This window comes from Artemia franciscana, chromosome 20 (genome assembly GCF_032884065.1).
Source record: "Artemia franciscana chromosome 20, ASM3288406v1, whole genome shotgun sequence".
NCBI classification, from domain to species: domain Eukaryota; kingdom Metazoa; phylum Arthropoda; class Branchiopoda; order Anostraca; family Artemiidae; genus Artemia; species Artemia franciscana.
In genome coordinates, this window is record NC_088882.1 from 8,469,164 (window position 1) to 8,541,252 (window position 72,089).

General features: G+C 35.8%; 3 protein-coding genes across 5 annotated transcripts in view; 1 reads left to right on the top strand and 2 right to left on the bottom strand.

Moving 5' to 3' along the window:
• The window catches only part of LOC136040404 (transmembrane emp24 domain-containing protein 2-like), a 17,209-nt gene extending 17,186 nt beyond the window's left edge, over positions 1–23 (bottom strand). The window contains exon 1 of the mRNA XM_065724678.1: positions 1–23. This exon is cut by the window's left edge and continues 161 nt beyond it. The gene's annotated coding sequence lies outside the window, so the exon portion shown is untranslated.
• Positions 24–9,978: 9,955 nt separating this feature from the next.
• On the bottom strand, positions 9,979–45,063 carry LOC136040408 (charged multivesicular body protein 6-A-like). Of its 3 annotated transcripts, none has more exons than XM_065724681.1 (6): positions 44,882–45,063; positions 33,679–33,774; positions 26,708–26,817; positions 20,610–20,850; positions 16,699–16,864; positions 9,979–10,752 (listed from the first exon to the last, which is right to left on the bottom strand). In XM_065724681.1, the coding sequence occupies exons 2-6, from the start codon at positions 33,745–33,747 to the stop codon at positions 10,697–10,699; spliced, it is 642 nt and encodes a 213-aa protein (XP_065580753.1). In that variant the 5' UTR covers positions 33,748–33,774; positions 44,882–45,063; the 3' UTR covers positions 9,979–10,696. The 3 variants fall into 3 exon arrangements, with proteins under 3 accessions (XP_065580753.1, XP_065580754.1, XP_065580755.1); XM_065724682.1 differs by lacking the exon at positions 44,882–45,063 and adding an exon at positions 44,136–44,862; XM_065724683.1 differs by lacking the exon at positions 33,679–33,774 and having other exon boundaries at positions 44,882–45,059.
• A 12,933-nt stretch (positions 45,064–57,996) lies between these two features.
• LOC136040410 (protein sidekick-like) overlaps positions 57,997–72,089 on the top strand; it is a gene marked incomplete in the record, with an annotated part of 274,067 nt that continues 259,974 nt past the window's right edge. Inside the window, 2 exon segments of the mRNA XM_065724684.1 lie at positions 57,997–58,145; positions 64,881–65,149. Of these exon segments, the coding sequence (XP_065580756.1) occupies positions 65,089–65,149 (61 nt within the window).

The following is a 72,089-nucleotide window of genomic DNA, read 5'->3' on the forward strand; positions in this document are numbered from 1 at the left end:
CAAAGGATTGTACACGTAAGCAAAACGTGTAGAAATGCCATCTATTATTTAGGGAAAATCTGATTACAAGTGTCATCTATATTTTTGCCGACTTGCGAATTGTAATAAAAAAAAAAAACTAGGGAAAAAATCGCTTCATAGTGTATGAAATCGGTTCATGAAATCGCTTTTGATGCCCCGGAAGTTTTACCTTGACTCGTTAAGCCGTTCCAAAAATATTGTTGATGTGCGCTTTTGACACCTTTTTCATGCTCAAAAATTTACATGTTGTTGCAATTGAAGTAGTAGTTGGAGTAGTTTAATAGCACTAGTTGCATAAGGAAAAGTAGCAGTGGCATTAGTGTTAGTAGTGACAAGTATATATTACCTTTTAGTCAATTGGTCCTCCCTTTAAATACTCTCCAAAAGATTAAACTTAATACCCAAATCAATTCTTGAGATACGCACTTTTGATAATCTACATGCACATAGTGTATTTTGATTTAGTTCAAATTCTCCCTCAATATTCTGTCATATTTTCACCTTCATACGTGTAGCCTTAATTGTACTAGTATCATAGTAGTAGTGGTAGTAGTAGGAACAGTAGTAGCAGTAATAGTGTATAATTATTAGTAGTAACAGTAGTAGCAGCAGTATTAGTAACAGTAGTAAGAGTTACATTTTGCCTTTTGGTCAACTGAACATCCCACTCATGATACCCTTAAAGTTTCTTCTTGGTACGATAAGCCGTTCCAATATTGCTTATACGCCCTATTAGCAATTTATATACATATAGTATGCTTTGTTTTAGTTCAAATTTTCCCTCAACGTTTCCTCAGATATTGCTTTCAATGTCCTCGGCCTTAGTAGTACTCGATACAGAAGTATAAGTTTTAGTGATAGTAGTGAGAGTAGTGATAGAGCTTTTGGTGGCAGTTGAAGCAGCAGTAGTTGTAGTAGTAGTAGTAGGGTGCAAATATTGCCTTTTTGGTCAATTGATCATCTCCCTTATCATTTCCTGAAAAATCCGAATTAATACACTCAGTCATTTCTGAGGAACACCCTTCTGAAAATCCATATACACATAACGTGTTATGATGTAGTTATTTCCCTCAACATTCCCCGAAAGATTCATCTTAATGCCCTTCGTGTATTGGGAAAGTAGAAGTTAAACATGCATACCTTTACATCGATTCCTTAGAAACCTTATATGCCCCCAGGGTATAACTTAAAGCCCTTGCCCCAGGGCCCTTAGGGGTGCAAACAAATGAACAAACGATGAACAAATTGCATAGCTTGCATCTCTTTCCCTGACGTCTCGGGGGGGGGGGTGACAACCTCAAACAAATAATTGCTGAGCTTTTAAACAATGCTGAAAAAATTGATGTCCCAAAACTTTGTATGTTTGTTGTGGAAAATGATAGGTGCGTGGGGGGAGGATTCTCTCCAATCACTTTGACTCTTAAAAAGGACACTATAACTTCTAAATTAAAATCAAATGAGATCCGTCTGAACTTAAAACGACCACCCATTCCATAATAGCCTTATAAGCCCCCAGGGCACAACTTAAAGCCCTTGCCCCAGGAATCTGGGGGGATTTTCCAACCTTGGAGGTATGGTTTTATGTTCTTTGGGCTATTTTTAACAGAATTGTCATCGCACAATTTCAATCATATACATTTGGTGAAAAGTGGGGTAGTTGGGGGGAAGGATAGTTGCCATCCCTCACTACTGACCCTTAAAAGGGAACTAGAACTTCCAATTTCAATCAAATGAGCTACCTCTAAAGTTAATACAACCATCCTTTCTATAAGAACTTCAAATGCCCCAGGGGCATAGCTTACAACCTTCGCCCTTAGTCTCTAGTGGTTTGTATCAACCTTAAAAGCCTTGTTATATGAAGTTTGGACTATTTTGAATAAAAGGCCTGTCTCGAAATATCTATTTATTTATTTATTTGAAAACCCGTCAATCATACGAAATGAAAAAGACGGAGCACGAACATATAAATATAAGAAAATATATAAGAACATATCAGAAGAGACATAACTAGAAAGAGACTCAACTAATAAAAGGGCAAACAAAATAGCACTAAAATGAATAAAACGAAAACAGATCTTTTGTAAAAGGAGATTATACCAATCGTGATCTACTATTTTAATATTATGTCTTTTGCTTAAATTTTCAACTGCAACATGAGGGTCGGTTATGTGATACTTTTTAATGAGGATTGAGTTTCTGTGCCAGGGAGGAAAACGTAGGAGGTATTTAGCAAAACGGAAGAAAAGCGCACGGATTTTAGACAGTTCAGCCTTCGAGAATAGTTTCCAAAATGGTGCCAGGTACAGAATATGAGGTAAAACAGTAGCATTTTATAGGCTGGCAAGGAGAGGGCGGCTAAAACGGAATTTAGCAGAGACTATGGAAGCATACGAGCCGGAGATTCGTCGATTGAAGTGTTTGATCAGTAGAAGACGTGTATGCCTTAGAGACGAGCCAATAGGGACTCCGAGGTAATTTATGTGGTCAGCAGTATTCACGAGATTTCCACTAAAAAGCAGTGAAGGCACGTGTGGTGTTTTTTGTCAATTGAAGAGAACTTTCTCGGTTTTCTCAGTGTTAAAACTGAGGCCAAGTTTTAGATATTCGGTTTTAAGCGTTTCAAAAATGTCAGAAGCTTTTTGCAATGTTCTACTTAAGTTCAAGACGTCGTCGGTGTAGCATACTGAGGAGGAGTCTATAGAGGAAAGAATGCATGAGGTTGGGCATTTATCTTGTGCTTAAAGAACATAATTATTGAACAAATGAGGGGAGGAGACAGCTCCTTGGCGGGCACCTTTCAAAACAGGGATCAATTTTTCATGAGGCCGGGGAGGCAAGTTTTTGTCGGGAGGGAGCTTTAGGCGAAAGGACAGCCTCGAGTACATATCACGTAGGGATCGAACTATGCAGGGATTCAGACCTCGTTGTGAAGCTTTTAATAACATTGCAACGTGTATGAGTGAATCGAATGCACGGCTGATGTCATGACTAGCTAAGGCTATGCTCTCTCCAGAAAAATCCACATCAAGTAGCAGACTCACTACAGCCGTCAAGGCATCGGCACAACCAGTGCGGCGCTTAAATCCAAATTGACGTGGCGGGGTGTAGCATTTAGTTTCCAGTTCATTAATGAATAGAAGCTCGAATAGTTTACATAAAGAAATGGCGACTGTAATGGGGCGGAAAGACGAGCATTTGATGTCATTTTTCTTTTTCTTCGGAACGGGGGTAAGATCCCCTACGCAGAAGGAGGAGGGAACAACACCTTGCGTGAAGATCATCGGCATAAAAAGCGAAAGATGCATAGCGAGAACCGAACCACCATTTTTAATATGGATAGCGCTAACACGGTCAATTCCGCAAGAAGACTTATTTTTCAACCGACGAATTGCTTGAATAACCGACTCTAAACTGACAACAAAATCACCGTGCGGAAGCTTATCAAGGAACTCATCCAATTCTCTCTCGTACATGTCTTCAAGTTGGGGGTTAGGAGCAGCAAATTCACTCGCATAATAAGAATACCAATCCTCGACAGGGATTTCAGACGGCGACAACAGAGGGGTAGGCTTTGCCAAAGATACAGACTTGAAAAGAAAATTTCGATCCTGTTTTGCACGAGTGGAATAGCTATCAACGAGAGATTTGCGGTGGAGGGAGAGCTCCTTCGAGAATCTACGCTTCATATTCAGTCTGATGCTATTAATGATACCAGATCTTGGGCACCCACAGTCTTTCCATACCGAAAACCAGAATTTTGCTCGATGACAAGCGGCTACCAGCGAATGATTTTCGGGCCATTTTTGCAACATCCCTTTACGCACTTTTACTTTAGATACCGCTAACCTCTCAGCATGAAGGAGAGCGTGGCAAATTTCAGTACAATAAATATTGAGACAAATTTGGACTTCTTCTTTAGAGAGATTTTTCGATTTTTGGAGGAGATTAAAGGGAATATGGATTTCATTAAGAATTACTTCTGTCACCAGAGCAAATAGTTGCTTATCAGCCTTAAGCCAATCAAGACGAAATTTAGGCTGTCGAGTTTCCTGGCGGGTTTGGTGACAGTTCGAGGAGACAATATGTACAGAAGACGAGACAGGAAGGCGGTCAGAAATTTGATAATCCGTTACTACCCTAACATTTTGAACAGTTAAATTATGAGAAATGGCAACATGGTCTAGATTTGACACACTGGAGGAGCTATGAATATATGTAAAATCCCTTTCTTTTCCTACCACAGCAAGGTAATCATCAAAAATATTCTTAATCAAAGAGGTACGAGATGATTGTAGAGAAGAAATCTCAGAAAGGTTGCAGTTGAAATCTCCAATTACTACACAAGAAAAACCCTGGCGCTTAATTTTAGATATACATGAATTTAGTTTCTCACAAGAAAGGGCAAAAAGACGTTCTGAACGCTCATCTTTATAATCTGTTGGCAAATACACGTTGATAAATACACAACTTTCAATTCGTACTGCGAGAAAATTGTCAGACTTTTCGAATAGACTGGACAGAACACATGACCAAACAAACGTAGCTAGGCCTCCTGAAGGTCTTCCTCGGCTGCAGCTCTGCTTAGCTGGAACTTTTAGGCCTTCGTGGTATGATTTAGTTCTAGCAGGTTTTCACTTTGCACGTTAATAAAGTGCTCTTAAATGCACACTACATCATGTTCGACACTTAAATCACTAAGGATCGGGAGCTTCTCAATGAACGAGCCATTGATGTTCCATGAAATGAAGCTACAGCACTTGCTCATGATTTCTGTAGTTGCCTGTTTTTGGGACAACTAATACTGTAGCAGGTATGACCCGGCACTTCACACTCTACACAAAAAGGGAGTTTTGAGCAGGGAGCTTCGCGCGTGGAAATGTGCTCATGCGAGCCACATTTTGAACATGTTGATGGATTTTCACAGTTGGAAGCTAGATGGCCTATCCTGTGGCAGTTGAAACAACGGCGCGGAAGGAAAACAAATTCTTGGGCTTGTAATCGTTCGTAGCCAATTCTAACCGAGTTTCCAGGGAAAACTTCAAGATCACTCCGCGTCTGAAAATATACTTTATATGTTCTCGACTTTCGACACTGGGTTACCTTCGTACATTTTGGCATTAATTCTTCGAGCTTCGATTGGTCGATATACTCCGGCACGCGCTTAACCATGCCGATATAAGCAGATTCTTTTAATGAGGCATTTAGACTTGGGCTTGATGTTTTCATAATTTCAACTATTTTCGTGGCTGCTGTCTTAGTTCGACCGACAAATTTCCACTCGTTTTTGGTGTGCTTTAATTCCGTAACGTCTTCCACAGAGTTCTGGCATATGGAGTCCAAGAAATCCTTGCGTTCGTTTGGGCCTTTAAGGTCAGTTGGTGGGCTTTTCACCATAACAGCGTATAACGGCTTTGAGGGGGGTGCACAATTTAAGGATTGTTTAGAGGGCTTAAGCAGGCTCATTTGAGGGTAGGTTAGCGTTGCTAGAGCACCGTCCAACTTCCTAGACATTTCGTTTATTTTAGAAATAGCTGTGGCACTAACGGCATCGCCTATTGCGGGAACTTCACAGGGGCTGAATATCACGAATTTAGGAATGTTCACTTTTTGCTTCGCGGCGTTTACTAAGGTTTTCGACATTTCCAGAATATTGTCCTCATCTTTGGCACAGATTACTACTCCATTAGGCTCATTAAGTTCTGTATGGAGAATTCGTTTAGCTAGTATAACTGTCTCACGGTCGTAGTAGCCTACCGCTGATTTGATAATTGATTCTATTTTAATGCCATCGCTAAGCGCTCTGCTAATGAAGTTCAATACTGCATTTAATATCAGTTTCTCACCCATCTTATGAGTCCCAAAGACAATCCAAAAGCATAGTCCGTTAAACCGGTTCTGACGTCGCTTTTAATTGTATTTCTTATTTATAGACGTGCCAGCCTTCGTCTGTTTCTCATTAAAATTATCCAGAAAAAGTATCCAAAAAAGATTTAATTTCTTTGTCACTGAGTAATTAAATATAGTACTTTTACAAAACGTATCAAATCAATCTGTTGTGTAACACAGAAATCACTATTCAAAATATAATCCTTTTTCAACACTGGTCTAACTGGACGAAGTAGTTCATAAATATTCAATTCAAACCAAATCCTTTTACTTTGAACTCTGAATCAATATAATCCGATTATTTGAGATGTTCTCACTTTGAAAGCTAGTTCAGTACTGAATGCATCTTGTTCAGTATCTATTGGATGCATCTTGGGAAACCCAACGTACTTGGGTGTGTGGGGGGATAGCTGCGCTCTGATCACTTTGACTCTTTAAAAAAGCCACTAGAACTTCTGATTACCAATCCAACGAGTCCCCTCCAAAGCATATATGACCACCCTTTCTATTAGACCCTTATATGCCCCCACGGCATAACTTAGAACCCTTGCCCAGAGAGCTATAGGGGGGCGGGGTCTTCCTCACAGATGTAATTTCCGGACCCTTAAACTACGATGAACAAAATCATTATCCCCAAATGTTGATTGGGGTTGTTAAGGGCAATGATGAACGTGGAAGGGGGGGGGGTCTGGCTGCTCTCTAATCACTTTCAATCTTAACAAGTACACTATAACTCTCAATTTCAAATCAAATGAGCCCTATCTGAAGTTTATACGGCCACCCATTCCATAAAAATTATATATGCCCTCATAGTATAGCTTACAACTCTATCCCCGGGGCGCCCGGGGGGCTGTATCAATCCTAGAGGCATTTTTAGCAGAAGGGTAGGCTTGTATTGCCTCTTTTAAATAAGAAGGTCGTGTTAATTTTAATCTTTATGATTAGAGGTACAACGTGGGCTCAGGGCTCTTCTAAACCCCCCCTCCTTTTTCACCCCATCAGATTTTTAACAGAATGGTATGCATACATTTTTTTAAAGGTCAGCTTAAAATCTATGGTGAAAGTATCCTAGGCTAACACGGAATGAACAACAGGTGATAATGGATAACAGACTAGCAGGTGGCAGGTGGACGATTCCTAGTTTAAGGATCATGGCCAGCAATATTAGGACTCGAAAATATACATCTTAGTGGTGTAACAACTGCAGGACTGACCCCCCCCCCCTTATGTTGTATCTTGAACAAACACAGTGGCATGAGTAAGGAACCAAAGGCACTTTTAAAATTTTGACCTTATCCTAGGCGAATTCTTCTAAAAGTCAACACTCTTAGAAGTCCTATTTCAGTTCCATATTTTCTGCTTACAAATTCATAAATTCTTCTGAAATAAAAATGACAGTTAACTACACAAATACCTCAAATAGAAAGCCTTTTTCATAAGAAAATTTAAATTTCACTTGAGGATTTAGCAAAAGCATGAGACTCGAGACACCTTCCTGTAGACCTATGTCGACATTTGTCCTGTAGACCTATGTCTGAGAGTTTCACTTTTGTAAAACAAAGTTTGGATATATTTTTCAAAGGTCATTGCCCTGTAAAGGTAGCCTTTTCAGAAGGTCTTAACCAGGGCATAATCTAGGCTTTATATTAATTCTTTAAAATTTCACTTACCAGTTCAATAGCTTTCTAGGATCTTAAGTTTTGCCGATTTTTAATACATGGATTTCACAAAAAGCTAAGAACAGTACTATTTAGTAACGAATTTCATGGATGACCAAAATTGGAAAAAAAATATTTTCAAGAACAGACCAGTTAATATTTAGGAAATACACTTGTCGTACATATAGTTAAAATGTATGATTTGAAAGTCAGAGGAGTTTTCGGATTTTTTTTTTTTTTGTAAAAAAAAGCAAACCTTTTTGTCTGAATGAATCACTGGCTGACTGAAGGTCTGACTTGCCTGGTCAGGTCTGCCACGAGAATAACTTTTTTGACACGACTAAAAAACTAAAAGAACATACTTTCAAGTACGTTACTACGGTAAGAAGTTTTTTTGTGCATAGTACTACGTGTATTATGCAGATTGCCAGTGTCTACTTTTTAAATACTTCTAATATTGGTTATAAAGACAGAAGGAAACCACAAGGCCTTCAGACCGGATTGACTAGGTGCGGGGCCCGATTGGAATTTTTTGCGGGACCCTCTCTATTTATTAAATTTTTAAGTAAATTCAAATTTAGTATATATATATATATATATATATATATATATATATATATATATATATATATATCGAACGAACAAGAATTAAAAGATTATCTATTACAAGAAATGAAAAAGGGCTACTCCTTTTCACACTTACCGTAAGAGGAGTAAGAGCAGTTCTTTAACGTTAAGCATAAAATTGAAAACTAAAAGTAAGAATATTCATGGGAAAAATGTGATGAAAAACACTATAATAATGGATTCTATACAATCCCCAACGACAATCCAACAAGAATTGGATGCAAATCTCTCTACTTCAAACGGTATCGGTTTTGTAGTGTCAATGCTCAAAATAAGTTGTGCAACTTTACAGAAGAGAAAGCATTCCCGTGGTGTCAATGGTTTATGTGGTATGCATTCAAAGTATGGGGGTAGTCGTCTATTCATAGGCTTATAAATTCTTTATCAGATAATTTTTCATTCGGGGTTCCTGATTCGTTTTGTACTGGTATTTTGACGCCTGTTTTCAAAAAGGGTAAAGATGCTAAAGATGCCACAAAGAATGTGGTTCTTACCGTCCAATTACTGTATCTTCTGTCTTATGTAAAGTAATGGAGTTATTTGTAATAATAAAAAAATGCTGTTATTCCCCAGATTCGCAGTTCAGATTTAAAAAGGTATAAGCGGGGATATCCATAGCCTTATTGCAAATCTTTTTAACTGAATCAAGGGAGCTTGGAGAGCCCTTAGTTTTTGATAGTCAATCAATGGTTGTTATGAAACGAAAGCACCGGTTTGCTTCATCATCAGCCAGCGCCATTGGATGTATTGTTTATTCATTTTCTGTTTTAGTTGTTTTCCCATAACTGATTTGTGCGTCATTTGTATAGACCTTATCCTTTTTTTTATTATCATATTCTCCATTGGGAGATATTTATATCTGTTCATAACGGGCAATAAAATCATTTATTTATAAAGCTAGCTACATGTTACAGTAACGTTATATAGTAATAGTAACGTTAGTAATATATGAGAAAACCCAGTTATACGGCCTTGTAAGTTTTTGCATTTGACATTAGCTGCCATCTACCTTTTACAAATTGCGACTATTTGGACTATTAAAGAAAAAAAAACCTGATAAAGACGAATTCCAGTAGATTCCTATCACCACGGCATGGCTTGGCACTGAAATATTTATCTACCAAGAGCCAATATACGATTTGTGCCTTTTATTGCCACTGTTGTTAATCCACTATTATTTACTTTAAAAAACAATGGCATTTAATCTCGCTACACCCGTGATTAGCAACAACGTGAAGGGGGTGTAGGAAATAATTGCTCTCCCTCAAAAAGCACAATTTGTAGAAATTTCGAAATAATTACTCTAATTTGGTTATTTCTCCATCATGTCCATCAAGCCGGGCCCCCCGTCCTCTTTAGAATAAATCCATTTCCACCTGCAGAGCAGGCAAGCATGTCGTGAAAAAATAGAGTTTGAGATAAACACATTATACATGGTAATAATATTTTTATTATTAGCTATGTCAGGAAAATCTCAAGGGGAGGGGGGAGTAGGAAATATTTAGGCTTTTACCCTCTCTTTCTCTCCGAAATAGAAATTTGTCTCACGATCTATTACATTTTTCCCAAATTTCTTTATTTGTGTTGTTTCTCCTTCATCTTTACCAAGTTGGGCCCTCACCCTCTTGGGGATAATTGCGTACCTGCAAAGCAGTATGTATTTATTTAATGACTCATTATTCGCCGTACAGAACTTTTCAGCTCCAATTGTAAAAACTTGGCTTAGCCCAGCGAATTAAACCAAGCGTTTTTCGCCAGCCCAAAAAACGCACAAATAAATAACAAGTCAATAAAATAACTTTATTTTAACTCCAGCGTCAAAACGAAGAAAATCAACAAACAGAGATAAAATTACACTCAAATCAAAACGTACCTAAACATAAACTTCAAGCACTGAGAAATTCAGCAGCGTTAATTCAAAATAAGGAATTATAACAAAACCAAAAAGAAGGAGCCAAATGGAAAAAAGAGAAAATTTCTACTTTTTTGAAGGTATTAGTTACCTATTGCTTGTTCAGAGGGGATTTTTTCATGTCTTCAAGATTCGGGTTAATTTTAAAATCCCAAAATCCAAGCTGTTGCAAGCTGCGGTACTACGAATCACATAAGATAGTTCTTTATATGATCTTCAATTAAAGTTTGGAAAAAGGGGCAAGAAATTTGAGTAATAATAATAATTTAATAATAATAATGGTACTTGTGTATTATTCAGAACACACTAAGTTGTTCCAAGCTGTTCCAAGCTGCGCAGAGCCACTTGATCAATTTAGACCATCACTTCGTTTGCAACCATTCAAAAGCAGTTGTGTGGCATTTTTGCAAGACCTGGACTTACAAGTGGGCCATTTGGACTAAGCAATGTCAAGCAAATGCTTCAATCAAATTTATGAATGTTTAATACCCTTCATATGCTTCGAGCTACGTTTTGGTACGCTTCGGTCCGTCCAAAAAAAAATTGAAATGTACACTCAACATGACTATACGCTTCAAGAGAGACAACACAATTAGGCAGTTAGAGCAGTTTTTTCCTGTTTTGTTTTCTCCTTCCGTGTTGGCACATCTAAAATATACAAAAAGATGCATGAAAAGTTGACAACAAACAATTTAAAGATGATGAAAAATGAAAGAGAAAAAATACAAAAATAAGTAAAAGTAAGATAAAATAAAAAACAGCAAAAGAAGCAAAACAGCAGTGAGATAGCAAGTCAGATATACAGAAAAGAAGAAAAACAAGAAAAAAACAAAGAAAAGAAGTAAAGAAAGAAAAAAGAATAGAGGGTCGATAAGAACAAGAGGTGAAAAGGAGTAAAGAAAGAGGGAAGAAAACATATAGAAGGAAAAAAAAGAGGTAGTAAAAGAAGAGTCTAAAAACGAGAAGAATTGTTTTCTTGAATAAACCTACAGAAAACCAATGAAACACACCAAGGAACTTGCAAAAACCAACAGAGTCTGCACAGAAGAGCATGTCCAAGATTGATAAGATCAAATTTTGAAAAAAAAAACAACATTAAAGTAAGCACCAATGCAAATGGACATTTCATTTAAGTACCAAGGGCAGTGAAAATGAAATGTGATGGTTTCAATTGGTTAAGTAGAAACTTTAACAATTTTGAATATCTTAAAAACATAAACAAAATCGAGAACTCAATTTTTGATGGAAATAAATAACAAAAAAAAGTTGTTTTTTTTAAACTCAAAGTAATGAGCAGCATAAATACTGAAAACGAACAGAAATTACTATGCATACGAGGGGGGTTTCACTCGTATGCATAGGAACTCTCTTTACGTTAAATTTTTTCAGCACTTAAAAAAAGTTACTTATCGTTCTAATAAACGACCCTTGAAAAGACTTTGTTTTTGTTATTTAATTTCTGATCGTTTTTTTTTAATAACGCAAGGAAATCTGGCAGAAAGATCCCCTTCCTCACGAAAATATCCTTTGGAAAATTCAATCCTGGTAAAGTTTACCCCGGACAATTACCCTTAATATCTCCATGCGTATAATTGAGTCGGTAAGGAGAAAGCAAGATATATAAAGAAATTTTGTACAGGAATTCTGGCGAGCACCCCCAGCATAAAACCCCTGAAAAGTTCACCCCCTGGAAATTTCCTTCTCCTTAGAAAATTCTCCCCGTGAAAAATCCCCCCTGTAGAAAATTTGACCTTCCATCCCCACCCTAAAAACACATGTATACTTCCCAATAACAAATACTATACGAAAACAATGGCCAAATTTTATAACTTAAAGACCTTTCCCCAGGGGCTGTGGGGGTTATTTTTATCTCCAAAGATATAGTTATTGGGCCTTTCAACTATGCTGAACAAAACAGGTATCTCAAATTCTGATCAGACGATTTTGGGAAAAAAGTGATGTTGGTGGGGGCCCATTTGCCTTGCCATTTTTTGGGTCACTTAAAGAGGGCACTAGAAATTTTAATTTCCTTTAGAATGAGCCCCTTCTCGATGCTCTAGGACCATTGGGTAGATACGATCCTCCCTGGGAAAAAAACACAAATAAAAACGCATCCGTGATTTTACTTCTGGCAAAAATAAAAAATTCCACATTATTGTAGATTAGAGCTTGAAACCTCTACAGTAGGGTTCTCTGAGACGCTGAATCTGGTGGTGATATTTTCATTAAGATTTTATGACTTTTAGGGTGAGTTTATCCCTTTTTCAAAAATCAAACAAATTTTCTCAGGCTCATAGCGTTTAATGAGTAAGACTAAACTTAATGAACCTTATATATTTGAAATCAGCATAAAAATTCGATTCTTTTGATATATCTATTGGCATCAAAATTCTGTTTTTTAGAGTTGCGGTTACTATTGAGCCAAGTCCCTCCTTAAGAGTTCGTTGCCACGAACTTTTTGAAAGACCTTGATATGCAGGATGCAGTTTTTGATAGCAGGAGGTGCCAAATTCAAGAAGAGAAAAATGTGGGTGAGAAACCATGACAAAATACCCTCTAAAACATAAGGCAACAAAGCGCTTTATAATAAGATAGCTTTCCTTGGAAGGTCGGCTTGAGAGTCAACAGATTGTTAATAATTGAGCTTCTACAGAATTGTTTTTGGAACAAAAATAAATAATAAAAATCGTAGCAATAAATTCAATATATCATACTACCATACAATACTTTGTTTATAAGAAATAACGTAGTTAGCTTAATCTCCAGAGTCGTTTCCAGGGGAAAGTGCAGGGAGCTTGAAAGAACACATCCTGTCCGTGCCCTATTATAAATAAATATATGACATATCTATGGTTTAAACTAATTGAAAAAAAAAATGTTGAAAATAAAGGTAACTTGAAAGAGCCACTTTCACGCAAAAGAAATGGGCTGGTTTGAAAGTTTTCTCAGTGTTTCAGAGCTTACAACGAGAAAGTTTCCACAAAAACTCAACTTTTCAGAATTTCAGCGGAAGAAGGTGAAACTTTACTCAATATATTCAAACTTGTGTAAATAAGAGAATTAATTTTTTTCGATCCTTCCCCTAATAGATTTTCCATTAAATCGTTTGATTTGCCCCATCTCCCCTCCTTTAGGAAAATTTTAAGCAAAACATGTAAATAATGGAAAAAAAGCATTATGTGCGAAATGTACCGCAAAATTTACGGTATTAGGGAACTATCAGTATTGATCGATAAAATCCTGGTAATATTTTCCAGCCAGTTGATTAAGTCAATTTTATCATAAAATCAGACTATCTTCCAATTTTTCCAACCTTTTACGACAATTAAAAAAACACCCTGGGCTTTGGCAATTCTACTTTTTACATCTTCACTGCCTCCACCATCTTTACAAATACTACTACCCAGGTAAGAAATTCTATCTCCTTGATCGAACTTTTCGTTACTATTGACCTTCATTCATTCTTTTTCTAAGCGACATATCCTTTCTAATATTAACTTTTAAGCCTATTCTTGCACCCTGAATTCCCAAAATCTTCAAAAAATTCATTGATTTTGCTAACATTTTTTTCTAGGACATTCAAATCATCTGCATAATCTAAGCCTAGGAAATTTCTATCTTCATATTGGATTCCACGATAACCCCTAGCCTTCACCGTGTTCTTTAGGACAAAGCAGATCAAAATTATCTATAGGGGATAGGAAACATCCCTGCTTACTTCCTGATTTAACACCAAACCAGCAAATTACTTCATTCTTTACGTTTACCAGAGCAAAATTTGTCTCGTGCATGACACTAGCCCATTTAATGTACTTATATGGTATACTATACAAGGACAGGACCTTCGCTAACGCTCTTCTACCAGCTGAATCAAACGTTTGCTCATAATCTATAAAATTGAGAACCAAAGTGGTCTAATGACTCAACCACTTCTAAATTATTAGTCTAAGAGCGAAAATTCGGTCGGCGCATCCTCTGCCCTTACAAAAACCCCAATGTTCTTCTCTTAAAACTTTATCTATAACTAAACTATATTTTAGTCTTATATCATACTGCTAAGAAATGTGCTACCAACAGAAACCAAGCTAATGTCGCTGTAACTACCACACACACTTTTATCACCTTTCCAATGATAAGGTTTAACTGAAGTTTTCATAAAATTAACAGATGACTCCCTTCCTCTTATTAAAAAATTGTATTTAGAATCTTCAGTGATGCATCTCCAGCTTCGCGAGCGCCTTATTTCAAAAATTAATTTACCACACTACCCAAACCTGAGGCCTTATTATTTTTAAATACTTTAGCACTATCTCTAACTCCTCTTCGTAAAATAAGTCTTCCTTCCCTTTTAAGTTGCCAATTTTTTGACAATTCTCTTTAGAAGGAGAATGCACCTTTGTAAAACCTTAGTTTCATTCCCTGTTAGCCTAAGATACTTGCCTCGTAGATTCTAAGCCAATCGTTTAAAAAATACCAGCATACCATTCTGTTAAAAAGCTGGCGGGGTGGGAAAGGGGAATAGGGGTGGAAGGGTACTGAGCCCATGTTGTGCCTCTAATCATACAGATTAAAATTAATGCGAACTTTTTATTTACAAGAGGCAAAACAAGCCTAATTTTCAGCTTAAAATTGGAGATGGGAGTGGCAGGGCGAGTTGTTGAGACCGAAGGCCCACTTGAGTTCTCTAGACATTAGCAATCTTTGCCTGATTCTGATTTTAACGGAGTACAACATGCTTTGTGCTATAAAGTTGGCAAGGTTGTGGGAGGGGTTTGGTTCATACCCATTGATATTCCTTGTATGATTCGAGTTAGAACAAGGTCCTTTGTACCAGAGAATCTGGTGATGAGGAGAGTGGAGGATATGGGGAGAGGGACCTTGTTCCACTTTAAGCCTCAATAACTAGATACCGGAAATTTTCACAAAATGGACCTTCTCGACCTCTATATTTGTCTATTTATTATGCTGAGATAATATTTCAACAATGGGGCCAGGGAGCCATCGCAAATCTTAAGTAGTTTCTTAAGCATCTTAAGTACTTCCAGATTTCAATCTAGTTTAATTTTGAAACTGCTGTCTACTTCGCTTGCCTGCATGAAAGAAAGGATCCACTTGAAAACAGAAACACTGCTAGACAATAGGGGAAGCTTGGCTAAACAACGTCATATACCTCTCTGACACAAACCGGAAAATTCAACTTCACCTCACTCATTGTAGGCTCTGGCTCAAGGATAAGCGGGAACCATCTTTTTTGGCCCCCGGCAAGAATTATATACAGCTTTCCGAGGTGTAACAGCATATTCATTCCAACCAGAGGATTAGACTTTCTGTAAAAACCGGAGGGGCCAGACCATTACATTTTTTCGTAATAGACTGAAATCACCAGCACAGGAAAAAAAAATTGAAAAAAAAAGAAGGACAAAACAAAATGTTGCTCTTGCACAGGGGTGGATACTGAATATATTTTTGGGAGCAGGGACCAGCAAAACTTGGGAAGCTTATTGGTATTTTTCACCCCTTTAATTATAGTAAGGTATAACTTTTTGCAGCGAGTCAGGGGCACCCACTCCTATGCTCCATCCCTGATCCACCTCTGCTCCTGCGATACGATAAATAGTGGCCATTTGATCAAAATAACCAAACAGCCATTACTTTAAATTAATTGGGGTAAACTAAGAATCTTTGGACACAAAAATTGGCGTTTGACTGTTCAAGAATGATTTCAGTTCAATAAAATTATTAGACCTCTGAAAGTTTAATTCAACTTTAATCCAATAATAAAACAAATAAGACAGTGCTGTTGCGTTAAATTAACAGGAAATAATTAGCAGTTTCAGAACATTAAAACATATAGTTCGCCTACTCTTGATACTTTTTGAAGTTGGACACCCCCTCCAAAATAAATTATGCCCCCGTCTCGCTCTACGTACAAGTCTGTCTCTTTGTGTACAGACATGCCATTACAGTACTTCATCAATAACTTATCATTTGGAAAAATTTTGCAAGAAATTAGGCAAAATGTTAAAATTTGAATTGCACCCCAGAATCAAAACTTTGTTCTCAGTTTCAAGATTCAGAATGAAAATTACTTCCATTTTTTTCTAAAACCACGTATGAGTTTATATACTGACTTGTGTTAATTGGAAAATAATGGTAATAAGGATTTTACCCTCATTTTGGGTTATAGTATAAATAAGGTGAATAGCAATAAGAACTAAAAAAAGCACTTTTTTTATTTATTTAAGCGCCAAAATAAAACCCAGACCCAGATTCAGATTTGCATTTAGTTTGAATGGAGATGAAGGTGTAGTTTTTTTTTAATCGCCTCAAACGTAAAAAAAATATAAGACTAAATCTGCTCTCCATGATTTCTATATAATCTCCCTAATTTGCAGAATCCGTAATCCTTTGCAGAATCCGTGATTCAGAATGGCATTTAGTTTGAGTGGAGATGAAGGTGTAGTTTTCTTAATCGCCTTAAACGTAAAAAAAAAATTATAAGGCTAAATCTGCTCTCCATGATTTTTGTATAGTCTCCCTAATTTGCAGAATCCGTGATCCTTTTTGCGTAAACTAAAAAGCAGCTTCACCCACCTGTTGGTTCTCCCTGTGGAATGTCTGGCAGTGTTGGTTCTTCAGTTGGGACTTCTGGAAGATTTTCTACTTCGGGTAAGTTTGCTTTCATAATTTCATTCAACTCGTCTTCAACAGCAGCTAAGTCGTCCTCTGTTAAGTTCCCTGAGAGCAAATCGTCTATTTCCTAAAATAAAAAATTAACTATTACAGTTTGATCCCAGGGAGAAGTATCGGAAACTGTGTGAATATCCTACACACAACAGAGGCTTCCCAGATAAATTTAGATTTAAAAGTGCACATGTTACACCGTTTTGAAATTAGAGTCTAGTCCCCGACGTTGTGCCAGAAACAAGCAGCCCGCTGCCAAAAATATTTCAGAAGCCCGCTTCCGCAAGTGCTTTGGCGTGCTGCTGCGCCGCCGTCATGGTCAGCAGCGGCAGGCAGCCAGCAAAAAATATAGCACCGAGTGAATTTCTGAAATTATTCATTCAACTGAGAAGCAAACATAAGGCAAAATCCACAATTTGATGGTCCATGCAAAATATTGGGATTCCCTTCAAATGTTTCTAAATCCCTTCAACTCGTGACAGAGAGATGCTTCCTGTGATACAGTAAATTAAAACAAAATATACAGTAAAATAAAATAGTAAATTGGTATAAACCATAATGTAATTATAATTTCACTAAGTCTATGTGCATAGGGTTCAAACTTCGCAATATCAAAGTTAACAGGCCTTTCTGAAAAGTAACCACTCGTCTAGAAACTTTCACAAACTTAATGTTCACTTTTTTATATTCCCTATTTTAAGTTAATTAACTTTTTCGTTTTCTTTTGTTTTATATGATAAGTCTTGCCTGTTGTTTTCAATTCCAAGATTGCTGTTAATTGTTGCGAAACTTTTTCATGCAACTGAAAAGTCGATTGGAAGCCTTAAAACTTTGCGCTATTTGCGCAATCAATGGCTCTGGAGGATATTATTGCTAATCTAACGTTGAAAAGAAGCACCAACTTGATTTTAAAAATATAAGTCTTTAATTCTAAAATTTTCAGCTCAAATGTAAAAACCGTAATTTTTTAATTTAAGATCTGTAAAAAAATAACCTCAATAGCCAAATGAGCTAATAATAGCCTATTAAATTTTCATATATATTTCAATATGTTTTCAAATAAATTTTTAGATATATTCAATATGTTTCCAATAGCCTAATATTTTTCAAAATAGCAACTCCCTTCTTCTTTTATATAAATTAAATAAAAAAAACTAATTTTTTTAGCTGAAAGTAAGGAGCGATATTAAAACTTAAAACGGACAGAAATTACTCCGTATATGAAATGGGTTGTCCCCTCCGCAATCCCTTGCTCTTTACGCTAAAGTTTTTAATTGTTTTAAAAAGTAGAATTGTGGCAAAGAGTCAAACTTTAGCGTAAAGAGCGAGGGATTGCGGAGGGGACAACCCATTTCATATACGGAGTAATTTCTGTCCGTTTTAAGTTTTAATATCGCTCCTTACTTTCAGCTAAAAAAATTAGTTTTTTTTATTTAATTTCTGAACGTTTTTGAATTAATGCATGTTTGGTTTTGGCTCTCCGCACATAATTATTAAAATGAAATTTGTATATTAATTCTTTTTTTGGCTAAATGGCTTTCTCTTAGTTTTGATCAGACGATTTTGAGAAATAAGGCGTGGAGAAGGAGGCCTAGTTGCCCTCCAATTTTTCGGTTACTTAAAAAGGCAAAAAATTAACTTACGTAACAAACTTTCATAACCTTATGTTTTTATTATGTATACGAGGGGGTTTGTACCCTCGTTAATACCTCGCTCTTTACACTAAATCGTAAGTTTTGTCCCAATTCTTTAAGAATGACCCCTGAATCAAAAAGGCCGTAGAATAAATAGTTGAAATTACTAAAAATACTTTTGCATAAAGAGCAAGGTATTTATCTCCTCCTAAATACCTCACTCTTTATGCTAAAGTATTTTTAGAACCCCTCATATGCGTAATAATCTCTGTTCGTTTTAAGTTTCAATGCTACTTCTTCCTTTCATTTGAAAAAACGTTTTCATGTTTATTTTTTATTGTTTTCTTATAGTAATGCTAGAAAATCCTGCGCCCTTTTCATTGAATTTTTCTTCCCCCATGACAGATTCCTCCAAGGGAAGATCCTCCAACATAGCCCCCTCTCCTCAGCCCCACCCCCAAACAAAATAAAATCCCCCTGAAAACGTCTTTACACTTCCCAATAACCATTATTATATGTAAACACTGGTCAAAGTTTGTAACTTGCAGCCCCTCCCCCAGGGATTGTGGGGGAGTAAGTCATTCCCAAAGACATAGTTATTATGGCTTTTGACTATGCTGAACAAAATGGCTATCTCAAAATTTTGATCCGTTGACTTTCGGAAAAAAATGAGCGTGGGAGGGGGCCTAGATGCCCTCCAATTTTTTTGGTCACTTAAAAAGGGCACTAGAACTTTTCATTTCCGTTAGAATGAGCCCTCTTGCGACATTCTAGGACCACTTGGTCGATACGATGACCCCTGGGGAAAAAAAAAAACAAACAAAAAAACAAACAAATAAACACGCATCCGTGATTTGTCTTCTGGTAAAAAATACAAAATTCCACATTTTTGTAGATAGGAGCTTGAAACTTCTACAGTAAGGTTCTCTGATACGCTGAATCTGATGGTGTCATTTTCGTTAATCCTACGACTTTTAGGGGGTGTTTTCCCCTATTTTCCTAACTAAGGTAAATTTTCTCAGGCTAGTAACTTTTGATGGGTTAGACTAAACTTGATGAAACTTATATATTTAAAATCAGCATTAAAATGCGATTCTTTTGATGTAGCTATCGATATCAAAATTCCATTTTTTAGAGTTTTGGTTACTATTGAGCCGGGTCGCTCCTTACTACAGTTCGTTACCACGAACTGTTTGATAATTTTAATATCATTTTATAAAATTTTATAAAAATCTTTATATATTTTCTATTTATAAAATCTTTTTATATTTTTTTTTAATTACTAAATGTTTTTAATAGCCTAATATTACACGTCAATATAACACGTCAACCTTAGAAAAGGTAAGATTTGTACCGCAACGCGACCCTTCAGGGCGCTTCTGAAAAATACCACAATTTTTACAATTGTTTTAGTTCAATTCGTATCTGATTAATTCACTTTTTTCGCTCTTATTAAATTTTATATCAGCACCATCGAAACATTACTGTATAGTAAACAATATCAAACAGAGCAGATTAGCTCTTTATTTACAAATTTGATTTATATTTTTGATTATTAGCACTTTAGTCTCTTTTGGAAATCTAGAACATCCCAAAATCTGGAACAAACCTGGTTCCAAATAAAAATTTCTACACCAGCAATAACCTTTAGGATACCCTCGACTAGCTTGATGATTAATGTATTTGTGTAAGTCAAAATTGAACTAAAAATGGTATCAAAAATTGAATTATGAAATCTTCTATATGATATTTTTGATTAATTGTTTCTTTTGGCTTTATTTACTGTTCTATTACTATTTATTTCTCTGTTCTATTATTTACTATTATTACTATTATTTCTTATTTATTATTATTTACTATTGTGTTCAACAAAGTATTGTGCTCAAACTAACTATATAACATACTCAAAATCCTGAATCGAGTTTGAAATACTTTGAAACGGAACAAATACTTGATAATCCGAATCATAGAAACCACCTGTAAAAATCGGTTTAGAAATTCGACTTTTAATTGTACTTTTACAAACTTAGTATTCACTGATTCATTTTCTCAATTTTAACTTTGAATAGATTGGGATGGAGGAGGAGCGTGCGTAGCTATGTTGGCCTCAGGTGGCTTGGTGCTGCGGTGAGTTATTAGTAGTAGTAATAGTAAGTTTCCTAACTTTTTTTTACTTTTAGGTCTTACCTGTTGCTTTTCAATTCCTTCTCTAGTTTCATCCATAATCTTCTCCACATCTGACATAGAAAAAACATCATGAAGTTTTTTCAATGCAGCGTTGCCTTTTTCTAAATTCTTCAATACTTCCACTTGAACTTGGCTGAATTCAATATCCTGTACCATTTGTTCGATGCCATCTAGCTGGTTATCCGTTTTTTCTGTCAATTGTTCCAGATAGCGCTTTTTCTTCAATAGTATTTTTGCACGACTGAAAAATACATTTTAATTTAATCGCGTGAATCAAAAAATTAAATAGTTAAAGTAAACAAATAGCTTATTTGTAGCAGGTGAAGTTTTTTGAAAGCTCAATCAACAGCCTGATACGAAGACCACGCCTTCCTCTCCGTTCAAACTAATAGCCATGTTGAAACTGTAAAAGAAGTTTTATTTCAAATGAAAGTACGTAACGACCAAAACTTCCGAACTTTTAATTTTAATTGTTGTGATTTTGTGATGGTGGGAGATGGTGTGGACTTGGATTTGAATTTCGAGGACGAAGTGGTAAGTAAAAATAACACAAAATCATTTAATTGGATTTCTTGTTTTTTTTAAGAAGAGACTCTTTATTTGGTATTTATTTTTGGTTTAACCCCTATGTAACGGGCCATGGAGCCTTGTAGGGGTAGAAAATTATTGTTGTCCATTTATTTTGATGTTAATAAACTGAACTGAACTGAACTGAACTAAGGCTTCAATGGCTTCTTTCCATAACAGTGAAAACCGAACATGAATTGTTCCCCTTGTCTACATAAGGAAGTTTAACTAAATTATCAGATTTATGTACCCTCCCTAAAAATTCTTCTGGAATTATGTTCTTCCTTTTATTAATTTTGAAAATGTGAGTGTTTTTAGTTGTTGTTGGGTTTTCTAAGGCTTCTTTCCACAACAGTGAAAACTGAACATGCATTGTTTCCCCAAGTCTGCATCAAGAATTTGAACTGATTCACAAGATTTCAGCACCCTCCCCTAAAATTCTTCTAGAAGTATATTCTCCCTTTTATTAATTTTGAAAATTGGAGTGTTTTTTAATTGATGTAGTGTTAATTTTGAAAATTTGAGTGTTTTTTAATTGATGTAGTGTTTTCTGAAGCTTCTCTCCACGAAAGTGAAAACTGAATATGCATTGTTTCCCCAAGTCTGCATCAATATAAAACGGCGCATTTTTCAACGCACAAATATTCTATTTGTCAACTCAATTTTCTATGCGGAGATATTCTGGGGAAATTGTCCAGAGGCTATTTTCAGCATTTTGGATTTCTGGAGAAGAATTTCCATGGAATGGGGGATTTCCGGAATGATTGGGGAAATGATTAGAAATTAAGGTCTTCTTTAAATAAAATTGAGCTAAGGAGAATTCTTCAGGCTGACTCGTCCCCAATAAATTTTATGGCAGGGCAGATTTTCAGCAAGGATGGAATTACCCGGAGGGAATTTTGCAAGAGAATTGCCTGGAGTGAATTTTATGGGATGGGTTCGTTTTACATGAGAGGAACTTTCCAAAGACGAGGAAACTTTTCATGAAGGATGAGCCATATTTACATTTATTATTTTTAAAACAACCAGAAATTAAATTAAAGAAAAACAAGGTTTTTCAACTGAAAGTAAGGATCAACATTAGAACTCAGAACAAACAGAACAAATCCCAAGTCTGCATCAAATAGTTGAACTGATTTGCAAGATCTAAGTACCCTCCCCTAAAAATTCTTCTAGAATCCTATTCTTCCAATTATTAATTTTGAAAGTGCAAGAGTGTTTTTTAGTTATTTTTTTTTTACAATGGAGACGCTCTACGGCACGTCGATATCAGATATCGATAGTGAATAATGGAACGTTACATTCGACTGCAGCATGCCGAAAAATGATCAAAATACAAAGCCAAAGCAAAAATTATGTGATGTCTATGTGTTCTTTTCCCCGCCACTTCGTATAGACGGGTTGCCATAATGATGATCATGTTACCTGAAGCAGGGGCGATTCAGCTGTAGAAGGTGAGACCGCAAGAGAGGTTGAGCTGATTCAGTGTCAACAAGCGAAAGTTACCGGTTCCAGCTCTTGGCGTCCATATCTGATATTCCACTATCTGAGAGGAGAATACATTATTCGAAGGAATTTACTACACCAGTTCTAATATTAGAGTCTTAGGTTAGATCGGAACTTGACCAATTATTTTCATTAATTTGGGAAATTTTCAATCAACGTTGTCAATCGAAATAAATCGAATAGCAAAAACAAAGAAGTTATCTTGGAACATTAAAGAATGATCTTTAATGGCAGGTAAAACGTTAATAGATTATTGCATTATGGGTCATCTCGCATTCAGGTACTGTTAGATACCGCACTTATGCATATTTATACTTTTTGCAAATTAAAAACAACCCAGTTATTGAATTTTAAAGGAAAAAATTTATCTTCAGGGCCTCTACTATTTTAAAATTCACCACATTCATCAGTTGCAACATAAGAGTAGTGAAAGCACGCATGATTTCAAATTAATAACATATTCAGATGAACTGAATACTAAAACATAATTAAAAAGCTCAAAATACCATTGAAAGTTCTTAATTTGTATTAAAAGAATTAATATGGAAGTTGTGTGGTCATCATCAAAGACAAAGCTTAATAATCAAAATTCAGATCAAATTATTCCAGAACACTAAAGCTAATCCTCATTGAGCCACGTGACTGCATTAAAGCACCAGTCGCTCAAAGTTAGTTTTTTTGTTTGAACTGCGTCACTTATGGTCGGACCAGCACTACAAAATATTGACACCTTTACTAATAAATATTACACTCCAAAAATTCCATTAAGTTACAGCTCGTAGAGCAGATAAACATAGCCTGTCAAACACAATAGCATAGTACAGATAAATAAGCAGCCAGTGACCCCAAGGAAAATGCTCTAATAGGAATTTCACAGATTGAGTAAGAGATTTAACAGTGAAAACTTTGTTTATTAATTTTTGTTATTCAGATCTTCCCTGTTTTTTCTTAGTTCCTGTTTCTTGTTTCTCAGTTCTTTTTTTCTTAATTTTTGTTACTCAGATCTTCCCTGTTTCTTCTCGGTTCCTGTTTCTCAGTTCTTTGTTTCTTAATTTTTGTTACTCAGATCTTCCCTATTTCTTCTCAGCTCCTGTTTCTTGTTTCTCAGTTCTTTGTTTCTTAATTTTTGTTACTAAGATCTTCCCTGTTTCTTCTTAGTTCCTGTTTCTTGTTTTTTTCAGTTCTTTGTTTCTTAATTTTTGTTACTCAGATCTTCCCTGTTTCTTCTCGGTTCCTGTTACTTGTTTCTATGTTCTTTGTTTCTTAATTTTTGTTACTAAGATCTTCCCTGTTTCTTCTTAGTTCCTGTTTCTCAGTTCTTTGTTTCTTAATTTTTGTTACTAAGATCTTCCCTGTTTCTTCTCGTTCTTTATTTCTTAATTTTTGTTACTAAGATCTTCCCTGTTTCTTCTCAGTTCCTATTTCTTGTTTCTCAGTTCTTTGTTTCTTAATTTTTGTTATTAAGATCTTCCCTGTTTCTCTTCAGTTCCTTCTCTTGTATCATCCATAATAGTCTCATATCTGACACAGAGAAAAAATTATGATGTCTTTTCAATGCGGTATTGCCTATTTCTAGATTCTTCAAAACCTGCACTTTTTAAGAATGTACCAAAAGAGCTATTTTTTAATTCAAACGCCAAAAAAAATCCGTTTTCGAAGTCTGAAGCAGGGGGACAGGGCAATGAATATTGGTATAGAATTAATATACATAAACATCTATTTTTTGATGCAAATGCCAAAACAAGGTAATTCCGAAGTCTGAGGCAGGGGGTACACCAAAATGTAAAGGATCTAAAAAAAGCCGTTTGCTTTCGTGAAAGTATTTAAGCCGTTTGCTTTCGTGAAAGTATTTTTGATTTGTTTTTGAGAAAATCGAAAGCACTCTCCAGCTTTGGATATTGTATTTGGCAGCATCATCATAAAACACGTGTGGGAATTACAAAATTTGCTAAAAACGTTGTTGTCATCCTAGAGCCATTGTTTTCAACGAAAATGGCAAAAAAGGTATTTTTAAACATAAATTTCCTCCGAGGACGATATTTTCCGAAATTTAGGGGGTAGGGTGGAAGAGACAAAAATATAGGGGGTACATTCCCCATTTCAATTGGCGCCATTGTTCCCACTAAGGTGCTAGTCCTGCTGTTTCATTTTCAAACGGTTCGTGGTAACGAACTGTAGTAAGGAGCGACCCGGTTCAATAGTAACCAAAACTCAAAAAAATGGAATTTTGATACCAATAGCTACATCAAAAGAATCGCATTTTAATGCTGATTATAAACATATAAGTTACATCAAGTTTAGTCTTACCCATCAAACGTTACGAGCCTGTGAAAATTGGCGGTATTTTAGAAAACAGGGGGAAACACCCCCTAAAAGTCATAGAATTTTAACGAAAGTTACACCATCAGATTCAGCGTATCAGAGAACCCTAGTGTAGAAGTTTCAAGCTCCTATCTACAAAAATGTGGAATTTTGTATTTTTTGCCAGATCACGGATGCGTGTTTATTTGTTTGTTTTTTTCCCAGGGGTGATCGTATTGACCCAGTTGTCCTAGAATGTTGCTAGAGGACTCATTATAACGGAAGTGAAAAGTTCTAGTGCCCTTTTTAAGTGAGCAAAAAAATTGGAGGGCACCTAGGCCCCCTCCGACGCTAATTATTTTCCCAAAGTCAACGGATCAAAATTCTGAGATAGCCATTTTATTCAGCGTAGTCGAAAAACCTTACAATTATGTCTTTGGGGACGACTTACCCCCCCCCCCAGTCCCCGTGGGAGTAGCTACAAGTTACAAAGTTTGACCAGTGTTTACATACAGTAGTGGTTATTGGGAAGTGTACAGGCGTTTTCAGGAGGATTTTTTTTGTTGGGGGAAGAGGTTGAGAAGGGGATATGCTGGGGGAACTTTCCATCGAGGAATTTGTCATGGGGGAAGACAATTTCCATGAAGGGAGCGCAGGATTTATTAGCATTATTTAAAAAAGAAACAATGAAAAAATAAATATGAAAAAGTTTTTTTCAGCTGGAAGTAAGGAGCAGCATTAAAACTTAAAACGAACAGAAATTATTACCCATATGAGGGTCTCACCTCCTCCTAATACCTCGCTCTTTACGCTGAAGTATATTTAGCAAATTCAACTATTTATTCTACGGCTTTTGTGATTCGGGGGTCATTCTTAATGAATTGGGACAAAATTTAAGATTTAGTGTAAAGAGCGAGGTACTGACAAGGGGGCGACCCCCCTCATATATGTAATAAAAACATGAGAATACAAAAGTTCTTTACGTAAGCTAATTTATAAGTTACGTATATCTTTTACTAATAAAAAGATTCGTAAAAAATTAAGTTCTAGCTGCCTTTTTAATTAACCAAAAAATCGGAGGGCAACTAGGCTTCCTCTCCCGCTCTTTTTTTTTCTCAAAATCATTCGATCGAAATTATTAGAAAGCCATTTAGCAAAAAAAACATATGCAAATTTCGTTTTAATTATTCCTCTGCGGAGAGCCAAAGTCAAAACATGCATTCATTCAAAAACGTTCAGAAGTTAAATAAAAAAACAAGTTTTTTCAACTGAAAGTAAAGAGCTACATTAAAACTTAAAACGAACAGAAATTACTTCGTATATGAAAGGGGCTGCTTCTTCATCACGCTAAGTTTTACCCTTTCTCTTAACTCTTCTTTTTAAAACAGTAAAAAACTTTAGCGTATAGAGCGGGGCGTTGATGAGGAAGCAGCCCCTTTCATATACGAAGTAATTTCTGTTCGTTTTAAGTTTTAATGTAGCTCCTTACTTTCAGTTGAAAAAACTTGTTTTTTTTATTTAATTAAAACAAGAAACCAAATTATAATATAGAATATTCATACTGTGGAACCGAATCTAAACTGACTGTAAATGTCTCTGGTTGGACAAAACGTAACCCATACTATAACATCAGGTCATAGTTTCCTCACTTATATACTATAAATAGTAAAAGTAGCATTAATGAAAAAAAAAATAAAGATAGCCAAATTGAAAAGAATACATACTCTCTTTTATTTTCTTGCAGCAACTTCCTAGCCATTTCTCTGTCCTTTTCAAGCACTCCTTTTATTCTTCTTTGATATTGTTTTATTTTGTCCCTTTGCTGTTTCAATTGCTAAAATAAAAAAGTAAAAAATGACTTTACAAAACACACATGCTCTTTAATATGGTTCAAGAGAATAAGTATTCATGATTTAAGCCCTTTGAACGGAAAGAGGCACAATCAGTCCGCAGAACGTATTTCATTGAAGGGCGACACCTAAAAAAGCATGAGCTCAGGTCGAACAAAAAAACGGGCATCAAATGATGGTTTAAATATCAAAGGGGTTATGAAGCTTAAATTCTGAGCTACTGCAAGGGTTTTCAGCCAATAGAATTTAAAATTGGGACCATCGTTTATAAACAAAGATTTGAAACTGCATTTCAAACTTTTAAATGAATTTTAAATTAGGCGGGACTTTGAAAATTAGGTGGGAAATTTAAAATTGGGGACCATCGTTTATAAACAAGATTTGAAACTGCATTTCAAACTTCCAAACAATTAAGAAAAACGAATGGAAAACTCGAAAACTCAAGAGTCGTCTTGACTCTACCCTCAGAAAGGGTATTCCCAAGTATACATAACCAAAAATTTTGGAAAACGCTTAGTGTGGAGGGATCGGGATGAAACTTGGTGGGAAAAATAAGCATAAGTCCTAGATACGTCACGTAACCGAAACAGAGCTGCTGTCTTTGGGGGAGTTGGGGCGAGACTTAATTCTGAAAAATTAGATAAATGAGGTATTTTTAACTTACGAAGGAGTGATCGGATCGTATTGAAAATTGATGTTTCGTAGGATATCGTGTCTCAGAGCTCTTATTTTAAATCCCGACCGTATACGGTGACATTGGGGGGAGTTGGGGCGAGGGAGCCTAAATTCTTGGAAAATGCTTAGAGCCGAGGGATCGGGATGAAATTTGGTGGGGAAAATAATCACAAGTCCTAGAGACGTGAATGGCATAACCGGAACGGATCCGCTCTCTTTGGGGGAGTTGAGGGGGAATGTTAATTCTGAAAAATTAGAAAAAAGAGGTATTTTTAACTTACGAAGGAGGAATCAGATCTTAACGAAACTTGTCATGTTTGGAAATAAATCGTGTCTCAAAGCTCCTATTTTAAATCCCAACCGGGTCTGGTGAAACTGGGGGGAGTTGGGCGGAACCTAAAATTTTGGAAAATGCTTAGAGTGGAGGGATCGGGATGAAACTTGGTGGGAAAAATAAGCACATGTCCTAGATGCGTGATTAACATAACCGGAACCGAAGGATTAATGGGAAGGATTAATTCTAAACCATTAAAAAAATGAGGTATTTTTAACCTACGAAGAAATGATCGGATCTTTATGAAATTTCATATTTAGAAGGACCTCATAGCTCAGATCTCTTATTTTAAATCCCGACCGGATCCAGTGTCATTGGGGGGCGGACCGGAAGTCTTGGAAAACACTTAAAGCGGAGAGATCAGGATGAAACTTGGTGGGAAGAATAGGCACAAGTCCAAGATAAGCGACTGACATAACCGGACCATATCCACTCTCTTTGATGAAGTTGGGGGGGGGGGGGGGTAATTCGGAAACATTAGAAAAAATGAGGTATTTTTAACTTACCAACAGGTAATCAGATCTTAATGAAATTTAATATTTAGAAGGATCTTGTGCTTTAGAACTCTCATTTTAAATCCCGACCAGATCCAGTGACATTGGGGGGAGTTGGACAGCGAAACAGGAAATCTTGGAAACCGAAGATCTTGGAAAACGCTTAGAGTGGATAGATCGGGATGAAACTTAAGGGGAAGAATAAGCGCAAGTTATATATTTGTAACTGAAACAATTGGAACAGATCCGTTCTCTTTGGGGGAGCTGTGGGTTTTCAATTTGGAAAAGTTAGAAAAATTGAGGTATTTCTAACTTAAGAACAGGTGACCGGATCTTAATGAAATTTGATATTTAGAAGGAACTCATGCCTCAGAGCTCTTATTTCAAATCCCAATCAGATCTGTTGAGAATGGGGGGAGTTGGAGGGGGAAACCAGAAATCTTGGAAAACGCTTATAAATGTCTTAGATTCGTGATTGACCTAACCAGACTGGATCCGCTCTCTTTGGGGGAGTTAGGGGGTGGGATTCAGTGCTTCGGCGACTTTTGGTGCTTCTGGACGTGCTAGAACAATGAAAATTGGTAGGTTTGTCAGGAAGCTGCACAAATTGACTTGATAAAGTCATTATCCCTGATTTGACCATCTAGGGGGCTGAAGGGAGAGGAAAAATTGAGGTATTTTTGACTTATGAGTGGGTGATCGGATCTTAAAGGATTTTGACATTTAGAAGGACCTCATGACTCAGAGCTCTCATTTTTAATTCCGACCGGCATTAAGCCTCTGATTTTCCTGTTAAAGCAATTTATTGATTCTTAAAATTTTGCTAGAGCTCATACCATATGAGTTCTTGGCTCTTCCGAACTCGTCACAAGTGCCATATGAGCTCTTAGCTCTTGTTTTCTCCTCTGTTCCTTCCTGGTCATGGAGCCTAACAGGGCGGAAAGTATTCTCTAAATCCGTTTCTAATGAATAGAAAACTTCACTAACAGTTTTTATTATAAGGTGCAATAAATGACATTAAATGATTCCAAACAATACTAAATATAAGGTCTCTCAACAGCATTAAATATTTCCAAACTAATACAAATTTCCTCCAAAACATTTAATAGTATGGTTTAAATAAATTGGTTAAATTTAACAGCAGGACAAGACTGTTGTGTCAATGGATGGAAATTGGATGAGAGGCAAAAATACAGTTTTCAAAACCTAAAGGGGAGGGCACTTTGGGGGAGGGCACTTTGACACGATCTCCCCTGGGAAAAAAACAAAACAAATACACACATCAGTGATTTTCTTTTGACAAAAAATACAAAATTCCACTGTATTGTAGATAGGAGCTTAAAACCTCAACAGTAGGATTCTCTGATATGTTGAATCTGATGGTGTGATTTTGATTAAGATCGTTGGACTTTTGGGGGGTGTTTCTGCCTTTTTCAAAAATCATACAAATTTTTCTCAGGCTCGTAGTAGCTTTTGACAGGTAATTTTATATATTTGGAATCAGCATAAAAAGTAAATTCTTTTGATGTATCTATTGTTATCAAACCTCTGTATTTTAGAGTTTCGCTTACTATTGGGCCGAGCTACTCCTTGTTTACAATTCGTTAGCAAGAAACTGTTTGATAGAAAAACGGAAAATTTCCGTCACCAACTGAAGATCTTCACATCATTTGATACCCTTATAAGCTGTTCAATATCCTCAATTGCTAAGCAATACTATATGGCCTAACAGTAAAGACCATTAAGAAGTGGTGATAATAATAGCATCATATTCTTCATGATTGCTGATATCATACAAATTCAAATAAAGATACCCAAGAGTTACCGCATGAAATTGAGAGAAGAAGAAGAGATTAATGAATATCAACATGGCATCGATAGACAAAGTAAACATATGAAGGAGAAGTGGCATCTGGACTCATTTGAAAATACTATTCTAAAGTGCATAAAGTTTTTCATAAAGTTACTAAATTTTTTGTCCAAACTTTCGTAGAGTAATACTTACGCAGGACTCCCTTGGTGTCTATCAGAGTAGGGGGTCAACTTATAAGACTTGTAACTGGCGCCAGTGTTGAAGGAAAAATCCCCAACACCATCTAGAATTTGGCATTTCTTGGCGTTTTTCTAGTATAATAGGTGTAACTTGTAATATTAAAGGTAAAGGATAAGGTATTAGACTTTACAGTCCCTACCGGCGGTGCTGATCTCCGTTTCTTGGCCAGGAAGTGCAATGGGGGGTTGGGGGCCAACCATCCTGTGCTTTCGCACACCCTTCCTGTTTACCTTCCCCAGATTTCTCCAGGTACCCATTTAGAGCTGGTTCGACTCTGGCTAGGCTTACAGCTAAGCTTTTACAATGTATATGAGTTCGAAATATCCAGTTAGAGATTTTTATATCTGTTCACGGTCAATAAAAATGTTTCATCCCTATTTTGAACTGTTTTACTTTTGTAATATTAGTGCAGTAATAACTGACTAATTCCAGTTTCAGAAAAATATAACATGCCAAGAAAGTCGACTTTACATCCATTTTTTCAAGCATTTTTTTTTTACAAAACGTTTTTTTCTTGAACTGTCGTCTGACATCTTTATTTTTCTCTTATACACCAGTACATACTTTTTTGTTCAAGTATTTGGCTCTTTACTTTTCCATCTATCCTTAAACTAATAAGAGTTCTGCAAAATCTTGGAGTAAGGATTTAGCAGGTATTTCACCTTGTTAGTCTGCTTGTTAATTTTTTTTAAATAGTGCTAGGAAATTTTTCGCCTCCTTCATGGAATTTCTCTTCTCCCATGACAAATTCCTCCAAGGGAAGATCTTCCTGCGTAGCCCCTCCCCTCAACCTCAAATGGATTGTGGTTCATTTTTGGATTGCAGCAGGATTTCAGCCTGCAGCAGGATTTCAGCCTTTGGATTGTGGTTCATTTTTGGATTGCAGCAGGATTTCAGCCTGCAGCGAGATTTCAGCCTTTGGATTGTGGTTCATTTTTGGATTGCAGCAGGATTTCAGCCTGCAGCGGGATTTCAGCCTTTGGATTGTGGTTCATTTTTGGATTGCAGCAGGATTTCAGCCTGCAGCAGGATTTCAGCCTTTGGATTGTGGTTCATTTTTGGATTGCAGCAGGATTTCAGCCTTTGGATTGTGGTTCATTTTTGGATTGCAGCAGGGTTTCAGCCTGCAGCAGGATTTCAGCCTTTGGATTGTGGTTCATTTTTGGATTGCAGCAGGATTTCAGCCTGCAGCGGGATTTCAGCCTTTGGATTGTGGTTCATTTTTGGATTGCAGCAGGATTTCAGCCTTTGGATTGTGGTTCATTTTTGGATTGCAGCAGGATTTCAGCCTTTGGATTGTGGTTCATTTTTGGATTGCAGCAGGGTTTCAGCCTGCAGCAGGATTTCAGCCTTTGGATTGTGGTTCATTTTTGGATTGCAGCAGGATTTCAGCCTCGTTGTTTTAGTGATTTATTGTGCATTCGGTCTACTGTTCATTCTCACGAAGCAAGGGGCAGTGTGGATTTCCATGTAACTAGAGGCATTTTTTATTGTTCATGTTTTTCTATTTTTATACAGTGAATGGGAATGGAATGGTTGAACTAATGATATTACGATTATTGGAGACCCCTATATATTCAGCAGAACCATTAAGGAATTGCTTTTTGTAGAATTTGAGTTTTTATTTATTTATTTATCTACAGTGGGGATTATGATGATATGAGGTTCCCATAGGAAATGAAGTAATCATGTTTGTTTTGTTTTTTTTTAATTTATTGTTTAATGTGATAGTATCAGTAGAATTGGTGGCCAAGTGTTTCTTTTATTTTTAAAGATTTTTTTTTGCTCTACATCCCCTTTGGACAAGCCTCGCTTTTTAAGGGAGGCAACAACACTTTTTTTGTACATTATGGGTTTTGTAGACAATTCCCTCTCTCTCTTATGAATTTATTATGTAAACAGATAACATATAAGTACAGAAATATAATACGGCAATACATCAGCTGATGTTGATGTTGTTTTTTTTTATTTTGTTTGCCTAAAAAATCTTATTGTAACTAACTTTTTGATGCCATGTGAGCCTTACATCAGTACATGATAATGTTAGATCTGTTACGGTAACTATTCTCAGATTGAGGAGGGGTCATGCTAATATCCAGTCAGTATTGCATAGGTGGGGGAGAGCTAATTCTCTTTATTACAATATTTGTAATAATTATCATGACATCAATGATGTTAAATATATTCTAATGAGATGCAGGAAACGTAAATACAAAGAAGAACGTTGAGAAACCTAATTAATAAATATTCTGATGCTTTTACAACGAAAAAAATTCTAGGGCAGGGAAGGCCTTTAAGGTGAGCCTATAGAAAGGCAATGCCCAATTACATAACCAATTACATTAACCAATTACATAACTAATTACATTAACCAATTACATAAAAGATACAAATCTACATAGCATTTTAGTAGTTTTGTGTTATTTTATGTGATTTGTCTGACTTATTTTATTGTCTTTGCTTAATCTATTTTTAAAGTTGTATCTATAATATGTTGTAATACGTGTATGTGTAATATGTTTATGTTTTGTGTCCACAGCTGGATAGTGTTTTGATATACAGATCAACACAAGAGATTTAAGCAAGACCACTCGAAACAATGCTTTCTCTGATCGTCTTTCAATAACAATTTAAAAGTTGAAAGGTCCATGGGAAATCCAACACGTTTGATTTAAAATTGATGTGTCTTCATAGAAAGCCCAAGTACTGACAGAGGATAGTAATATATATATGAGCAGTTGATTTGCTCGAACATCAGTCCAACAACAACAATCCCACATCACAAACAAGTTAAAATTTTTCATACAGTCAACAACATTGAACAATACCAGAAGAGAAACCAGACTACGTTTCAAATGGGAAAAACACAATGTTTAAGGCTGAATTTTCTTTTTTTTTTGAAGGTTAAGTCAACTGAATACGTAATTCTTGTCTTAAATCATATGAACTGCTTGTATAAGGGATATAAGTCACAAAGCTGAAATTCGTTTCTGAACAATCATATGCCTTACACCATGCACTTTACTATGCCATTCACTAAATCACTAAGTCAGGTATAAGTCAGGTTTAATAAGTCCGGTATAAGAAATGTATCAAGCTTAATGACACCATGGCAGCCCAACCTAAGCACTACAATGTACTAAACGAAAGTTTACAGGAAAGCATTATAAACTGCATATACAACTTTTTACCCTTTACATATACCAGAGCAGTGGCCAACAAAGAAGCAGTATTTCTATATTAAACTGTATAAAAACAGATAAAGGAGGAAATAAAAAAAAAAACTTACTAAAACTGCTTTATCCTGTTCAGTAACACGACTAGCTGGTTTCTTATGTTTTGCAAATAAACCCCCCATAACTGAAATTATTTAGAACTTTTTGACCTGGAAAACAAAGAACAAAATGAGAACATGACTTCAGAATCTAAACTGATAGTCTAAAGCATACATATATAATTCACCACCATAATTTACTACACAAATTCTGATAAGATTAAAAAGGCAAAATACTGAGGGTATACAATTTTGTCATAGAAAAGCTGTATAGAATCTCCAGAAATTGCACTTTGCTCACTTGCATTTCTCAACTTTGCAATCTTAAAGAGAAGAATGGGGCGGGAAGGTCATCCTTGTATGCAGGAGGTAGGTGTACCCATATTATCTTAAAATTACCTGAAATTGCATTATCCAGCGAAATAAGGACTAAATCCTGTAGAATCGCTGGTTAGTGATGATGATGGTTGGACGTCTCAACAGCATCCCACTCAGTTCGCCACGGCTTTGATGATCATTCTCCATCAACGGCTCTTTTAAAGGCGCAGTACTGGGGTAGTGACTGCTTTTTCGGTGAGAGAATTCCACAAACTCACTATTCTGTAAGTGAAGAAGTTATTGCGTAGTCTAGTGGCAGCTCTTTTCTGATATAGTTTCCGACTATGCCCCCTAGTTCCGGCAGACTTGTCAAGTTGAAATAGTTTATTTAATGGAGAGTTATAATTCAGGAGCTTATGCGTCATAATAATATCATTCCTTTTACGTCTGTAGACAAGAGTGGGGAGTTTCAGCCTCTTCAGACGGGATGAGTAGTTTAAGTATTTGCATCCCTCAATTGCTTTCGTAGCCCGTCTCTGAACAGTTTCTAACTTCTGCTAGTCACCTTTGTTGAGGGGGCTAGCAACACACATGCCAAACTCCAAATTAGGCCTGACCAATGCCTTGTATAATTTAGTCATCACCATAAGTGACCTACTAGTGATTGACCTTTTTATAATGCCCAGGGTTTGGAGTGCTTTGGCTACAGCTGTGTGTGTGTGTAAAGTGAATTTAAATTCTTTATCGACTATGACCTGCAAGTCTCTCTCCACTTCAGACGAGATAATAGTCTGTCTTGATCCATCCATCCCTAACATATGATAAGGGCATTTCTCATTTTCTTTCCAAAGTGGATTGTTCGACATTTTTTTACATTGAATTCAATATTTACATATTGAAAAAAATAATTAAAATAACTAACTATTAATTAAAAATAACCTTCGGACAGAAAATGAAGCTTGTAAGAGACAATTATGATAACTATAAGAATTTAAAAAAGAACAACTAAAAAAAGGAAGAACAGTGATTGAAGATAAGTCAAAGCCTTGAAACATTACCTTAATTTGCACTTCAGTGCACTTAATTTGCACTGCAGATCAAAGTTCATGTTAAAGCTGTTCTGCTGCATTTTTTTTTTTTTTTATACAAATTTAAATAATAATTGTTGCTTTATTGATTGCCAAGTGGCAGGCCATGCCAATCAGTTAGTTAATTACTGGGTTTTATAGGGAGTCCTACCCATATTTTTTATGGTTTCTTGTTCAACTCTGCATCCAATTTTGATTTGAATGGGATGGTTGGAGCAGTTACCATGTCTTCACTCAGTCAACTACTCGTTATTAGCTTGTTCAAAAAAAAAAGAATTGGTACATGTCCTGGTATTAATAGAGCATTGAAACAGATTTTTTGGGTGTCTTCTTATTTGATGGGCTGCAATGTTAGTTTCAAACAGATATTATTTGTAACAGAAGATATTTATGAGCTAATATTGTCTCTCTATGGTGGCATCAGAGTACTACTACTACTACAACTAAGAACTCACCACAGCACCAAATAAGCCCCCTGAGGCTAACACAGCTACGCATGCTTCTACTCTATCCCAATCTATTCAAAGCCTCTCTCTTTACACCCTCCCAGGAAGTCCCCATTTCCCTTCAATCTTTCTTGGTGACATCTTCCTACCCCAACTGTGGATGAACTGCTATTTAGCCCTTGATGGTTGGCCAAACAGAACATTCTGTCATCTTTCATCTGCAGATTGTGCCCTAGCCATCTCAACCTTTCTCTCATTATAGCCCTAGAAAGTGGATTGAGCCACACTTTTTGTACAGTCTACTGTTTGAAACATGGTCAGTCAGCTGAGTACCCAGAATAGTCAATAGGCAATTTCTCTTGTAAACATCTAGCAAATCTTCATCCACTTTTCAGAGCCCCCACGCTTCAGAACCATATCTGACCACTGACATCACTGTAGCTTCCAATATTCTAATCTTGATTTGCAGACTTATCTTCCTATTCTTCCAAACTTTTTTCAACTGTGAAAAAACACACCCTGACCACTGTCTTTACTAATAATACTACCAAGGATTGGTGGATCCAGTGGATTGGAAAAAAGCAAACATAACTCCTGTTTTCAAAAAGCAGAAAAAGAAATTCTGCTTCAAATTACAGGCCAATCAGTATTACCTCTTCTGTTGTAGATGTGATTGTAGGATATTTAATGACACTATTATTAAATATCTAGAACAGAATGACATCCTTCACGATTCTCAACATGGTTTCCGAAGTGGTAGATCTGTTGACACAAATTTACTGCAGTCTTACAATCTTGTTACAGATCTAATAGACAAGGGAATTCCTGTTGGTGTTGCCCTCTTTGACCTAGCTAAAGCATTTGATAGGATCTTCCTATCAATGGGGAAACAAGGAGACTAGAACAAGGAAACAAGGAGAAACAAGGGGACAATCAAAGGAGACTGATTGTCAAGATACATGCTGCAGAAATAAACAACCATGTTGTTGGCTGGATTAAGGCATTTCTTGTTGAAAGGACTCAACAGGTCAGAATATTCACATCTCATGGAATGCTGATTCATTCCAATCCATTACTAGTTAAGAGTGATGTGATGCAAGGTACTATCCTTGGCCCTACCCTCTTCAATATTTTTATTAATGATGCCCCTAGTGTAGTACACAATTATTTAACTTTATATGCAGATGATTCCAAACTTATTGGTGGTATCAGAAATCAACTCGATGCAGATGTTTTTCAATGGCAATATACATGAGTTTAATAATTGAGCAAATGCCTGGTTATTGAGCTAGAACACATCTAAATGACATGTCCTTCACTTTCGAGAAAAAATCTTACGTTTTGGGTACAATCTCAATGACCTACCACTAGAGGCTGTTCACAAGGATAGAGATATGGGTGTTTCATCAGCTAACCAGACCCAAGGAACAATAAAGAGAACTATCAGCAGCCGCTCTCCAGGAGTCATGACAATCCTATATAAAGCTCTTGTTCGACCTAAACTTGAAGTTGGCATGACACTTGCATCCCCTTTTTACAAAAATGAAAAATTCAGCCTAGAAGCAGTCCAAAGGCGAGCAACAAAATTGATTGGCAAATTCCAACAGTCCCTTATTGTGAACGTCTTTGTCACCTCAAACTACCAAGCCTAACATATAGGCACAAATGCGGGGATGTCATAACTGCCTTCAAACTTATTTCGACAAACGTTTTCCCTGATTTATTCTTGTATGCTGCCACCTCTTCTACCAGATGTCATTCAAAGAAACTGTCTAAGATGTCAAGCAGACTCCGCCAGAGAAATCAGTTCTTTTCAAACAGAGTCACCAGCCTTTGGAATAGAATATCAGAATATACTGTCTCTGCAACTTGTCTTGACACTTCCAAATCAAGAGTGGATGCTGAATAGAGTGATTTTGAGTGGAAATATGATTGGGAAGCCCATGAGTCTTCAACTCCTTTAATTCTTCATGGAGCCTACAAGGAAGAAATCTTTAGATTGCTCCAGGCTGCAATTTAAGGTAAACTTAATGTAAGGGAAGTGAAGCTGTCAACTTGACCAATCTTTTCATTGCTCAATGTCACCTTTTCATCTATACTTATTCCTAGGCTTAGCAACTTAGTCTTCTTAACATTAATTTTTAAACCTATTCTAGCACTCTGAACTTACAAAACCCCTAAAAGTTTATTATGGCATTTGGTATTTACAAAGTGACATATAGCAATCACAATTTCTGTTGGTCTGTCTGTCTGTCTGTCAGTCCTGCTTTTGCTACTTTGGGCACTTCTAGAAAAGATAGGACAATGAAAGTTGCCAGGCATATCAGGACAAGACGAGATTAAATTAGAAATAGTCTCTTCCCCGATTCAACCATCTGGGGGGAGAGTGGGGGGATGGTTAATTCGGAAAAATTAGAAAAAATGAGGTATTTTTAACTTTCCAATGGGTGATCGTATCTTAATGAAATTTAATATTTAGAAGGATCCAATGCTTCAGGGCGCTTATTTTAAATTCCGACCATATCTGGTGACGTTGGGGGGAGGTGGAGGGGGAAACCAAAAATCTTGGAAAATGGTTACAGTTTCCTAGATACATGATTGACATAACCGTAACAGATCCGTTCTGTCCCCACTCTACACAGATCCCCACTCTAGGCTTTGAGAAAATATATTTCTTTTGTGTCTTCATTTGTGTCTTCATTAAATTTCTTGTGTGTCTTCATTAAAGAAAGAATTGAAAAAATAGTTACCCCTCCCTTTTTAAATATTTTTTCTTCTTTTTTGTATTTCCATGAATGCAAAATGAATATTATATACATATAAGAAATTTTCGTCAGTCTTTTCGCTTGAGTTTACTTAAAAATTACAAGTCCATTTATAATTGCACAGTAGATAAGAATTTATTATCAATTACCATACGAGCTTTGAATCTATAGAGTCCTCTGTAGTATAGTGGTCAGTATCCCCACCTGTCATGGGGGAGATCAGAGTTCAATTCCCCAGGGAGGATAAATTTTAATTTAAATTCGGATCGAATCCGGGGACACTGGGGGGTGGAAGGGGAAACAGCAATCTTGGAAACTTGGAAATCTTGAGAGCAGGTAATTTACACCTCCTCCATATTTTGGAAATAACTTTTTTTGGCATTTTCATTAAAAAAAAAGCCCCCATTCTAGGCTCTGAGAAAATATATTTCTTTTGTGTCTTCATTAAAGAAAGAATTGAAAAATTGTTACCCCTCCCTTTTCAAATATTTTTTCTTATTTTTGTATTTCCATGAATGCTGCCTCTGAATATTATATAAATATAAGAAATTTTCGTCAGTCTTTTCGCTTGAGTTTACTTAAAAATTATATAATTGCACTAGGGATACGAATTTATTACCCATTATCATATGAGCTTCGAATCTATAGAGTCCTCTGTAGTACAGTGGTCAGAATCCCCACCTGTCATGGTGGAGATCAATTCCCCAGGGGAGATAATTTTTTAAATTTAAATAAAGAATTTTGTATTATGCAGTTGTTGGAATAGCATCTTGGAAATGGTAGAGAGGAATGCTCTTTGGACATTTTAAAATCTAAAAGCAAGTATAAAAAAAACAAGTTTTTTTACTGAAAGTAAGGAGTGACATCAAACTTAAAACAAATAGAAATTGTCCCCTATATGAAAGGGACTGTCCCCTCCTCAATGCCTCACTCTTTACGCTAAAGTGTGACTTCGTCACAGCTCTACTTATTAAAACAATAAAAACTTTAATGTTAAGATGGGATGTTGAGGAGAGAAAAGCCTCTTTCATATATGGAATAATTACTGTTCGTTTTAAGTTTTAATGTCGCTCCTTACTTTAAGTTATAAAAGACTGTTTTTTCATTTTAATTGCTGAAGGTTTTTCATCACTTTCCCAAAACATGCTAAAAAAGATAAAACATCAAAAAGGAAAATTTGACAAGAAGACAACAATGAAACAATAAAAAAAAAGAATACAATAGAATTTATACAGAATAAAAAAATGCCCTATGTAACTAATTTATATTCTTTACAGGTAGAATACCAAACAAAAAGAGACTACATGAACGGTGTATTTGCAAGTTTATCTTTGTCATAATTGCCAATAAACAAAGAACAACAAAATCTAGGTTCTGACCATGTCACAAGTGCCATATGAGCTCTTGGCTTTTCCAACCTTGGCACAAGTGCCATATGAGCTCTTGGCTCTTGTTCATTTTACTCACACTCTCATTTAAGAACCTTGAATCATCAGCATAATCTAAGTCCAGGATAGTTTTTCCACCTCATTTGATTCCATGTTCTGTCATTGCCTTTCCTGTGCTCCTCAAGACAAAGTCCATCAAAATGATCCATACAAAGGGGGATAGAAAACAGCCCTGTTTAACTCCTGATTTAATATAAAATGAACTGCTAACCTTATTTCCTACCTTAACTACAGCAGTGTTATTCTTATACATAGCACTAATCACTTTAATGCATTTGTCTGGTATACCACACAAAGATAAAACCTTTGCTAAAGCTCTTTTATCAACAGAATCAAATATTTGCTCATAATTGGGGGGGGGGATGAACACAAAGCAAAGTCCAAAATGAATCTATAAAGACTCAAATGAATTGTTTTTGTAAAGTTTTTGAAAAATTTTCCATAAGTGGCATAAAAGGGAACAAAAGAGGAGACTAAGACTGGATTTAGCCTTTAATACCAATCAGCCAGTGCCCATGGAGTTTTTATTGTTTGTCAAAAAAATTGCCTGATTGCTTTCATCTGAACTAGTTTCAACAGTATATCATGAATAAAGAAATAAATAATGATAAAGAAGGAATCTAAAAATTGTATTTATTTGCCCCCTTAGCCTTTAACCATATTGCCTTAAAATAATAAAATTATACCTTGGAGGTGTAGATATTTGACCTTTGTACAATTTTGAACAAAATGTCTATCTAAAATTCCAATTGGATACATATAGAGAAAATAGGGTTGTGGGTGGGGCTATTTGCCCTCCAGTCACTTTTGACTCTGAAATAGGGAACTATAACTTTCAATTTCCAGGTGAGTGAGCTCATTTTGAAGTTGTTTTGACAATTTTTTACCATACAAAGTGCTTTAATAAAAAAGAGAAAAAAGATGTGAAATTTTTTTGAAAAATGACAAAAAATAATAATGGCCATTTTTTCAAAATATAAAAATTTTGTTTGAATGTATTTGGGGAAAAGAGTTCGTGGGGAGAGGCATTTAGTCTTTAAATAAAGAATTGATCCCTGGCTTGATCCATAGCTTTCACATATCACCATGGGCCATGACCAAACCTTTTATTTTCCATCCTTAATTGATCAAACACTGGAGGAGAGAGCTTCAAAACAGAGGGTCACTTGACAAATTCAGAGCCTAGTTAAGGAAATAGAACCAATTTGAAGAATATACAAAATATTACTGCTTTTTTTTACTTCAGAAATGATCTAGTTGTTGGGTATTGCAATCTAACCTATTTTAATGAACAATTGTTATAACTTTTCATTTTCAAAATTTTTACAGAAGAGAAAAAGTTTTGATAAGGTAACACAGAATATAATTATGACATTTTGAAAATTTGTGTGTATGCCAAACCCTAAACAAACAATTAAAGTTTAACTATGCTGCAAAGCTGCATAGTTTCCATACTATAGTACTTAGAAATGCTAATTCTAGGAGTATATTCATTTCTGGTTGACCTTCCTCCTCCATAGGGCAAACTAAAATGCATAAAGTGGGCTTGCTTACAGGTAATATTTTCTATAGAGCAAAGCATATCAGTCCATGAGCCCTGCAGGCAGCAAGGCAAGGTCCGTATTCTGTATTTATTTAATAAACCTTGTTTGAGGTTTTTTTTTTGTTTTTTTGTTGTTTTTTTTTAGTTTTATTACTCTTTGTTGAATAAATATAGAATACAGATCTCGCCCTGCTGCCTGCAGGGCTTATGGACTAATATGATTTGCTTTATAGGTAATGTTACCTGTAAGCAAGCCCACTTCATGCAGTTTTAGTCTCATTGGAAGGGGATTTTAGAAAGCAAAAAAAAATGGATTTGCTTTTCTAATAATGACAAAGAAACAATAGACAATCATCAGAATCTTGCTATATGTAGTAATATGCACTTTAGACAGCTTGTGATGAAACCAAACATTTACTAAGTATTCTGACAGCTAAGAAACAAACTTACCTCTGAAACCAGAATATCATCCTGAATCCAAGTATGACAATAATTTCCACTGCAAATTCAGTTTTAAGGCCTTGACAAACTCTTAAAGATGATACCCTTTTCTCTTACTTACAATACAGCTTATACAACTGTTTTAGCATCAATCTTATTAAAACTGGTTTAGCCATAAATTGAATCAATGGTGACAAAATTGAGAATCAATAAATTCTTGGAAAAGTATAATATGGGCTACATATTTGGGTGAGGTTAGAAAGGATAGGTTAAAATATAATTTACTATAGCTTTGGCTATGCAAAGGCCTTGGTAGAACAAATTTGGTTGAATAGTGATTCTTGCAAGCAAATATTACCTATAGAGCAAAGCAAATTAGTCTATGAGCTCTGTGGGCAGCAGGGCAAGGTCTGTATTCTGATTGGTCGAATTGTTAGTTCATGTTTATAACCTACTTTTTGTTTGCTCTTTCAGACTTCAGGCCAAATAATTATTCAATAAATATAGGATACAGACCTTGCCCTGCTGCCTGTGGGGCTAACGGAGTAATTTGCTTTGCTCTATAGGTAATATTCACTTGGAGAATCACTATTCAACCAAATTTGTTTCACCAAGGCTTTCCTACAGTCAAAGAATCTTTTAAAACAAATTTAATCTTGAACTAAAAAAAAGTGTATAATCTCCATTGCATCAGACAGCATTTCTTAAAATCAACAGAATATAAACATAATATTTAAATAATTATTCTGATTCACTGGTTCACAGGCTAGTTTAAACTTGAAAGTGAATAATTAGCATTATCAGATGTGTAAGTTTTTTAAGTATCTTTTGACTTACTACTATACAGAAATTGCCAATGATGACTGGAAATAGTATTTAAAAAGTAATTTCATTCATAGTGTACAACCCAATCATTTCCCTTGGCTTCAAAACCCTGCCCACTTTATGTATTTTTAGTTTGTTGAAGGGGGATTTTATAAATCTAAAAAAAATGGATTTTAGAAAGCTAAATAATGGATGTGCTTCTAGAATTAGCATTTCTAAGTGCTCTAAACTGGAAACTTTGCTGCTTTGCAGGATAGCTTCCAGTTTAGACAGCTTGTAATGAAACTAAACATTTACCATAAATTTGTGTATGGATTCAGGATGAAATTCTGATTCTTGAGGTAAGTTAGTTTTTTAGATGACTGAATGCTCTATTAATCAAGAAATTTACCAATTTTTTCAATTATTTTAAACTACAGAAGATGAAAAATGGCAATACTGAGCTTATGCAATTGATAAACTAGATTTGTAGGATAAATTTGCACATGTGTGATTACTTCAGGCTGGTGATACTCTTTGGTTCTTATAGGTTTGTAATTCCTTCAGAAGATCCCATAGGCTATCTATTAATATAATGAGATATGGTGGTAAAATTCTAGTTTATTGACTTCTTGCTATCTCGGAAATGGGTTAGGTTAGGAAAATGAAACTTTTGGGGATGGGTCTACAGGCTAAAGTATATCCCAGGAAGGTATTTCAAAGTACCCACCTCCACTCCTTCTCCCTCTAGAGGGCCCTGAAATTTGCCTACATGACAGATCTATACCTATTGAAATTGTTACAAAACACCAAGTCATGACATAGGCAATAATGCTCCTAAACCAATGAATCAAATAAAGAAATTTATTACTGAAATCGTGGCTTGTGCCTTTTTGTCCTTATTTCACTCCAAGCTTGTCCTTATTTCACTCCAAGCTGTGATTTAAGGTAATTTAAGGTTAAACAACATTTTACCATAATTTTCAGTTATCAGTTGCTTTTTCTCTGCCTTTAGTTCTGAAAATATAATTCCTGTTATTTGAGTAGAATTCTGAGCCATATCAATGTTTTTTCAAAATTTGGGAAATGTATTTGCATATCTTTAAAACCTTGTAAAATGGGATTGAGCAAAGTTGTGAAGCTGAAAACAATTTTGTTGTACTTCATTCAAGCAGAAGATCTTTTTTGCAAGGTTTTACTTTTATAATATACATATTTTTAAAGGTCATCAAAGATCAGGACCCTCTAGAGAGAGATAGGGAGTGGAGACAGGTACTTCAAAATACCTCCCCTGGACATACTTTAGCCTGTAGATCCATCCCTGAAAGTTTCATTTTCCTAATCTAATCCCTTTCCAAGATAGCAAGAAGTCACTAAACTAGAATTTTAACAAAATAGTATTCAGGTCAGCCTATTTCTGAAAATTTGGTTATTGTAGCTAGACTGTAAGTTGGGCTCAGGTCTTAGCTAGCCTATTTTTGTTTAAAGTGAAAATCCTATTTCCTCTAATACAGCAACTGGCACGTTTTCTTATGCTATAGGACTACATCTTAGCCCATTCAATTGTTGTGGCAATGATTATTTAGTGTACATTTGGGAAAAATAGTGAAAAGCCTAACCTAAAAATCCAAATGGCTGCCCTATTCAATCTCTGCCCTCTAAGAAAAAATTTGGTAAAATTCTAGTAAATTGACTTCTTGCTATCTCAGAAAGGGTTTAGGTTAGGAAAATGAAACTTTCAGGGATGAATCGACAGAATAAAGTAGGTCCTGGGAAGGTATTTGAAGCAACTACCTCCACTCCTTCTCCCTCTAGAGGACCCTGACCTTTGATGACCTTTAAAAATATGTGTGTTATAAAAGTGAAACTTTGCAAAATAGATCTTCTGCTTAATTGAAGTACAATAAAATTGTTTTCAGCTTCATAATGTTGCTCAATTCCATTTTATAAGGTTTTAAAGATATGCAAATACATTTCCTAAATTTTGAAAAAAAACATTGATATGGCTCAAAATTCTACTCAAATAAGCTACAGGAATTGCATTTTCAGAGCAGGGAGAGAAAAAGCAACTATTAACTGAAAATTAAGGTAAAATGTTGTTTTGTCAAAATTTCAATAGGTATAGACCTGTCATGTAGGCAAATTTCAGGGCCCTCTAGAGGGAGAAGGAGTGGATTTGGTTACTTTAAAATACCTGCCCAGGACATACTTTAGCCTGTAGACCCATCCCTGAAAGTTTCATTTTCCTAACCTAAACCCTTTCTGAGATAGCAAGAAGTCACTAAACTAGAATTTTAACAAAAATTTTGCTATAGGATATATTTCTTGAAAGAAAAAATTTTTCTTGAAGAAAAATCGGACTTACAGCACACAAAGATTTAGGAAGCAACTTGTACAGACTGTATGCCAAAGATGAAAGTCCACAAGTTCATCCACTAAATATTTAAAAATAAATGCTCTATATCGGTGATGTTACCAATTATAGGCCTTTTTTCGCGTCAACCAAAGAGACTGTTTGAGCTCAACCACTCGGTGTGGTTGAGCTCAACCGCTGTTTTTGCGTGAAACAGTGACAAACCAGGTTGTCATGAAAAGTGATTTTGCGTGAAACAATTGACTGGTTGAACTCTAATTTAACCAGAACTGTCATTGTTTTTAACCGTAGGGTTCTACCATTCATAATTGTTGGTTGACCTTTTCAGGCGTAGATTTCGAAAAGAAGAATTCGTAGGCTATAAATAAGTCTATATAAAATAAGAATTATAAGCTGACAAATAGAATTCTAGCCACGCAAAAGTAAGGTTTAATTTTGTTTTTTTAGTATTAGGGCTATTTGGATAAATGTTGGGTTATATCCTGCAATTTGATTCACATATGCCTTAAGACAGGAAGTCAAGAGTTTGAATATGCTTTTGAAAACTTATGTAGATACTTGGAAATCTTTGTTTCATCCTTTTGATGCCCTAGGCTTGACCTTAGCTTGGTAATTTGGCTTCAGAGATAAAACCTTGATGAAGCAAGACCCTAGTGGTTATGAAGCATTGTTAATCCAATTACTATTCTTACTAAATGCTTCAAGATGTGTTGCATCTTTGTCAGAACTCTTTACATTTCAGCCTTACCCTATAGGGCCATGGATAAATTTTCAGGTCAAACTCTAGTTTGGCTACTGTTTGCTATCTTAGAAATGGGTTAAGTCAGGAAAATAGAACTTCCAGTAATGAATCCAAAGCAAAAAATACGTAAAATTCTAGTTTAGCTAATTTTCACTATCTTGGAAAGGGAATAGGTTACAAGAATGAAACTCAGTAATTAATCCAGGGTCAAAAACACTTTGGGAAGGTACTGCCAGGCTTCTATGTCAACCCTTTTCTGATTTCTAAGTCTTAGATAATTGCTTACTCAAAAGGTCTATACCTATACTATTGAAACTTTGACAAAACAAGATTTACCTTAATTTTTAATTATCAGTTTCTTTTACTCTGGCTTTAGCTCTTAAAATGCAATTCCTTTTATTTGAGTAGCATTTTAAGCCATATCAATATTTTTTTTTTTTTAATTTAGGAAATGTCTTTGCATATCTTTAAAACCTTATAAAGTGGATTGAGGAAAGCTGTGAAATAGTTTCTTTGTACTCCATGTAAGCAGACCTTCCCAGAATATACTTTAGCCTTTAGACCCATCCCTGAAAGTTTTTTTTAATCTCACCCCCTGGTGCTCTTTTACACATTGTATAAATTGTGAAGAAATGCCAGCCCCCTTGCTAAAAGTCTTAGAAGTATCTTATATCAAAATACACCTGATACAGTTTAATTTTTAGAGATGACACAGAATAGCATTAAAGCTGAGTATTTGCTTTGCAAGAAATGTGTCCCTTCTGTTGTAAAGCATTTTGGATAGACACTAATCTAACCATGGGCGTATTGCTGTTGCAAATGGTTTTGCTTAAAATGGTTTGGAAAACAAATAGCAAATGTAAATTTGCTTTTTTATCATTATTTAAGACTAGAATATCACAAAGCTATGCAATCACATTGCTTGTTGTATCTTAAGTAAATACAATCCCTGATGGAGTTTTGTTGATACCTGTCTTAAAATTAATTTGTCTAAATAAAATATATTGTTTATGGGACAGTAGAGAAAATGGCAACAACCATGAATTGAGTTTTTTTCAATATTTCTTTTTTCAAATAATAGTTCTCTAGTCACATTTGTGTTCCTTGCTAAGTTGTTGGCACTCTGGTTTGGGAATCCTTTGTCCAAGGGGTACAGGTTTAATTCCTGGCATTGCTAGTGTATTGGGTTTTTACCAGCTAAGTATTCACCATGCTAGTTTGCATCTTAAGTAAAGCAATCCCTGCTGGAGCTTTGTTGACACCTGCCTTACAATAACTTGTCTAAGTAAAATACAATGTGTATTGAAGATTAGTGAAAATGGCTGTAAATCCATCTTGGTTTTTTTTTCAATATTTTTTTTAAATAGTTGTTCTACTCTGGTCATAATAATGTTCTTGGCTAAGTGGAAAGCACTCTTAGTAAGAAATCCTTTGTCCATGGGGTACAGGTTTGATTCCTAGTATTGCCTGTTTATTTGTTTTAAATGGGGGTCAGTGATGTTAGACAGATCTAAACCAGCTCTAAATAGGCAAATGGAGAAATATGCAAAAGGTAAGCAGGGAGGGTGTACAAAAGCACAGGATTTCTGGCCCCCAGCCCTTAATTGCAATTCTTGGCCAAAGGGTCACAAAGTGGAAATTAGCACTGCCAGTTTAGACCTTGATGTGTCAGTGCTGCCATACTTACTTACTTGCATATTGGTGTTGAGTTTGCCCACATTTTATCTTCATTACTATCTAAAATCATTTAGACACTCAGCAAACTGTCTCAAAGCACAATTAGTATTGAATAGTTTTTGGGCCTTACTGACTTTCCCTTTATAGCAAAGGTTTATTGTTGTGTATAATGTAGATATTTTAAAGTAATCAATCATTAAGAAGTCCCTTTTAGTTTTATCAAGTTTTTGAGTAATAAACCTTTTTAATTACCTTAAAATATTTATTCAGGTCCTTTACTATTGGCTGCCCTTTATATTACACTAATGATTGAAATATATTGTGGTAACTAAAAATTTGGATAATCCAACCTATTTTACCATCTTAAGGTTGTTTACAAAGGTGTATGAAATATTTAAGTACTGACTTAGCTACAGAAAACTTCTAGATACAATAAAATGTAAGCAAGATGGTTCTTACTTTGACCATATCTATGGAAGCACTAATGAGAGAGTGGGTAATTTGATGCATTTGTAGGATTGAGTGAGATGAGAAATGAAGTGTAGGTTTGATGAGAGATGGCTGGTGAATGTGATGAGGGATGAATGTTTTGCAAGATTTTAAAATTTTGGACAATTTCTCATGTTGACAGTAGAGTGCAGAAGTAAAATTTTGTAATTTTTTTTCTTTGTTTCTGTTATGTTAGACAGTGTTGAATATTCTAAAGTGAAGTTTCTTTTTTGTTTGGAATTGTCATGGCCCTAGGGCTTTAGTGCAATACAAATTACTAATGTTTATTCACTTTCTTTAAACAAACACAAGGTCTATGTCTCCTAGCTTTAACAAAGTCAAATGTAATTTTAAGACCAGGGATTTCAAAGTAGGTCAAATGAACTTCTGGTAAAAATGAGCAATTTATGAAACATCTAGATTAAAAAAAAGTCTTTTAGACAACAAAGAAGACAATTGAATAAAGAAAAGTACCTTATATCATAATTGTTGTGCACCCTTAAGATAGAAATGAACAAAGCTTCAATTAAGATTCTGTTTTGTTTAAACAGACAGAAGGGACAATCCTCCAAGCTTTGACAAATACAATCTCACTTTGTGGCTCCTATCTTTTCAAAGGGGACTTTCTTTGGATTTTTTCTATCCAACTAAAACTGAAAAGGACAGCATGATATACAAGTGGCCTTCCAATTACCCTACATAGCAAGAGAAAATCATTAAGTTAGGCTATGCTTTATCTCAATCCCCCTCCCAATATGCAGAAATATGGCTCAAATTTCATATTTTCAATGCATTTAACCTCCTGTCACCTGTTTTTCTAGTTATTGTTTGTCCCATTTGTTTAATTTACAGCTGCATGGGATGAAGTTAGAGAGACAGATTGACAAAACGAATGGAAAATAGGAAATTTCAGCAATAGATTTTTATACTGAGAGGATTGAGGGGTAAAGTAGAGCAAAGTTGTATATAAAATGTGTTACCAGCTATTATTCTAAAAATTATGAAGCATGAGTTTTTTTTTTTTTTATGTTTCTTTCTCTTCAGGTCCTTCTCTAGGGCTTTACCAAATCAAACATTCTATGCCCAGAAAAATTAGCAACAAGGTATAGTCTATATACAAAGGCTTATGTTATTTAACTATGAATATGGAATTTATATGGCAATCAGGAACTGGATACAGGCTAAAGCAAGTAAAAAAGAAAGAAAAAACTTCCCTAGTTAGCTCAGGAGACTTTTAATAGATTACTCTTCAGATAATTGCCTATGATACATAATTTAAATATTTACCCCTGTACAGTAGGGCGTTAAAACAATCTATCACAATGTAAGATACAGTATATTTAGATATGATGCTGATTTACAAATTCCAGGATTCTTTGTTGTAGTTTTCATAATTTTGTTGATAAAGTTTTATATATTCATCATATTTTATTTTATGTCATTAACATTAGCCAAACTTAACTTCTCAATAGAACTTGAATGTGGTGGCTATAATGCACAAGTACTGCAAAAATCTTACAACACATTATGTGTTATGGTAACTGTTCAGTGAGAAAAAAACTATTTTCCTAGTTTAGCTTAATTTGTTATATTTTTGTGCTTATCAGAAATATTTTGTTAATTTTAGGCAGCTGTCCCCCCTCAAAAAATTCTTAAACATTTGCTGGTTTATACTTAACTAGTATTCTACTGAAAACAAAAATTAATATATATTTTGTATTGAAGAAACATAAAGCCCTTTGGATTTTTTTTACAGACATGTTGGTTATGAAGTGTTAGGACCAGAGAATGACATTATAACTTGACTTCAAAACAACTTCTCTGTTTCTAAGCCAAATAAAATTCTAGATAACTATTGCTCTCTGAATTCAGGGTTCCTCTGTTTTGAGTAAGATATTGATAATCAAATGGAATTTTTGGTCTTTATATAGCTAAGATTTTGCTTTCAAATCAGTTAGGTAGGCCTACTGTTCTTTTGTTAGGCTAAGCCTGTAATAGTGCTTTATTGTGAAGAGTCAAAATTTGTAGGGATTGCAAAGGCTAGCCTGAACAATATGTTATTACAAATTGTTAGGTTAAACTTCTGTTTGGTAAAATTCTAGTTTAGATAAATTTGTATTATCTTGAAAAGGTTTAGGTTAGGAAAATGAAACTTTTAGGGATGGGTCTAGAGACTAAACTATATCATGGGAAAGTATTTTGGAGCATGTAACTCTACTCTTTCTCTCTCTTAAAAATGTTTGCCTTAAATTACCTTAAATCACATTGTCTAATGAAATAAGGATTAAATCCTGTAGAATTGCTGGTTAGTGATGATGACAGTTGGAAATCTCAATATTTTGTCCACACCCTTAAAAATGCTTGTGTTATAAAAGTGAAACCCTTGTAAAATAAATCTTCTACTTAAATGACAAGAAAAAAGCGTTTTTAGTGTCATAACTTTGCTCAATTTCAATTTATGAAGTTTCCAAGATTTGGAAACTTTCAGGAAATACATTTCCCTATATTTAAATATGAAACACCAATATGGCTTAAAATTCTACTCAAATAACAAGAATTGCATTTTCAGAGCTAAAACCAGAGAAACAGAAACTGCTTGCTGAAAATTAAGGTAAGATGTTGTTTTACCAAAATTTTAATAGTTACAGACCAGTCCAGTATGCAAAATTCCCAGACTTAAAAACAGAAGAGGGTTATCACATAAGCTTAGCAATAGCTTCTCAGAGTATGTTTTTAGCTATGGATTAATCACTGAAAGTTTCATTCTCCTAACATTACCCCATTCAAAGATAGCAAAAAGTAGCGAAACTGGAATTTGACTGGAAATTTAATCTATAGCCTGGTAGGCTAGTAGTGTTACAGGGTGGTTTAGTTAAAATAATAAGTTTGGGTTGTGATTTTATCTTAAGGGGGGTTAGCGTTGAGTTGCTTGGGACTCTTCTAAGTCTTAATAGCTTGATGTGGATATGGGAGCTAAATTATTAATAAAATAAAAAGGCTTCGTATATAATCCCCGGTAACCTGGGAGACAGAACCATCTCGGTGTTGCTCGAGGTCTCCTGAAACAAATATAGATTCCCTTGGGACTGTACCTGAAAGCTAGAGGAACTGTACCTGATGCCCTAATACATAGACAGAAGATGATTAAATACAATAAGGTTTATTTACTTATAATATACAACTATTGACAAAATAGCTTCAATTGACTTATTGCATGAACATGAGCAATTGATCTAATGCATTCAAATCTCTCCATAAAACTGACTATTCGCCCTTGCGTTGGACTTATATATCCAACGCGCGAACTCGCCGGACAGGCTTGGTGACCTGTGGAAGTTGACCTCCACTACTATTGGTAATATTTAATCATGTGACTAATCTTGCATCCAAAAGCTGTTTTTATGGCAAGGATTTCCCTTTTGGTTTTGAGAAAAACCCAGGGGTCAGAATAACTGGTTACTTAACTTGTTAAGTAACATTTAACTTATCTAAATGCACGTAGTCCAACTGCGTTGGATTATGCAGACTGTTAAATTTAGCAACTGTTAAATTCTAAATGATTTTATTCAAACCTTTTTCTAATTGAAATTTACTAAAGGGGTGTGACTGAGAAATTTAGTCCTGAATTTAAGAGTTCCTAGAAGAGTATGGATGAGAGATTTGGTCCTATATTTGAGGATTTCTAAGGGGGTGTGAATGAGGGATTTGGTCCTGAATTTTGTAGAGGGGAGGGGGCTGGTCTATATGTTACAGTAGAATTCCAAATCAAAACAAAAAGAAGTCAAACTAGAATTTTATCCTCTGTTTAGGGTAGCTCAACAAAGCTAAAGTCTGATCATTTAGGACTTTTTATAGATGATTTTGCTTTTACAGTATGAATACAACATTTTCTAATATATTACCTGAACAATTTAACCAAAGATTCCACTAATTCAGAACCTTCCTATCTCTTCAAATATACCAGAGAGTATGCTAGATCATTTTTCATTTCTCTCTGACCTCAAATTAATGTGAAATATGTCAAATCCGGAGGAAATTAAGCCAGTGCTAAATCATTTAATTATAATAGAATGACACTCTTAACACTTTACGGATGTTTTATGTTTGAAATTTTTTGCCCAATCCGACAAGTAAAAAGAGTGTTTTCGCGAACCAGTTTTGTTTGAGCTCAACCATATGTAATTTTTTTCCGTTTTTGCGTTAAACATACAAGCTGGTTAAACCAAAGCTGTCATTGGTTAAACCAGCTGGTTGACGCGAAAAAAGGCCTTATGTTGCTCAAATCGTCAATGACAGTTATCCAAAAATTCATGGGTCAAACGAAAAACAGAACAGTTTTGATTGGGGTAGGGAAAGGCCATAAGAACCAATGGGTGAAGGTGCAATGCTCTAGGGTTGGAGCGGTATTGGTTTAGTTGGCTTCGATGGTGTTTGTGCTGTGATGATTTATTAGCAGCTTTAACTCTTTGGACGTACTACTACTACTGTTACAACTAACACCTTATCGCAACATCAAGCCGCCTAAGGCCAACACGGCTATACTCTCTTCTAATAAATCCCAATCCATTTAAAGACTCCCTTTCTAAACCATCCCAGGAAGTTCCTACCTTCTTTAAATATTTGTTTTTGACATCCTCCCACCCAAACCGCGGACAGCCTGCTTTCTGTTTAGCCTTAGACGGTTGGCCGAAAAGGACAATCTTTGCCAATCTGTCATCCTTCATCCGCAGAACTTGCCCTAGCCATCTCAACCTCTCTCTTCCTATATCCCTAGAAAGTGGGGTTGAACCACACTTTTCGCACGGCTTACTGTATGAAATACGGTCAGTTAGCTAGGTAACCAGAACAATTCGTTGGTAATGTTTTGGGAAAACATTTAGCAAATCTTCGTTCACTTTTTAGAGCTTCCATGTTTCAAAACCATATTTGACCACTGTCATCACCGTAGCTTTCAATGTTCTAATCCTGGTTTTCAGGCTCATCTTTCTATTCTTCCAAACTTGTTTTACCTTTAACACCCTCGGCCTTGACTATTGACCAGACCAGAAAAATCCCCCTAAAAAACGTCTGTATGCTTCCAAACAACTAATACTATATGTAAATAAAAGGCAAATTTCATAACTTGCGGCACTTCCCCGGGGACTATGTGGGATTAAGTCACCCTTAAAGACGTAGTTAATAGAATTTTCGAATATGCTGAACAAAAAGGTTGTCTCAAAATTTTGGTCGAGTGACCTTGGGAAAAAATGAGCGTGGGAGAACGTTGCCCTCCATGTTTTTGGTCACTTAAAAACAGAACTAGAGCTTTTAATTCCCGTTCAAATGAGCTCTTTTGCGATATTCTAGGATCACTGGGTCGATACGATCACCCGTGGAAAAAAACAACAAATAAAAACGTATCCGTGGTCATTTTTCTGGTAAAAAATACAAAATTCTACGTTTTTGCAGATAGGAGTTTGAAACCTCTACAGTAGAATTCTCGTGAAAATGCCGAACGTTATGATGTGATTTTCATTAAGATTCTATGACTTTTAGGGATATTTCCCATATCGTTTGAACACTTTTCCCCTCGTAACAATTGGTTTTTCAATGTGTCTGAAGGAACTATAAATATTAATCTCTAAGTCCTATTCGCAACTCAGACGGAGTGTCGATTTTATGTCTTGTCTCGTTTATCAATGAATTAAGTATTCACAAAGACAAAAAAACTAGGACTGAGACACGAGCAGAGCTGCCTCATCAGAGGAAGCATTGGACTGTACATTTTTCAGCTTCTTTTGCATTTGACAATTAAAAATTCATTGATATGGGAATGATTTTGCCTCTCTTCATTTTGTAGTTACATTGCAACAGACTAGCAGTCGTCAGGTATTCTAGATGGTTGCAGTAGTCAGTTTTTATATTTTCAACTCACTGAAGAGTCTCTCGGCCACAATATTGTTAAGGGAAAGTATCAATAACCACTGGATAAACATTTTGAAATAGGGTAAACAAGCATATCGAGCACCATATTTTGGGTTCAGTGTGTACTTACCATAATTTTCAGTTCACGCATGTACAGGATCTTCATATTCTGGGAGATCGATGATTTCTTAGCATCTTCATTCAGCATTAATCTTTGCTTTATCCCATTTGTGATAAGTTTGTCAGGATAGGTTGATAGAGTTCTAAAGCCCTGTTTTCGGTCAAACTCTAGCACCAATACTTTGACAAATTCAAAAGTAGCATCCTCAAAGTTAAATCGTCGGATTATTCAGTCGGTCCATTTGTTCAGTACGAAAGTATCAAATAGTATTGTAAGCCTGATCGAGTTTTACTAACCTGAACAGTGGGTCGGTCACGAGCAAAACCGTGTTCTCACATCACATGGTTCCATGGGCACCCATAAGAGGGGGGCAGAGAGGCTCCACCCCCGCCCCCCTCGGCTAAATGACGCTGCCTTGTATTTGTACTTACTAAAAAAATTCCACAAAACAATTTTTTCAAAGAACCGTAAAAGAGTCCATTAAGCCAAAAATGGGCAGACATAAAGCCAACAAATCTTCAAAGCACAGAAATACCACAAATCACTATCGATAAATAAATGAAAATCCAAACGAACAGAAATTGGGATAAATAGCTGAGTCAAATTCAAAATGAGCAAGAATTACTATTAGTAAGTGTGATAACCCCCATACCTTCTCAAGACCAGAATATGATTTAGGCATGCTGGAAAAAAACGACAATGGATTGTCAGTTTAATATACATATACTGATATTTATTCCTTAGAGTCTTATTTTTTTGTTTATTTAAGTTAAAAAGTGAAAACATTTAAAGTGTGTTTTGTTTTCAGTAAAGCGCAAATTATGTTCTGGTCTTTAGAAAGCATGGAGGTTCTCAGCTCTATTAACGTTAATTTTTGCTCGTTTTGAGTTTGACTCGGCTATTTGTTTTAATATCCGTTCGCTTTGAGTTTCATTTATATATTGATAGTGATTTGTAGTAATTTTATGCTTAGAAGATTACTTGGCTTTATTTCTGCCCATTTTTCACTTAATGGAGCTTTCTACTTTTCTTCAAAAAACTTGTTTTGTGGAAAAGGTTTCTCTAATTAACTTATGTAGTCTTTTTCGTACAAAACATTACATCTTTTCGGTTTTCTTTTATAATAGTCCATAGTTTAGCTTGCTATTTGTACGCTGGGAGAAATTTTTCAACAATTTTTAATCCTGACACAAATAGTATTTTTTTATTTATTTTTATACCTCCTCGAGTTGATCTGAAAAATAAAACTTAATATCATTCCAAAAAATTCTATCTATGCTCATTCACAACCAGGATACACTTTAAACTCCATTTATTTATTTAAATTGTAAGAGAAGAAGTAGTAACAGTAGTAACCCTGAAAACTGCAACTTAATACCCCCAGTCGTTCTCGAGATATTGATGGAGCTTATTATTGGTAACCGTAAACACAATGCCTTTTGATTTAGTTTAAAGTAGAATTTAGTTTTATAGCATAATGAGTCAATTGTATAATTGGGGATGGGGATTAACATACCCAATAAGACATAGACAAAGTTGCTAAAGAAATAGTTACTGGACCATTCTAGTATTCTGAGCAAAATGGTTGTCTCAAAATTATGACTGGATGTGTTTGGAAAATGAATCGCCTTGAGAGACGGGTTGATTGTCCTCCAATCTCTTTTTACTCTTAAATTGGACACTAGCGCTTGTAATGTTGTGTTGAATTAGCTCCTTTAAATGTTTCAATGATATTTCTAGCTATTATACAGTGGTGCTACCTATCATATTGCTTAAATGCCCTTTTGAAAACCAACATGCATACAGTTTTTTTCCTTTTAATTAAAACTCCCCTAAACGCTTCGTAGAAGTTTCACCTTAATACTCTTAGCGTCATTAGGTACAGTAACTTTAGTGGTAGTATTAAAAGTATACACATAGTGCTTTCTGGCTAGATCAAAATACCCCTCAGCTTAATCTTAAGGTTTAACTTAATAATAAAAGTTGTTCTTGAGATGCTTCTTCGTCACCTTTTCGAAAGTTCACGTTCTCATAGTTTGTTTTGATTTAGCTCAGCGTTAGCCTAAATATTCCTTACTGAAAACATTATTATATGCTCTTTGGAAATTGGTTTCCAAATGGCTGTTTGCGGTCTCGCAATTTCGATTGAATGTGTTTGAGGAAAAGAGGATGTCAGGGAGGGGGGCTATTTTCTCTCCATCACGTTGGCTGTAAATATGGAACTAGAACTATACATTTCCAGTCAAATGAGCCTCTTCTAGAGTTCACAAGGCCACCCCCTCTATAAAAACTTTAGATGTCCCCAGAACATAACTTACAACCCTTGCCCCCATATTCTGGGGCGAGCTATGTTAACCCCAAAGGTCTTGTTATGCGATCTTTGGACTATTTTTGAACAAATGGCAATCTCGAAATTTCTTTCGTATGCATTTGGGGAAAATATGACGTAGGGGGGGGGGGGGTATAGCTACTGTTCGATAAATTTGACTCTTAAAAGAGCACTTAAACATTCAGTTTCCGATCCAATAAGCCCCCTTCGAAGATTATATGACCACACTTTCCATAAAAGCCTTATATTCCTTTGGGACATAACTTACAAACCTTGCCCTGAAGGCTCTGGGTGGGGGTCTCATCCTCAAAGATATAATTCCTGGAATTTTAAACTACGTCAAACAAAATAGCTATCTTAAAATTCTTTTTGGAAGTGTTTGGGGAAATGATTGGCGTTGGGGGGGGGGCTAGGTTGCCCTCCAATCACTTTTGACTATTAAAAAGGGCTCTAGCCCTTCCAATTTCCATCCGAATGAGCCCTTTTCGAAGTTTGTGCGACAACAAATTACTATCTTAAAATTTCTATCAGATACATTTCGGGAATATACAACATGTGTGTGTGTGTGTGTCTGGGGGGGGGGTGTATCTGCCTTTTGATCACTTCGACTTTTTGAAAGAACACTAAAACTTCTGATTACAATCCATTGAGCCCTCTCCAAAGTTTAGACAACCAGCATTTCCATACAGACCTTATATGCCCCAGGGCCTAACATACAACCCTTGTCATGAGGGCTATGAGGGGGGGGAGAGGTATTTCATCCTCAAAGACATGATTTCTAGACCTTTCAGCTACGCTGAGAAAAAGGTCTATCTCAAAATATTGATTGGACGTGTTTAGAGAAATGATTGGAATAGGGGAAGGGGGCTGGTTGACCTCCTATTACTTCTGACTGTTAACAACCCTACTAGAACTATTGATTACCAATTCAATGAGCCCCCCCCCCGAGGTTTCTACAGCCACACTTGCTATAAAAACATTATATGCCTCCAGGGCATAACTTACAACCCTTTCCCTGAAGGTATTGGAGGGGAAGTTTTCAAGCTCAAAATCATTATTTTCGGACATTCAAATTACGCTGAGCAAAATGGTTATCTCAAAGTTTCGTTTGGATGTGTTAGGGGAAATAATTTGCATAGGGGATTGACACTGGCCCTTCAATCACTTTTGACTATTAAAAGGATACAATGCTATTGCGCTGCCTATGATATTGTTGTTTTGTGGTTTCTGTTATACAGCATTGAAAGTGCCGATTATACCAAGTAAGCCCCCTCCTCCATAAAATTCAGCTTATGGGCGCTCATGCATGATTTCTTGACCAAGTATACTTGTCGAAGTTGTAAACATTCACATTTTTTTCCCTTTGATTATCAATATGTTTGAAACGGTCCCTGTGTAGGAGAAGCTCGCAAAATTTCTTAAAAAGGTTCTCACAAGCTCTTCTGCTTCTTGTATTATCTTATAAAATAACCCATCCTTGGTCTGAAATAAACAATTAAAGGTGTTTTCACATGAGAATTTGCTAATACTTATAATTAGCTAATGCTAATTTAAGCAAACTATATTTTTCAAAAAATTCCAGTGACTGAAAAGTTCTCATTGATTCGAAGCTGTTATATCATGTTCTCGGTATTATTTAAAAGTCATTGTGACTGAGCTCTAAACATAGCGATAGCAGATCAGCGTAAGCTGCCGAATGCACCTTTAGCTACTACTACAGTATAAGTAAATACGGAGTGTATAGTCTTTTAACAATATTTTGAATTTTTTTTTATTTAGTTTTGTTGTGCTGCGTATTAAATAGTTTTTTGGAATAATATTTTGACACAGACCATTCAATATAGCTCGATTATTTTCTTATTTTATCTAAATTCAGCCTAAGGCACCAATTTTGAATTTAGTATAAGCTGTGATTCCTATCAGGAAATATCCAAGATCAAGGCCAAGAATCTTTGGATATAGGAAATTGTTTCTTTTTATAAAAACAGTAAAGGTACTGTGGCCTTTAAAATATTGGTTCTATTCAGGTGCCGTTCCTTTTTTAGTCCTTGGATAAAGTTTTAAAATAGGGATTTTTTAATTAATCAGTTGCTTAAGCCCTTCTTGACTGTAAGTTTCAAAAGGCTAGAGAGGCTAGGTTTTTTTAAAGCTTCAACCCTAGCATCAATGGTGCCGTTTGGATAGGGGGGGGGGAGTAATCTAATACCTTAAAAGCCTAGATTCCCTAATAAATCTCCTAGCCTTATTAGGATTCTAACCTTATAAATCTCATGGGAAGGTAGGTGATTTGGTAAACATATGTTTGTTGGCAATTTCTGAAATAAATAAGCTAAACAAAACAAATTAGTAGGCTAGCCTACTATTAAATTCTTTATTGTATACCATTTCCAAATAGTTGGGTCACTTTTCTGACTGTGAAAGTAAATCAACTGCTAAAAGATTAGTAAATTTATATTGTAAGGCAGAAATATAATTTATTTAACTAGTAAGGTAATTTAAAAGTAAGAAATAAGGAAATTCAACTCTGCATTTGCTGTTTTTTTTTTAGATAAAATAATTACTATAATTATATTTTTATTTTCTAAAGGTTTCCAATATTGTCTAAAACACGTTGTGCACACTGTAATTATAACATGTCAAATCAAGTTAATTCCTTTTTTTTCCTCAAATAAAAAACCAACTTTCATATTTTTTTCTTTTTTAACTGTACTTTAAAAATTTCACTGAAGGCACTCTTCTCCTGTCGTGTTGGCTTTTGCAAATTCGAGTAGATTTAAGAGGGGAGTATTGACTTCTAGATTATGGAACACATGTCTCTTCCTTTTCATGCTAGACTTGGCCTGCATAATTGAGGTAAGGGTCACACTTTTGAGTGAGTTTCTATGATCTATTTTAACATCTTTCAAGGCCGAAAAGAATCGTTCCACAACAACGCTCAAAAATGGTAAGGTCAGAAGGTGCTGGACAATGCCTACTATGTTAGAGAATCTCTGGGTGCCATTTAGAGTTTTTATCAAAGCCACATGTCGCCAAAAGTTGCAGACATCTATCACATTTGGAAGAGCAAAAAGCAGTATATTCTGCCATTCTTCTACAATCTTTCTTCCGCATTATGATGGTGTACTATATCTCTGTAGAATCTTTTGCAGAAGCCCAATTGCACCTTTGTCCGAATCTTTCGTAAGGTGTGCAAAGTGCAAACCACTGGTGTGCAAATAATGCTACTACTGCTTACAGCACAAAGCTACCAGAGGCTAATACAGGTGTTCACACTTGTCCTCCACTCTGTCCAGAGCTCCACTATTTAATGTCTCCCATTATTTCCTCAGAATCTTTTTTTATAACCCCTTTCCACACCATTTGAGAAGAACCTTATTTGCATTTGGTCAAGTTGATTTGGCAAGAAGTATGTCTTTTTCTATGTAACATTTTTCTCCACAAACTGTAACCTAACCATCATAACCTTTCATTATATCCATAGAAAAAGGATCTAACTACATTTATTTTGTTGCTTATTATTTGATATGGCTGTTCACATGGATTCCTAAATCTATCCCTAGACAGTTCCATTTTCCAGATCCCTACTTGCAACTGTCATTACTGTGGTTTCTAATGATCTATCATAGAAGGAAATGTGTTTTTTTCCATATTAAGAAGAATTACTCAAAATTCAACGCTAGATCTAGCCATATACCAAAGCATACTCATTTAAGTTGACATTACAGTTGCAATAGACAAAATGTTTGTGAAGAGAGGCTACAGTTTTTGCTATTCTTAGTCACCAAAAGATTTACAAGAATTTGTAAGACTGGGGGAATGGTTCTAGGAACCCAAAATTTTTTTTAGACAAAATCAGCCAGACATGACTAAGGCCAACATTAAAAAAAAACAAAAAACAATTAGCCAAAAGGAAGAAAGTGGTCAATCTGCCATTTACAGATTCTCAGATTCTGAATTTATGATTTGTAACTGTGCATTGTATACTGAATAAATAAAACACCATTCAAATTTGTTTATTTTTTTGTAACTCATAATAATAAATTATGGAATTGTATATTTCATTATTTGTAGTATGCTAAGGTTTTTTTCTAGAACTTATTATTCTAATTAAATGCCACTTGTGTTTCAGGAGTCATTCTTAAACAGTTGGAATAAATAATCAAACTTTAGCATAAAGTCCAAGGTATCAAAGAGGGGTAAAGCTACTGGGAAATTGGCAAGATCAGTAAATTTGCATTACTTCACATTGCAACTACAATTTTTACTACCTGTCTGAACAACTTGTAGGCAAGAAAAATTCCCACTCAGACTTTTCATAAGATACCTCTGATAGCAACCATTTGAAGAAAAAAGAGAAGCTAATTAGAACCAAATCTAGAATTTTCACTTTAAAAACTAACTTATTTTTGCAAAATTAAAATATTGTTCAAAAATATATTTGATGATGAGTGTTCCAAGAAAAAAACATTTGATGTATGAATGTATAGCACATTGCAAAGACTAATTAAATAAAAGAAACCTTTAAATAAAAAAAGATTAAAATAAAATAAAAAATAGGAAAATAAAATAAAAGATGAAAAGAATGATGAAAACTTGCGGGTATTTTGGACCACTCACAGCCCATACTCAGAGTCTAAAACTTGTTCACAATAGGATTTCACTAATAACAAGATTAGCTAGTGTTAATTTGAGCTAATTAGAATTTTCCAGCCAATCAAAAGATTTTATGAAAAAACTGAATATTAGCAAGCCCTAACTTGAGCCAGTCAGATTTTTCATAGAATCTTCTGGCTGGCTGCTCATTGGCTCAAACTAGTGCTAAATCTTGACTTTAGTGAAATCCCATTATGAACAGTCTTAACAAAAAAGAATAAAAATTAACAAAAATTTCATTACAAAAACAAACATCTCAGAGCAAGGTACTCAGGAGGGGGAAAACCCCTTATATACGTAGTAATTTCTGTTTATTTTAAGTTTTAATGTTGCTTCTTACTTTCAGTTGAAAAAGCTTGTTTTTTTAATATTTAAGTCTATTCGTTTTTTTACACAAGGTCTAGAAATCTGGCTCCCACTCTGTGAAAAACTCCTTTCCCCAACAAAAAAATCCTCCCACGCAGCAGAAAAATCCCCCCTCCCCCCAAAAAATCTGTATACTTCCTAATAGCCAATTCTATTTTTAAATTATGGACAAGTTCATACCTTGCAGCCCTTCCCCTGGGGACTCTGGAGAGAAATGTCATTATCAGAGACATAGTTGTTAGATTTTTTTGATTTTGCTGAACAACAAGAGCTAAGAGCTCACATGGCACTTGTGATGAGGCAAGAAGAGCTAAGAGCCAAGAGCTCATATGGTATGAGCTCTAACAAAATTCTAAGAACCAATAGATTGATTTAAAAGGAAAATCAGAGGCTTAATACCGGTCGGGATTTAAAATAAGAGCTCTGAGTCACGATATCCTTCTAAATATCAAAATTCATTAAGATCTAATCACCCACTCGTAAGTTAAAAATACCTCATTTTTTTCTAATTTTTCCTCTCCCTTTAGCCCCCCAGATGGTCGAATCTGGGAAAACGACTTTATCAAGTAAATTTTTGCACCTCCCTGACACGCCTACCAATTTTTATCGTCCTAGCACGTCCCGAAGCACCAGACTTGCCAAAGCACTGAACCCCTCCCCCCAACACCCCCAAAGAGAGCGAATCCAGTACGGTTACGGCAATCGCGTATATACGACATTTGCTTATTCTATCCACCAAGCTTTATCCCGATTCCTCCACTCTAAGTGTTTTCCAAGATTTCCGATTTCCCCCTCCAACTCCCCCCAATGTCAACAGATCTGGTCGAGATTTGAAATAAGAGCTTTGAGACATGAATTCCTTCTAAATTCAAATTTTATTAAGATCCGGTCACCCGTTCTTAAGTTAAAAATACCTCAATTTTTCTAATTCTTCCAAATCAACACCCCCAACTCCTCCAAAGACAACAGATCCGTTCCAATTATGTCAATCACGTATCTAGAATTTGTGTTTATTCTTCCCATCAAGTTTCATCCCGATATCTCCACTGTAAGCGTTTTCCAAGATTTCTGTTTCCATCCTCCAACCCCTATGTCCCCGAATACAATTCGAGCCGAAGATGGAGCATCTGAGACATAAGATCCATCTATATATCAAGTTTCATTAAGATCCGATCACCTATTCATAAGATAAAAATACCCCAATTTTCACGTTTTCTAATAATTCCGGTTTCCCTCTCCAATTCCCCCCAATGTCACAGGATCTGGTCGGAATTTAAAATAAGAGCTTTAAAGCAGAAGATCCTTCTTAATATCAAATTTCATTAAAATCTGGTCGCCCGTTCGTAAGCTACAAATACCTCATTTTTCCGAATTACCCCCTCCCCCTCCAACTCCACCAAAGAGAGCGGATCCGTTCCAGTTATGCCAGTCACGTATCTTAGACTTGTTTTAGTCCTCCCATCCAGTTTCATCCTGATCTCTCCGCTTTAAGTATTTGCTAAGATTTCCGCCCCCCCCCAATGATGCTGGATCCGGTTGAGATTTAAAATAAGAGATCCGAGTTACGAGGTCCTTCTAAATATGAAGTTTCATGAAGATCCGATCACTCATTCGTAAGTTAAAAATACGTCATTTTTTCTAATTTTTCATAAGTAACTCCCGGCCCAATGGATCGGATCCTTTCCAACTATGTCAATCAGATATCTAAGACTTCTGTTTATTTTTCCCGACAAGTTTCATCCCGATCCCTCCGCTCTAATCGTTTTCCAGGATTTTAGGTTCCACCCCCTTAACTCCCCCCAGTGTCACCAGATCCGGTCAGGATTTAAAATAAGAGCTTTGAGACACGATATCCTTCTAAATATCAAATTCTATTGAGATCCAATCACCTGTTCGTAAGTCAAAAATACCTCATTTTTTTATAATTTTTCAGAATCATCCCCCCCAACTACCCCAAAGAGAGCGGATCCGTTCCAGTTATGTCAATCATGTATCTAGGACTTGGGCTTATTTTTCCCACCAAGTTTCATCCCGATCCCTCCACTCTAAGTGTTTTCCAAGATTTTAGGTTTCCCCCTCCCAACTCCCTCCAATGTCACCAGATCCAGTCGGGATTTAAAATAAGAGTTCTGAGACACGATATCCTTCCAAACATTAAATTTCATTAAGATCTGATCAACCCTTCGTAAGTTAAAAATACTTCATTTTTTCTATTTTTTCCGAATTAACCGGCCCCCACTCGCCCAGATGATAAAATCTGGAAAGTGTCTATTTCTAATTTAATCTGGCCCGGTCCTTGATACGCCTGCCAAATTTCATTGTCCTTGCCTACCTGGAAGTGCCTAAAGTAGCAAAACCGGGACCAACAGACAGACCGACAGAATTTGCGATTGCTATATGTCACTTGGTTAAATATCAAGTGCCATAAAAATGGCTGTCTCTAAATTTTGATCAGGTGACTTAGGGGGAAAAGGGACGCAGGAAGAGGGCCAGCTGCTCTCCAATATATTTGGTCACTTAAAAAGGGCACTAGAACTTTTGATTTCTGGTCAGACAAGCCCTCTCTCAATCTTCTAGGACTGTTGGTTTTATAGGATCGCCCCTGGAAAAAAATAAGATAAACACGCATCTCTGATCTGTTTTCTCGCAAAAAAAGCAAAATTCCACATTTTCATAAATAGGAGCTTGAAACCTCTATAGTAGGGTTTTCTGATATGCTGAATCAGATGGTGTGATTTTCATTAAGATCACTTGATGCTTTGGGGGTGTTTCTTCCCTTTCTTCGAAATTGGGCCACTTTTTTCATTCTTTTAACTTTTGATGGGTAACATTAAACTTGATGAATTTTTGTATATTCTGAATAAGCATCAAAATTTGATTCTTTTGTTATATCTATTGTTATTAAGATTCTGTTTCTTAGAATTTTAGGTACTACTGAGCCATATTGCTCCATACTTACAGTTCATACTATGGGAACTGTTTACCATAGGAGCATCAAACTAGAGTAAACTGCTTTTACTTACAGTTATTTATCCAGTGTCTGCTACTGGGGATAAACTTATGCTAAAATATGTTATTTGGGGTTTTAGGCAATACCATTTGTAAAAATCCTATTGACCACAGGTTGCTTGGACACAGGAGGAGCGCCTCCCCCGTCCCTGAGATAAGCTCAAAGGTCCCAACTGGGAAAATTCAGCACAGTTTCCGAAGAATATACTTTCAATGTTGACCGAACATCTATCATTCCCATCTCTCATTTAAGCTAGCATTGCTTTTGGTTTATTGTTTTAAGACTGAAAATAATCTAGAAGGTATACAAGATAAAGACAGGACGCAAATGTTTATTTTGACTTGTAAACTGCTTAACCTTTTTTTATCAGATACTTCTTTATTATCCAGAACACACTCAAGAATTTGAATCTATAAAATCTGGTTATAATTAACTTTAGTTTCATTGAGAAAAACTACGATATAGGTATATTTTTATTAAATATTTAATATATAGTGGTGACTAGGTTAGGTATTTAATATAATGCGTTCTGGTTGGCCTGCTTTCCATAATTATTTTTTGTAGCTTCCATAATTTTGTTTCTAAAGTATTATATTTTCAATATATATTGGTATATTTCAATATGATTAACCTAACTTCACTTCTTGAGTGTGTTCTGGATAATACACAAGTACCTTTTATCATATTATTTGCTTTCAGGTCAATTGAGGAGTCACACAGACAAGTTGAACTGAAATGTAGTCTAAATAATGCTATTTGGGAGCTATTTACAAGTTTTTTGTGATAACAATTTGTTTGCAGCTGCCTATGCTCGTGGAAGCTATGCAAGGGTGATATATGAGTTATTCATAATACTGCTGTGAACATAGTTTAATATATAGTTTGCATCAATAGTGATTATATTGAAATGAAGATGATTGGTTGTTTTTTTCTTGGATTAATTTTGATAACTTCTGGATCTTCAGAAGGTATGATCTCTGTTTTACTTATATTTAGTGTTTGACACGAGGGCACCCATATACATTTTTTTTTCAGAGGGCTAGCTCGTAGAATTTTTTTTTTCCAACGAAAAATCAAATGGTGCGATTTTTTTCTTTTCGTCTGAAAAGTGCTTTCCGAAAAACTATCTTTTGTTTTGACCTTAGACTTGATGCCAGATTTGTCCTGTAAGCTAGAAAAAGTTGTCAAATAAAAATTGTAAAGCAATTCTGAAATTTAACCATATAGGCTATACATAAAACCTAGTAAAATACTAGTCTAGTAAATTAATTAAATATTTAACCAACACAAATTGTCATATTGGCTTATAAATAGGGAGGGGGCTGCTCCTTGATCCTTCTTTTAATTTGCATCATCTGCTTTACTGAAAGCATAACGCACACCAACAGTGAATGTTTTTTTATTCTAGACATTTTAAAACCTGATAGAGTTGCAAAGAGAGGCCCCACTAGCCAACGTTCCTTGAGGTGGGAGGGGGGATCAATATACTTTAAACACTGATGGATTATTTTTACCAGCTGTATTGCAAATAGAGATTGCTATTTTTGTAAAATTTGAAATTTCTATACAATTGATTTTGTCTCCCAACTGACCGAATAAATTATAAAGGGGGAAGGTTCCCTCCTCTCACACCTTTATGTTACACCTCTGCTTGTTAAACTCGCTTAAAAAAATATATAACGACGAATTCTTTTTAGTCTTATTTAGGCTATGTTTAGTCTTGTGTGAAAAAAAAAAGAAAATGAGTATGGTAGTTTATTATTATTGTTATTGCTAAGCTATTTAAAAAACTAATAGGTGTGTAATTTTCTTAACAGTTATTTTTGTATATTTTCAGGATCCTATTTAGCTTTCAGTTAATCATTAACATTGTGCTAGACATGGTATTTCCAGACTTCTTGGTTTCACTTCTTTATATTCCCTATAATTTCAGCTAGTTCTAGGGTTGATTACTTGGTTTAGCTGTAATTTCTGTTCGTTTTGAACCTCCTAAATAAGAGCTAGGGATCCTTCGGGTGGGGCTTTGTTTGTCCCCGTGTTTGCTAGTATGGTGAAATTGGAGAGAATTTATCTCCTCCAGAACAGGGACATATACTGAGGGGGTCCGGCCCCCTCAAAATGCCAACTATCCGAAATTTCCAGGCACTTCTTATTCAAATTGTCAAATAATTCTACACTATTTCCCCTAAAAAGTACGTGCCCGTCACGTAGTGCCTTATTTTTTCTGTCTCATTTCTTAGGCATCAACTTGCTAAAAATTTTGTTGTGTTTAGGCAAAAAGATTGTCCTTTTGTATCCGATCAAAAGTGAATATTTCCTGGGTAACCGTTTTGTATAATGCTCTAGTGTTCGAGGATTGTGGTATTAGTACATCCGGAAATCCTGCTCTTCTTCATCCGTGACTGGTTTGCCTGGAGAGGGGAAATTGAAACGCATGAATACCACCTGGGCTCATTCCACTTGCTATCTTTCTCACTGTTCTTTGGAGCTTTCCTAATTTATAAAGTGTCTGTGCATCATTTACATGCATCATCCCTTTAAACTAGTTTCGATTGTACCTGTTCAGTTAATAGTTAATATTTTGAATAAGCATCAAAATTTGGTTCTTTTGTTGTTTCAAAATTAGGTTTCTTAGAGTTTTAGGTACTACTGAGCCATATTGCTCTATACTTTTGTCGATGAACCAAACATATTGTCGATGAAAATGATAAGTTTTTAATCACGAAAACATCCAGTTTTCAGAATTTGGAATCATATAAATAGGTGTAGAGGAGGGGTATGTAAATAGGTGTCCTTGGAGGGGGGGGAGTCATAGGATTATGCTTGGGGAGAGGTCAGTAAGTGTGTTTTGTGGAACATTCTTAAATTTTTCTTGGCATGTCATTTGGATCAATCTTTTTGGGGACCCCTCCCCTAATTGTAGCGATTTTCATAGACGTATATGAACAGAGCAAATGTCTTTTATCGGGAAAGGATCGAAGTACAGTATTATATATATATATATATAAATATAAAATCATTAATGACATAGCTGCTCACAGGAAGGGAGCGAGGGCTTTGAAATTGGTCCTAAAGAGATCCCATCCGTCCCTCGTTGGGGCATTAAAGAATTGTTTTTTTTTAAATTGCAATTTTTCAATATTTTTGACCACATGCCTAGGAAAACCCTCTAAACCGTTTCCCTCCTCGCTAAGGGATGCATTTGTTGGTCTTTTAATTAACAATTAGAATATCAGGAAAACATCAAAATTCTACAGTTTAACCCCTAATTTTACAACTGGATAGTCAATGAAAAGGACCTTTACTGTTGAATGTTGAATATTAACAGTTGTAACTGTTTATTCTAGGAGTCATGATAGTACTATTTGTGCACGTTTATTAATGTTTAAATGAATAAACAATTTGTTCTCTGAGGTAGATAAGAACCAGGAATTGCCGACTTTCAGAAATCACGTTCCACCACATGGCGTGTGCCAAGTGTTGCGGGGACTGTACCATGCTTGGTGGAATTGCACGGCACATGTGGTATTTTAAGCATGCTCACTAGGGGCGGAAAGTGGATAACTCCTCGGACTAGAAGTTGAATAAAAAATAAAACTAAGATCATGCACAATTTTTTATGAAACTTTCTTTATTTTCAACAAAATTAGTGGTGCGTGCTTTAGAAGCGTTAAAGGTATACCAAAATATTTTTTTCATTCATTTCCCATCATTTGTTTTTTTTTAGATTGCACTTTTATCCTCGAATAGTCTATAGGCCTACCCATTGTACATTTCGTATTTTTTTTTTCATTTCTTGAGACAAGAATTGAATTTTTAGGTATTAGATAGATAGCCTACGTAATAATATACCCTTTTATCATATCTATGATAAACCCTTTTATCATATCTTTGAAAACCCTTTCCACTCCATTAAGTTTGACCAAGCCCAACTTATTGCTATTGTCCCACAACTCTTAAAGCAGAAAATCAGAGAAGCTTTGGAAATTGCTAAAAATAAACCAGCCATCAATAAAGACAATGGTGAATTTCACATTAGCGAAATCTGGGAACCCGTCACCCATAAATTGAAAACTCACAAAAAACTCCACCCTTTCCTAAAGGCTCAACCTCTTTAAGATCTACTAGGACAGCATCAATGCCTCTACCAAAATTCGGGCCATGGCACAACAATAATTCCAGGTTCGGCTCATCATTAGTGTTGTTCAGTGTTTTTAGTTTTATTTATTTAGTGATTTTACTTTCTGGCAAGAAATTTGAACTTAACCTGATGATGACAGGCACAGGTCCTGTCGAAATTATCGTTAGAAAAATCAATCACCTGAAATCCATAGCTTAGGTAATCTTATTACCATCTATCATTATTATGTATAAAAGTCAGGTTGGCCTCAGAGAATATATTAGATAGATGCGTTTATTCATTAGCTCGACAGTAAATCTAAATAATAGAAAACAACCACGTCATCATTTCTCCCCCCCCCCGTAAGTCTCTATGGTGAAGAACACTGGAAAGGAAAAATATTGAACCGCACCCACCACTCACTACCTCTTGTTTGATCTAACGCTTGCCAGGCTCGAGGAAGTCATGTACAATATATAATGCCAACATAAAATTCCAACTTGACATCGACATTCATTGGAGGGGACATTAAATCAAAAATAAATAGAAAGAAAAAAAAAAGAGAAAAACCGAATTCAGTAGGCGAAGCTAGGCCTGATTTAGTATTGCAGCTTCAAAATCCCATAGATGCTGGCATAAAACATGTATTTTAAAAGAAAGCGGAATAACTAAAATACAAAGCGTTTTGGGTTTTTAGAGGATGCTATCAACCATTTTCTTGGTTGAGAAAAGTTTTTTGGGTTTCTAAGATAGGCCTACAGCAAAAAGCATGTTCACATTATCAGTTCCTTTATTTTATTGCTTCTAAAAGTGTGGTACTGCATTTCGGTAAAAAGGAACTTCAAAAAATATTGAATTGAATGAATCCAATTAATAGTGCGTGTCTAGTTTAAGATTGTTTGCTATCCATTTCAGTTTGACGATAACGTCACACGACACCTTTAGAAGCCAATTCTAAAAGCAATGAAACAGAGGGAACCTGAGGAAAAACAAAACAGGAAAAAATTCAAATCCCGAAGGCTTGTCTGTAGAGGCCAATTCAATATTAAACAAATTGCGTACGAAAAGAATAATTTTCAAATGCGTCTATAAAATTAAATACGCTTGATTTTCTAGTATATTTTTTTTATAAAACGGTAAACCAGTATCAGTCAAAGAAATAAACATTTGTAACTGAGAAAGTTTACCAAAATGGTGTTAATGATCGTGTTACAAAAAACAAGAGCTCATATGGCATTTGTGACGAGGCCAGAAGAGCTTAGAGCCAAGAGTTCGTATGGCATGAGCTCTACCAAAATTCTAAGAATTAATAGATTGATTTAAAAGGAAAATCAGAGGCTTAATGCCGGTCGGGATTTAAAATAAGAGCTTTGAGTCACGATGTCCTTCTAAATGTCAAAATTCATTAAGATCCGATCACCCACTCGTAAGTTATAAATACCTAATTTTTTCTAATTTTTCCTCTCCCTTTAGCCCCCCAGACGGTCGAATCTGGGAAAACGACTTTATCAGGTCAATTTGTGCAGCTCCCTGACACGCCTACCAATTTTCATCGTCCTAGCACGTCCAGAAGCGCCAAACTCGTCAAAAACTGACCTCCTCCCCCAACTCCTCCAAAGAGAGTGAATCCAGTACGGTTACGTCAATCACGTATCTACGACATTTGCTTATTCTATCCACCAAGCTTCATCCCGATTCCTCCACTCTAAGCGTTTTCTAAGATTTCCGATTCCCCCCTCCAACTCCGCCCAATGTCAACAGATATGGTCGGGATTTGAAAACGGAGTTCTGAGATATTAATTCATTCTAAATATCAAATTTCATTAAGATCCAGTCACTTGTTCTTAAGTTCCAAATACCTCAATTTTTCTAATTTTTCCAAATTAACACCCCTCAGCTCCTCCAAAGAGAACGGATCTGTTCCAATTATGTCAGTCACGTATCTAGAGCTTGTGTTTATTCTTCCCATCAAGTTTCATCCCGATCTCTCCACTTTAAGCGTTTTCCAAGATTTTTGTTTTTCTCTATGTCCCCGGATCCAATTCGAGTCGAAAATGGAGCATCTGAGACATAAGATCCTTCTATATATCAAGTTTCATTAAAATCCAATCACCTATTCGTAGGATAAAAATACCCCAATTTTCAAGTTTTCCAAGAATTCCGGTTTCCCCCTCTAACTCCCCCTGATGTCACAGGATCTGGTCGGAATTTAAAATAAGAGCTTTAAAGCACAAGATCCTTTTAAATATCAAATTTCATTAAGATCTGATCACCCGTTCGTAAGTTACAAATACCTCATTCTTCCGAATTACCCCCCCCCCCAACTCCACCAAAGAGAGCAGATCCGGTCCGGTTATGCCAGTCACGTATCTTAGACTTGTTTTTATTCTTCCCACCCAGTTTCATCCTGATCTCTCCGCTTTATTTTCTAATATTCCCCCCCCCCCAGTGACGCTGGATCCGGTTGTGATTTAAAATAAGAGATCTGAGTTACGAGGTCCTTCTAAATATGAAGTTTAATGAAGATCCGATCACTCCTTCGTAAGCTAAAAATACGTCATTTTTCCTAATTTTTCAGAATTAACCCTCCACCCCCCCCCACCCCAATTCCCCCAAATAGAGCGGATCCGTTCCAATTATGTCAATCACGTGCCTAAGACTCCTGCCTATTTTCCCCACCAAGTTTCATCCCGATCCCTCCACTAAGCGTTGAACATGATTTTAGGTTCTCCCCAAACTCTCCCCAATGTCACTAGATCCGGTCGGGATTTAAAATAAGAGCTTTGAGAGACGATATCCTTCTAAATATCAAATTTCATTGAGATCCGATCACCCGTTCGTAAGTTAAAAATACCTAATTTTTTCTAATTTTTCAGAATTAAAACTCCTCCCTACTATCCCAAAGAGGGCGGCGTTCCGGTTATGTCAATCATGTATCTAGGACTTGTGCTTATTTTTCCCACCAAGTTTCATCCCGATCCTTCCACTCAAAAGAGTTTTCCAAGATTTTAGGTTTCCTCCTCCCAACTCCCCCCAATGTCACCAGATCTGGTCAGGATTTAAAATAAGAGCTCTGAGACACGATATCCTTCTAAACATCAAATTTCATTAAGATTTGATCAACCGTTTGTAAGTTAAACATACTTAAATTTTTCTATTATTCTCGAATTAACGGGCCCCCTATTCCCCCCCCCAGATGGTCAAATCGGAAAAACGACTATTTCTAATTTGATCTGGTCCGGTCCGTGATACGCCTGCCAAATTTCACCGTCCTAGCTTGCCTGGAAGTGCCTAAAGTAGCAAAACCGGGACCGACAGACAGACCGACAGAATTTGCGATTGCTATATGTCACTTGGTTAATACCAAGTGCCATAAAAAACCCCAATCTATTTTCGGTCCAAAGAAATGCTAAAACCATGCTTCCCTGATCTAAAACCTTTCTTTTCTGACTCGTTATTTTGTTCTCAGCACAGACCTTGGCTAACCTCCGAAAAAACCTAGTATCCACACCTAAACTCAATTTTGACTTAAGGATCGATTTTCCCTAATCTCAGTACGGTAACTCCAACAGTGAAGTCTGAATGCTTCTATCTAATATTCTGTCTGAGATACGACCTTGTATTTTTCACCGGTTTTCTGGTTTTGGTGCAGAGTTCATCAATTTTCGATACCCTAAACCCTGAATGCAGTGGCATAATTTTGTCAAAATCCTGGGGAGTGGGGTCAAAGTTGGAGCCAATTTTCCCAAATCAAGTGAAAACAACAGTGAAAAACTGAAAAATGAGTC

Bases quoted from the DNA above. Each gene is read 5' to 3' on its own strand.
- LOC136040408 (XM_065724681.1), bottom strand. From the start codon at position 33,747: ATGGGGGGTTTATTTGCAAAACATAAGAAACCAGCTAGTCGTGTTACT. The intron at 26,818-33,678 runs GTAAGTTTTTTT...TTTTTATTTTAG, and splicing joins AACAGGATAAAGCAGTTTTA to CAATTGAAACAGCAAAGGGA. The intron at 16,865-20,609 runs GTAAGACCTAAA...TTTTTATTTTAG, and splicing joins AAGGAATTGAAAAGCAACAG to GAAATAGACGATTTGCTCTC.